A 72,089-nucleotide genomic window follows, 5' to 3' on the forward strand; every position below is an offset into this window, starting at 1 on the left:
AAAGCATGTTTAAGATTACGCTATTTTTAATTAATAGTTACAAAAACATAGCTTTGAATTCGTTAAGGAAAATCCTCATTATCTCTCCAATGTTACTGTTTGTATTACTTACATGTGTTCCACTTGTTATTTGAGCGTAAGTTGCATGATTTTGGTTGTATGAGTTCGTATTATTATGGACATTATTTACATTTGTTTTACCTGTTGCTTGTGTGTAAGTCGCGTGATTTTGATTGCTTAAGTTTGGATTATTCTGTACTGGATTTCTGTTATATTGCAGTTGATTGTTCACTGGAGTGTGCGATGATACTCCTCTTGCTGTTTCTATTGCTAATTAACTCTTTATATACTATGCATCCTTTGTAATTTGCGGTGTGTGCTCCATTGCAGAGAGCTCATATGGCAGGTGTGTCCCTAGGTTTTTTACAATCGGCTGACATATTGTTGACTCCATATTTGACACAGTGGTAAGGTCTATTACAGTATGTCTTAGAGTGTCCATACAATTGGCATCTGGTACACTGGACACTATTATTCTTTTTATACGGTGACTCAATAATTATTTTCGCGTTGTTTATAAATTGAATTTCATATATTTTTTTATTATTTTTATTAGGTTCTATATCGACATAGAACATCATTAGAGGGTCCTTACTAACTCTGTGTTTTATATTTACAATATTTACATATTTATAAATGCCCATGTTTTTCTATTTCATTTTTTATTATATTAATGGGCACTGTATGATGTAGATTACGAATTACAACTCTGTATGCTCTATTATCTTTCATTTGGTACTTATGATGAACAATTTTTTTTGCTGTTTAAATGTCTTACCAGTTTTCGGTATATTTCAGAGTCCCGGAAATTTAATTTTATTGTGTTGTTTTTTATGCTGCACAATAGTAAGGCTTTGTTTTTGTTACTTCCGATAGGTTATTAACCATTTTAATATATTCAATAACACCACATATAAAAATTGGTGGGGGTTTAGAGGTTGCTGGAGTTTTGTTGGTATTTTTTCTACTGTTATTGTTTTCGTTTGTGTTTTCATTTTGTATAATCTGAAATTTATTGCTGGTTACTACCGTGTCTTCGTTTTCTGTTGGTGACGGAGGATTTATTTTATATTTTTTGTTATTATGTTGTATAGTTTGCCATTCGTGGATGTCCAATGACTCAATGTCGCTGACTTCCCCTGAAGATTCTTTACTTTGTAATATATGTGTCGTCTCAATAGAATTAGAAGCTTCATTTTGAGGTGTAGATAATGTGGGATTTATTTTAGGATTGTATTGACAGTTTGAGGAAGATTGTGATAGTACTTGGTTAGGAACATATAGGAATATATTGTTGTTGGTGGGTAGTTTAAAATTTGTGCTGAATTTGGTTGTAAATTTTGTGGAAAAAGGACATTTGGGCATTCTGGTTGAATTTGCTGTTGCTGATATTGAGTATTTATAGATTGACCATTATCAGTAGCAGTATAAAAAGGAACACTCACCGATAAATCTGGTGGAGCACTAATTTTAATTGTTCAAACTGTATATTTTAATTTTTAAATAGTTTATAAATAGTTATCCACTTGATACACGATAATGACGGTAAAAACGAGGCCAGAGTCCGTTTTTAATCACCACTATAAAGTTTCGCCTAATTCGTATCGATGTTTACAGGTCGAGAGTCAAATGAATATATAAAAAAATTGCCTTAATAAACAGCATAAACCGGTAGAATTACTAATATTTATTTATACCAAACATTTCTATATTAAAGCTATTTCTCTAAATATATTCATTCCAAAACAAACTGTAAGTACATATTTACCCGCAAGTATAAATAACGAGGCCATGTTGTGCGCTGACGAATATCCACCATTTCGATTTCGTTCAATGAATACAACCCGCAACAAGTCTTTCACAAACTTTTCAATTCAACTTCATGCAGAATTGGGAAAAATCTGAAAACAGCAAGAGCTCTCTCAACAAGTATTTACCACATGTAATATGTAATGAAAAGCGTACTAACTAGATATCGCGATGAAAGTCCTATTAAAAGTCACCCCTTTTTTTAAATCTTTCACGAGCAAAGTATTCACGTTGTGTGTACAAAGGTCTACAGGCTTTGAACTATGCACAGAGATATTTCATGTGAATGTAGGCTTTATAGTTTAAAGCGTGTTTGAAAGGTAAAGCAACCCTGAATATAGCTACAGTTTTCAACATACACTAACTTAAATGCGTTCTTTTTAATTTCTAAAAGACTTTGCGGTTTATAGAAAATTATAGAAATTTGAGGCACTCGAGAGATGGTTTCATCGTAGAATATGTACACCTTGGATGGACCGTATTATTAAATGTGATGTAGTGTTTATTTACGGACTTGCCATTTTTTTACAAATCACCTTAAATTTAGATTAAACTATTAAAGCACAATGTGATTACATAAAAAGGTATTTTCGATCTTATTCTTAATAGTACTCAGTGATAAATGAAAAAAATCATTACTATTAAATTTATTTGCATTTCGCACATCGGCAACAATACTGTCACAAGTCGAAATTCAGTGTTTTTTTTTTATTTTTGTTGCATTAAATGGGTATTTTGTTAAACTTTCGTCAGCATCACTGCCGAAAAGATATTTTGTCATATAAGCGCTAGATGGCCACTTATGTCTATTATATCCATAACTATTTTTGTAGAACTATTCAGCAACTGTAACAACTCACTTATGACAGTGTTGCAGTAACATTTAGATATATATATTTTTTCAAATTAAGTGTGCTATACTACTATTATTTACTAATAACGGTAGGTCTTGACAACAACACTGTCACATTATTCTGAAAGCCACGTCGTGTGTGTTTCCTAATCGTAAAAAATGTGGTTTTTGTGAATTTATCGTAGAAAAATGACTGATCAGTCAAAATACATCTATCAAGATATCTGTCAGCTAATAGCTGATATCTATAGAGATTATACAACAATTTGTATGGAAGAAAATAAATGTTATGAGAATGTCACCATGTTCTCACGAATTGGTACGAATGAATTTAATATCTCATTTTCCCTCCTAAGGAAGATCAGTGCGGAACATCCTAAGAAAGAGTAAGGTCCATTTACAGGAAAATTATGATCGTCATTTAAAGGAAAAAGATCTGTCACGTATTAAAAAAGATAAACATAAGAAAAGAAGCAAAGCACGTGAGTATATTACTGTCAGTTTTGATTTACAGGTAGTTCTCCAGACACCTTGTGGGGACATCAACTCCTTTTACTATAAATCAAAGTTAAGCACGTATGACTTTACTATATTTGACTTAGCCTTATTAAATGATTTCTGCTACGTTTGGCACAAAGGAGAAGATAACAGTGGATTTAACGATATAGGATCATGTTTATACTCATTTCTTAAAAATGAATGCTCTAAAGGCCTTCCTCTTGTGTTATACTGCGACAATTGCTATGGTCAAAACAAAAACAAATTTATAACCTCGTTACTTATTTATACAGAAAGCAAACTCAATATTCCTGCAATCACTTTAAAGTATTTGGTTGTTAATCATACGCAAAATGAAGGGGACAACATTCAGGACAACACGTTCACCGTTTATTACAAAACTTCTTACAGTGATAGCAACTTCAAAAAAATTTGAATTTGCAAAAAACAACACCATTTGCTTAACTCATGATAATATTGAATTAAAACAGCTGTATACAGCACCACTGAAACTTACCCAAAATAAATTGGATGCCTTGAGCTTTTTATGCAACAACAATCATGTCATTTTAAAATATCATTACTTTTATCAATCTTTAGGATTCAAAATAGACCTTCTCTCAAATTGTACGAGAGCAACATGCAACAGTCATCAAAGAAAGGCAGTAAACCAGTAGTTACTTTAAAATTAATGTTAAAAATCTAAATAGGTAGATGTTTTTAACGATTATTTTGTAATAGGTAAAAAGCAAATTTACTTTATGTTCTTATGCTTATATTAAATGTATTATAATGTCTTAATAATTATTGTAATCTATCACAATTTTCACGTTGAATCACAATTTCTAACTACTATGATCAGCATCAGTGGCATATTGTTGTAATATTGTTAATAATTAATATGTTAGTTTTAAATTTCTATAATACAAAACACTAATTGGTAAAACAACCTAAATTAATCTTATTGAAGTAAAAATAACAACAATATCAATCAATTTATAGAAATAACCGAATGTTAAATAGTAAGGATAATCTCCATACCCGATTTACCCAAAATAGCAATTTTGGACTTGTAACAGTGTTGTTGCTGAGGTGCGATTTCTACACATTCTCTGTAAAAGGGTTTATTTACTGTATTGTAACCGTTTCAAAAGATTTAGAAAATTCATTATAATTTCGATTAATTTAATATTTTTTTTTAAATAAAATTCCTCCCGCCATCTATCAGCCAAGAACTTTAACTAACTCAAGGATTCTTCTGTAATTCCAAATATATCCGTTAGATGAGAACGTTCATTAAGTTGTCAATAGTCTCAATTTTTAGCGGAAAGGAGGTACCATCTTTCCTTTATCTCTTAAAACGTCAAACTGTTAAGACGTGATTTTGTTTCGTGGTCTCTTAAAAGAGACCCTTATCGTGAGGCTAGAGATGTTAAATAATATACTTATTTGATTAGAAGTAACACATTCTAAACTCAGTCCAGTAATACCTAATGGTATAAAAGGATTCCTAATAAAATGGTTTAATCCAATCAATACTTTTAGAGGGTAAAAAGAGCCTTTTCTTCCTAACCACCAGCAGTTGGATAAATCAGGTTGTACCAAATTTCATATTTCTATTCTCTATTGAGCAAGCGAGGAATATTTATGAACTTTTAAAATTAGTGAAGTGTCTTATTTTTATCTAAAATTATAATAGATATTCTTAGTTAATAAATAACTATATTTCTTTGAATGTGAACGAATTTCGAAATTTGGGATTGTTTTGTATAAAACTTAATGAGGTCGCTGGTTAAATGATAATCGATAAATAATAATAACGAAAAAATGAAATAATTTGTTTGTAAGTAAATTAGCGAAAAATAGCAAATGTTCAAAAATATGAAATTCACTTACCTTTTGTCTGTGGTTGGGCCTCGCTCGGAGTCTAAGGTCTAAGGGTAAAAAGTAGGATGCACACCCGATGCTGGTTTGCTTGGTTCTGTGCACGATGAGAGGTTGTTGTAAAGTGGCCGATCATACGAAACAAAATATGTATGTACGCGAATCCATTGGGGTGGTTCTTCTGTTCTTAGGACCTCCGTAAATAGCCGTAAATTAAGCTTAAAGTGGCATTTTAAATTTTCTACACAAAGAATGGGTACGTTTCCTTAAGGACTCTGACGTGTTTGGGTTGATAAATGTTTCCCAAAAACATGTTGTTTTCAGACAAGTGAATTCTCAGAACTTGACAATAATTAATCAGCCAATTTGAGTTCGAGAATTTAAAGGAAGAACTAAAGCCATATTATACTTAGCTAATATACTATGATTGAATAAAAGATTTAAAACTAAATAAGGTCATATTCTGAATATTAAAAATAAAATATTTAAATCAGTCTTGATACTTTTCCAAACAGGGATAATACATAAAATTCATTCTGAGTCTAACATCATGATATAGAACGCTTGTTTACATCACAGACCACTAATAACTAGACATTTCACGCAGGTAGCTCAAGGTCAAACTAAACTAAATGTCATTTGTAGTGCCGATACAAATCCTAAGATCGCTATGCTCTGTCTATAGTCTAGACTATGCAGTTTAGGTTTAGGCCAAACTAAAAATTATAATTGTCAATCGCAAATTGTCAGCAATTGATATAATTAGCGTCAATATAATCAGATTTCAGATGGTTATTATTCGTCTAAATTGTTTGAATTAATGGTTATTATTGCAAAAAAATCAAACTAAACTTGATTTAATATCTCTGGGTTATTGTTAGCATTAACCTCAAATTAGTTTGTGTTTTAAATGTTCCTGGACTAATAATAATTAGTTAAATATAGTTTTTCACAATAAATGTTGTATCCTACAATGTACCAATTCGTCAACAATTAGACATGCCTTTCCAAATTCTGATCAAGACATTATACGATTTAGGAAGTGGCTTAGTGTTATAAAAAATCCTAATTTTGATATGATGAATTCCACAATTCCACTACAGTTTTTAGAACAAAACGAATATGCTACAGGCACTTTGAAGATAAGTTTGCTTCTACATGGAGTCATAGCTTGTACCAAAATGCAATTCCCGAGAACAAATAGCTGATTGATTTTAAAATCCTGTTCTAATCTACATCCCAGAAGTATTTCAATGTTGTGTGCGAAAGCAAATAATGTAACAGAAAGTAAGTAACCCTGATATGTAATTAATAAAAATTATTTTATTTGAAGTGAATATGTGCTATAAATTATTATATTAACTTTTTGTTTTAGTTGAATGTTCTTCAACAAGTAGAGATGCGCAATCTACACACATGTTTCAATCATTTGAGATACCCCATTTTAGTAACTATTGGGAAGATAACAAATTAATAATTTGCCAATTGGTTACTATTTCATGAAACTTTTTAGTTGCAGAACAGAATTATGCACAGTTACCCAACGAAGAGATTTTAATTGTAAAAACTGATGAGAGTAAGGATTTAAAAGGCAATTGTAGTTAAAATTTTATATTTTGTATTGTCATCAGCAGATTTGTAAACATTCTCTAATACGATTAAATATAAAATTAACAGTTTGCTTAACCTTCGGATAGTGATACTAGAGTTTTTTATAAGTTTAGTTGCCTCCGTGTCATAGACCAGCTGGGGCTAAAGATTAGAAAGAGGAGCTTGCCTGTATTCATAGTCTCCATCAAAAAACAGTCTACTCTCTCACGCACTAATGCCACTACACGAAGGTTAATATAATGAATATGTTTTGCCTTGTAAGTATTGAATAAAGAAATTAAAATCACATTTACTTTTAAGTGTTTCCCCTTAAGAATATCACACCGCTGAAAATATTGCAGCAGTGTAAGATTACAAGAAATAAAATTACCCCCAAAAAGAAAAAATTGTATGAAGCATTAAAACAACTACACCATAAAATATTCTTTGAAAAGAAATAGTAAAAGTCTGTTAAACGCAGACTGTTTCAAGCTAAAGAGTTTTATGAAGAAAATAAATTGGTTGATCTTCAGAACATTAATAGAATGACAGCTATGCTAATTCAAATTCAGTACAGAGAGAGCTGTAAAGCAAAAAAGCTAAGACGATTTACTCTTAATAAGAAATGTTTAACTTTGTCTTTATAAAAACAAAGTGCTAGTTCATATAGTATTCTTTTCAATCTATTTATCTTACCCAGTAAGTCATTATTAAACAAACTTCTGGCTTAAACTGTTGGGGGCCCAGGAATTAATTAATTATTAAGTTAATATTTGAGTCACTAAAAGCAACAATATCAAAAATAGAAGGAATTGATGAGCATATAGCTATAATATTTGATGAAATTGCGATTATGCCAAGTCTTCGTTACAGTGAGCGTAGTAGGTGTATAGATGACGTTAAAGACATAGGAGATGACAGAGATTCATATACAGCAGATCATGTTCTAGTTCTTATGTTAAGAGGTCTAAGAAAACAGTGGAAATCATCTATTTCATAATAGTTTTGTAGCAGAGGTGGTGTAAAAATCCCTCAAATAAAAAAAGTGCTGGTGGAAGTCATTTCTAATTTTTTAGAAACTTCAGCCTGCTAAGCAATAAGATCTGTTTCGAAGGAAATCAATTAAGCATCTTCCAAAATAACATATTTTTCTTTGTTCGAGTCTCATCTTTGATATGGTCTCCTTTTTTGGGGTTCTAGAACAGCCGCCCCAATCTGATGTTTTTAAATTTCAGAAAAGAGCAATACAGTATCTTTTTGGCCTCAGTAGAATAACATATTGAAAAAGCTACTTCAAAAATCACGGGATTTTAACTCTTCCCTTTTTATATATTTTAGAAAGTGTTTCTTAATTCGTAAACACCTACATGTTTTTCCAGCAAGACCTAATCATGACTACTCCACTAGAAATTCAAAGAAATTTATATTATATTCAGCAAAAAAATTGTACAAAAAATTGTAAACTCTTTCCTTTTTATATATTTTGGAAAGTGTTTGCTACATGTTTTTCCAGCAAAATTGTACTTTGATTTGTATTTACTGAATCCGTCCACTGAGTAAGTAAAGAAATCTATATTATATTCAGCAAAAAAGTTGTACAACCACCTCCCTTTGCAATTTAAATCTTCAACTTCTTTCCTTAAGTTCCGTAAAAGGACAAAAACCTATCTATCTGAAAGACCATTATTCAGTAGAAGAGTTTCTGAACGAATAGCTTTATGTACAAGTAACTAAAGTATTTGTATAAATATATATTTCAGTATCACATGCAGCAACTAAAACTATGCAATTTGCAATTTGACGATTTATGTAATTTCAGTACATTTTAAATTGTTGTTATTTTTCTGACTTTTTGTAAGCTTTGTCCATAAAATTGTACAATTCTCAGTAGTAATAAAGCATATTTCTATTGTATTCTAAATTTATATATTTACAAAGTTGTTTTACATGTATTAAATAAATAAATAAATTATATTTTGTCTTATTTTTTCGTAAATGGTATCGTGTATATTTTAATTTAAAAATAATTTGCGCACTTTAAAATTTCAAATGCATTTTTTTTAAATACCAAAATATATTTAAATATTTTAAGCTTTATATAAATTTGCCCACCAAATTAAATTTTGAAATTCCCGCGTAATTTCCCGCTTGAATTAGTTCCGATACAAATCTCTTGGAGAGCTGAATTTCATATCTAACTAAAGTATTGTCGTGAAGCATCTAGAGGTAGGTGATCTGTGGTTTACGTACGATTCTAAAATTAGCTTTATATAAACACTTCTCCTCACAACCAAATAATGTAAACATAAGTTGATATTTTAATGTCTTTTTGGAATGACGTAACTTTTGAAGTGATATCTTTTAATAATATTCTCTTTTGTTCATTGCTAAGAAATAAAAGTGTTTAGTGTGTTGTAAAACTTTCTCCAAATTCTTATTTTTTTTTCTTCTCGTCCCCCTTCGAGATTAACCAGGGGTGGTGCCCAATAATAAGTTCTAAAATAATACAGTTTTTATATATGTTTGAAAGAATCACGCCCATCTCTCTCCGACAGGAGCAACCTGTGGCCTTGGATATAAATTTGTAAGTACTTGATGCTACAGTATAAGTTCGATTATAAAATTCTAAATACATAAGTCTTGGGATCTGGTGCCTCTACAGGGAGTACGGAAATAAACCTTTTCCAAAAGGGCACTAGCATCAATGCCTCCTCGTATTAATTTATATATAAATACTACATCTAGCAATATTCGCCTTTCTTCAAGAGTAGGCAATTTAAGTAAACATTGAAAAACAATGTATTCAATTTCATTTACAGGTATTCGCAATTTAAATCTTAAGAATTTTTTCAGTACTCTTTCTAATAGATCTTTGTAGCATTTATAATGAGGAGACCAAATATTGTTACCATATTCCAAAACCGATCTTATAAGGGAACAGTAAATATTTTTTATGTCCAAGGAAAAATAGACAGTAAGCGAGGGCCAGGCAGGAGAAGACACTCGTGGCTCCAAAATCTGAGGAAGTGGTTCGGGCTCACATCGGTCGAACTATTCAGAAGCGCCGCAAACAAGATCAGAATTGCCATGTTAATAGCCAACGTTCGCAACGGACAGGGCACTTGAAGAAGAAGAAGAAATATTTTTGAGACAATAAATAATATCAAATTCAGAGAGGCTACGTTTCATGAAACCTAAAAGTTTCATATATCTATTAGAAACGTAAGAAAAGTGGCCCCGAAAGCTTACTCTATGGTCAAAAATTACCCCAAGATCCTTAAATGTTGTGATTACCTCTAAAATATTTGGTCCAATATGGTATTCAAATGAAATCGGATGTTTGTTTCTAAAAAATTGCATTACCTTATATTTATTTATGTTCAAATTCAAAGCATTTAAGTAACACCAATCTAATAAACTACTTAAATCATTCTAAAAGAAACTACAGTCATTGGAATTTTTTATGACTATAAATTTTTAGATCATCAGCATAGGGAAGAATATTACTATGATAAAAACAATTTTTTATATCATTTACAAAACAATAAAAAGCAGAGGAGATAAATGTCCACCCTGTGGAACACCAAAGGTTACATTGATAGTAGATGACAAAAATTGGTTAATTCTTACAACTTGAGTTCTATCTGAGAGATAGCTCTCCATCCAGCCTAATAATCTTCCATGTAAACCAGCATTATAAAGTTTAAAAATTGGGACAGTATGATTAACTCTATCGAATGCCTTCGAAAAGTCGGTGTAAATTACATCAACCAGGTCATCTCCTTCAAGAGCATCCAAGAAAAATTCTTGTAAAACTAAAAGATTGATAATAGTAGAACGTCCTGGAATAAAACCATGTTGGTCGGCCATTAAAATAGCATTCAATAATGGACCAAGTTTTGCAGCTACAATCTCTTCAAAAGATTTAGCGAAAACTGAAATTTTAGATATAGCTCGCTAGTTTTCAATATTTTCTCTATTACCACCTTTATGGACTTAAGTGATAATTTTACTTCCATATATCTAGAAAGACACCTAAGCTCAATAATAAACTAAATATTTTTTGCAAAAAATAACCCAAAATAAATCTACAATTAAATATAAACAAAGATGATATATTATCAGGTCCACAACTTACTTTTAGATCAATCTTAGGTATAAATTCAAATACATCTTATACAGTAATATAACAAATTTCAACACAAAGGCTATTATCAGAGTTTACAGCTGGATAATCTGGATTACTAGTAACATAGGTTGAATTAAAAAATTTAGTAAACAAATTTGCTATATTTTGGGAATTATCAGAAGTTATATTCTCATATTTCATTGTGTTTGGCAAATCAAAACATTTTCTTTTATTATTTACATAATTCCAAAAACCTTTTTTTATCATACATAGCAGTTTGTAAATTATTTAGGTGAATCTGATGACAGGTTTTGTAACAATCCCTAAATTCTTGACGCAAATTAGAAAAATAATCTTTTTAGTCCTTTTTGGATCCTGTGATTTTGTATTTTGCATAAGCAATTTTCTTTTGAAATGATATGTTTTAAGTGGGGAGTTAAAAGGAAAGATTTAAAAAGTGAGAAATAATATTCAATAATACTACAGTTAATATGTACCGGATAAGTGACTACATTAAGGGAGACGCTCAAGCATGCATTTTGTTTAACATCATCTTCAAAAAAATATTGATAGGTTAAAAAACTTTACATACTTAGTGTTAAATATTAATCCTGCATCGGAACAGTAGACACTTCGGAAAAATTTTATAGGCTTGGATGAGGTTATGTCATGTCGTTGAGCAGCTCCGAATATCCACGGTGCTACGATTAATTAAATTATGTGTAATCGTTTTATAAGTAAATAAATAGTTAGGTTTTGTTAGTCTGTGATTTCTTAATTATACAACATATTTGGCGATGAGCCACAGAAAGAATTCAGGTAAATGTAGTTAATTGAGGTCATTGAATAATTCGATCCTACTAAAAGTGATGTCTAGACTTCGGCAAATATGCAAATAAAAATGTAGAAAATATGCGCATAAATATGCACGTGTTTACCCGAAAATATGCAAATATTTTACAAAATATGCATACAAATAAATAAAAAAATCGTAAAATAGTAACAATTTTATTTAAAAAAAAAGTGTACATAACTAAATATCTCCTACTATTCATTAAGATTTACATTTATTTTAAGTAACTACATCATTTTTAAGTATGAATAAACTTATTTAGAATTATGGTAACAATAAATGACCAAGTGGTGTTCAAAATTTTCTAACAAAAACTTGTGGCTTCTGTCTGAGTACATATATTTATATATGAAGACCACGCGGAAGAAAGGCGAAATGTCAATTTTTGATTATTTTTTGTTCAGAGCAGCAATATGTAGGTTTTTAGTAGTAGTTTTATGTGAGTCGTTCAAACATGGGAAAAAGACGAATCCTCATAGGTTAAAACACGTTATAAAATTCTTCGTACAGGGAAGAAAGGCGAATGGTCCTCGCGTAAATCCGAGAAAGGTGGAATGTCAGTGCTTGTCGGGACGTCGGGGGAGTACACGCCACATTTTGTTTACTAAAAACGTTTAGTTTTCGATTAGCCTTCATTAAATAAAGTGCGTGTTATTGTGTTCTAAAATGACGGATAGTGAAAGAGATGATACGTGTCGCGAAAAAAACACTAGAAAAAGGAAAATTACAGGTCGAATAAATGAAGTAATGAAGCGGTTAAGACAACAGAGCCATGAAACAGGTGACGATTGTCAATGTAAGAGACTTAAGTGTTTCAAAACAGTAGATCAACAAAATCGATCAAACATTATAAACAATTTTAACCGTATGGGGGGTGATGAACAAAATATTTACTTGGCAGGCCTAATAACGTTAATGCCCGTAAAGCAAAGAAGAGCCCGAGATGAAGCTACATCAAGATTGCATGATGCAACGTATTCTTTTAGAGTTAGAATAACGACTGACGATAAAACTACTGACGTCCCAGTTTGTTTTAAAGCTTTTCTAAGCCTTCATGGCATTGGTCGGAAGAGGCTTGAAAATATTGAAAAAAGTTTAAAAGCTACTGGTAGTGCACCAATTGACAAACGCGGAAAAAATCAAAAAAAACACGCATTAACAAAACAACAGCTAGATGAAGTTATTGAACACATAAAGCGTTTTAAAGGAAGAGAAAGCCATTATAGTAAAAATAAAACTAAGAAAATGTACCTTCCGGATGACTTAAATATTAAGAAAATGTACACTATGTACAAATCCGATAAGGGCGCTCCTTTGTCTTACGAAACATATCGACAAATCTTTAATAAGCATTTTAACATTAGCTTCGGCTATCCGCGGAGTGATACGTGTAGTGCTTGCGATCATTTCTTGGCTGAACTTAAGGTCCTTCACAATAAACTGAATGAAACAATTGATGCCTCTGAAAAACAAAAGATAGAAGTTGAAATAAAACGAATAACTTTGTCAAATAGCCTACACAAATCCAAAGCGGAAGCATTTTATGAAATAAAGAGAAGGGCAAGGAAAGCAGCAATGCAGAATGTTAACTGTGAAGCAGTATCTATGGATTTTGAAAAAAATTTATCCACTCCAAATATTCCGACCAACTACGTCTACTATAAGAGACAACTGACGCTTTACTCCTTTAATATTCATGTATTGTCAACAGGAAATGCTACATTTTATTGTTTTCCAGAAACCATAGGAGGCAAAGGTTCAAACGAAGTAGTGTCATTTCTGCACCATTTTATCTTTGTTCAGCTTGATCTGTCAGTTCGTCACCTCCACATATTCTGTGATTCATGTGGCGGCCAAAATAAAAACTTCACTGTTTTCCGTTATCTTCACTATGTAGTTAATACTGCAAAAAGGTTGGACTCAATCAAAGTAACCTTCCCAATACGAGGTCATTCTTACATGGAGTGCGATCGAGATATGGGTGTGATAAACCAAAAAATTATGGCTGAACTTCCTGAGGATTGGTACACGGAAATTAGATCATGTCGAGTAAAACCAAATCCGTTCGATGTCGTAGAGGTCGATCAATCACTTATAAGAAACTGGTTACTATTCTTGGACAAAATTTACGTAACTAAACCAACATATAAATCAAGACCCATCAGAGAACTCGAAATATTGAAAGATCATCCACGCCTTTTCAAACACCGAGATTCCTATAATGGACAATGGGAGACGTCAATTATACGCAAACCATTTACAAATTCCGATGAGGTGCAACTACCCGAGAGCCAGTTTATTTTGCCACCAAAATTATATACAGGTGAGTTTGTTTTAAAAATTCCCTTCCTTTTCTCTTTTTTCATAGAGATGTTTTTTAGAGCTAAGGAAAATTTCTAAGGAAAAATTTAACGATCTGGTCGACTTGAGTCAGTTTTGCACATCTGAAAGGGCTAGATCGTTCTATAGAGGCTTACCTTACAACAAAAACAACAAAAACGCAAACAAAATGAGGAGAAAATAATAAAAGCTAGACAAATGAAGATCAGAAAAAAAATTGTTGTCATATATTTCGCTTTTTTCCCGTGTTTGTAGTGACTTGTGTTTACATAAAGCAATGTTTCTAAGTTTTGTGTTTTATTTTAAATTCCGTTGATTAAATAATACGTTACAAAATAAGTATGAAGACTACTTAAATAAAGAAGTACACAAAATATTTAATTGTATGATGATGTTAAGGGTTTGAAAGTTAAAAATTCAATTTTCTCGAATTAACCTCTTTGTGACATTTCGCCTTTCTTCCGTGTGGTCTTCATATGGAAAAACTTCGTTCAACATCAACTGATGTAACGGGAGCATTTTTCAAACTAACCAAAACATTTGGTTCTAAATTAATTGTTTCCGAAATATTTCCAGCTAGAACACTGACTACTTCAGAAAGAATATGGTAACCTTTATTTTTTTCCATAGTAGCTTCAAATTTTTTTAAAATATCTTTTCCAATATTACCTCTAACGTTCCGACAACATGACGCAAATTCTTTTATTAATGCTGTACTTTCGAACAATGACAGTTTTGGTGATTCTAACTGAGTAATTGTTTTTTGAACAAAACTAAAATTTGATTTTATAAATGAAAGTTCTTGTTGAAGCAAGTTACTCTGAAAAGTTTGTTTAGAGTCCAAAAGAGATTGGGAACTTTCATCTGTTAACGTATCAATTATGTTCTTTATTTTAACAAAATGATCTGCATAAAAATTAGTTGCTTCTAACCATGTTCCCCATCGCGTTAAAATAGGTTGTGGTGGAAGAGGAATGTTAGGTAGCATTTCTTTATAAAGTTGAATTCTTATAGGAGATTTAAGAAATACTTTTTTGACACTGGATATCATGGTATTAACAAGAGGAAACTTTTTTCGTATTTCCTTTGCAACTCTGTTTAATCCATGCGCTACACAAGTAACATGTATTAAATCTAGAAAAAATATTTTTAAATTTTGTCCTGCTTTCACCATATAAGGAGCAGCATTAGATAAAATAAGCAGTAATTTATTAGAAGGAATAGTTGTCGGAAGAAAAAAAGTTGCTAATGTTTCTTGTATAAAACGCGAAATTGTTAAAGCATTTGTTTTCTCAAGTTGCTGGCATAAAATAAGATGAGATTTTGGTAAGGTATCTTCTTTAAGAACACCAATCAATAAACGAGCAATATACTTTCCTGAGGAATCAGTGGTTTCGTCTACAGATATGTAAAAATAATTATCTGCAATTTCTTCCTTAATATTAATTAGCACCGACGAGTATAGCCCGTTCACATTATTTCTTCTTAGAGACCGATCACTTGGAACATTAAGTTTGCAATATTTTTTTAGAAACGAACTAAAATTTACATTTGCTAATTTTGAAAGCGGTATGTTTGCAGACACTAATGCGCGACTCAAGTCTTCATTAAAAGTTTCTTGCTCATCTAATTTTTTTGAAGTAGATTGGAAACATTTAGCCATTGAAGTTTGATGTTTTCCTCCTATTTTTCCTTTTTTTGCAATGTGTGAAGCAGTTCTCACATGTTGGTCTATCTGAAATTTCTTCTCACATGCTATCTTTAAATAAAAATAAAAACCTTTATTTTAACCCAACCTTTAAAATATAAAAATATACAAGGTGTTTTTGGTTAATCAAATAACTGGTTTGGAAAAAAAACACTCGCTAAGTGTTTTAAATGCAGTATTAATCCACAAATTAGTTTTTGTTACTAACCATTAGTACATCATATAACTTATTTTAAAATTCAACAAAAGTTTTTTTTGTTAATTCAATTACAATAAAAATAATTGTGTTTTAGAATAGCTGACTTCATAAAAAAAAGTAAAGGTGAAAAATTTTTCTAAATACACACCATTGTATTGTACCATGGACAATTTTTTCTCACTAAAGGAAGCTATTTTTCATTTAAAAACAACCTACGAGTACTAAGTTTCAAGTAAATACGTTTATTGTTTTTAAAGATATTGTTGTTATTAACTAAAATAATTTAATTTTTTTTAATTTTAACACCCTGTATCTCGAAAAGTAAATAAGTTTGACCCCTCATTAACTATATCGTTTTGTTCAATTTTTCGAGAAGTATCTACAGTCAAACGTTGTAAGTGTCATTTGGAAACACCCTGTATGTATGAAATATTAGATATTTAATAGAAAATATTAGATACTTACAATTTTGCCACAGACTGAACAGTAGATTTTTCCCATATCCATAGACAGCTCTTTATAAGGTTTAATCCAAGTTGAAGCACTGGTTGTTTTAGGCATTATAAAATCACAATCTTCCTTTTTGTTACGCACACCGAGTGTTTACGCTTTGAATATCAAAACAAAAATGATTTACAAATCTGAGCATCAAATTAGAAATGTTTAGGTACCTAATTCAATAAACTGGGAGATTTTGGAAAATCCCTAAATTAGGAACAAAAGTATTAGCCGTTTACCTGCTGTTAAGATACAATAAATTGTAGATAGATTTGGGGATTAGATCATAAAATGCAAATGAGCGAACCCTTAGCGATTATCCAATAACTGAATGCCTCAGTGACCGAGACTTTCTAAGAATGTTGAGGGCTACTTAAATTGATCTTCTTTGAAATTGTAAATGTTTTGTACCTGTAGAGATTACGTACTTAGATCATTTCTTGATTAAAATGACTACAAAATTTTATACAAGAATTGAAATAAATTGGTATGTTTAAAAATTTTCAAATACAGTATAAAAATCTGAACTTTTATGCACTTTATGCAAACTTTTATACAAATATGCCAAAATATGAAATATTTGCATAAAATATGCACAATATGCAAAATATGCAATATGCATACTTGCCGAAGTCTAGTGATATCACTTCTTATCTAGAGAGACTTAAGCAGTTGTTTTTATGTAATGTAGTGGAAGAAGACAAGGAAGTTCCATTATTAATTACTCCAATTGGTGGAGAAGATTACAGTCTCCTAAAAGACTTATTAGCACCAGAACTACCAAGTTCAAAAACATTTGAGGAGTTAAAAAGAGTTCTGACTAAATATTATACTCCAAGGCGGTTAATTATCGTTGAAAGGTATAAATTTAACACACAAATCAAGAGTCGCAGGAGGATATTAAAAGTTGTATGTCAAAACTAAAAAGTGTGGTTCAATATTGTAAATTTGCTCAATTTTTAAAAAAATCTCTCAAAGACAGACTTGTATGTAGTGTACGATCAACTTAAACTCCTAACAGAAGATATTTCCTTTAAATGAGCTTATGAGATAGCATTGTCAATAGAACTTACAGAAGGTCAAGTTAGAAGGATGGAACCGGAAAATGTAGGTGCAATTGAAGAAGAGTTAGATAAAGAAGGAAGCAAGAAAGAAGCTACAATTAAAAGTAAAGAAAGTCATCAATATAAGTGATGCTTTAGATGTGGTAAAACATATGATTTATCAAAATGTCCAGCCAAAACATGGCAATGTTTCAGTTGAAAGAAAGTGGGACATATAAGTACTGTCTGTCGTTTGAAAGCTATATTGTTAGAAGAATGGAATATACCAGATGAAGTGAAGGAAGAAAATTCATTATTGCTGGGATTCTTATCTTCATTAGAACCTGAAAATTCAGCTCCAGAGGAAATAGTATTAGAGGTGGAAGGTAACTCAATTTTATTTGACATTGATATTGGTGCATGTCGCAAGGTAATTCATATACAGGATTTTAGAAGTATTTATCAGTTTTAAATATTTATTCTGTTAAGTATTTTTTTTTTATTAGAAAAATATGTCGCATCCACCAAAAGGTTATTAGCGACGGAACAAAATATAAATAACAAAGTTAAACACCTACAGATTATACAAAATGTCTATGGATCTAAGATAATTCACTATATTGTCACAGGAACAGTTTTGAACTAAAGCCTGTGGTAGAGCGAGTGGATCTTGTAGCGCTGTCTTTCTTGGTCCTATTTACTACAAATTGTTAAAAAGTGTTCGACTGTTAATCGGACGTTACACTGATCACATATAGGTGGATTTTTCTTTGTGAAAAAGTAGGAGTGCGTTAATCTGGTATGTCCTAGACGTAAACGCGCAACCGCAATTTGTTCTCGTCTATTGCGCGACGATGGAAACCACTGAGACACATTATTTTTGATTTTATTTAAATTGGAATTAGTTTGAGACCACTCATTTCGCCACAAACAAAACACTTTTTAAAATAAGCTTTTAAGTCACTGGAAACACACTTGACTATCGGCTCCGACAAATCACTTAAAATTGCCTCTCGTGGAATCCTGTCAGCTTCTTCATTTCCTGTTATTCCGACGTGTGAGGGAACCTCACACCTGAGAGTTAGATGATACTGAACGATTGTTTACAGAAGAGTCACTATCTAAGTCAGAAATCTCTTTCCCTAAGTGGTTGTGTAGTTTCTTTTGAAGTTTTGTAAACTTGCTTTTTGTAGATCTATCATTTGCATATTGATAGCTGCTTTGTAAAAGATGGAGTAAACCAGCCATATCAGTTGTAAATTGTTTTACGACGCTAATAGTGTCGGGGGAGCCTTGGACATTATCAATCAGTAAGGATAATTGGTGGAAATTTAAAACGAATGGTGGGGTATGATTATCAATGAAATTTTCAAGAGTTTCCCGTGTAGATTGGACTTTAGATGAGCGTGATTTTTTTGGTTTAGAGAGTTTGGGTTTTGCAAACAGATTTTCTGATGAAATTACTGAATCTGAAGGAGGCTTGTCGATCTCACCAATACTGCGTTTTATGGAAGAACTTGCGTTTTCGCCATTGCTATTAGAGTTTTCACTTAGATGATGTGGCTTTATTACATTTGGAAGTACTGGAGCAAACTCATTGGTAGTGACAGAAGTCGAGCTTGTAGTTTTATTTGTAAGATTGGTTGAAATGGTTGTTTCAAAAAATTGTGGTGATGTATCAGTTTTATTAGAATTTTCTGCAGTTGTATCTAATGGAAAAGGAGCTGATAGATTGGAAAATATTGCTTCCGAAGTTTGTGAAAACGGTATTGCCGCTGAAGGAGGTTGATTAAAAGTGTTGCTATGAGTAGGAGTATTAGTAGTTTCTTTGTCGTGGAGATTTGTAGGTGTAGGTGATATGCTCGGATTTGATAATGGATAACTTGATGACTGCTGGGTGTTTGGTACCTTGTGTAGTATACTTGTTGAAGCTGTTTGATTTGGTACTTCATTGTTTAACTCAATATGAGTTGATTCCGTTACTGAACTGGTTTTGCATTGGGATGATATGTGTCCTGCATTTTTGCAAATAAAGCAGGTGAGTGTACCTTGTGACAAAAATATGCGGTAAGGTGTTTGGTCGAAGTTTATTAGAATAGAATCTGGAATTGGTGATGTTATAGGGCTTATATAAACTTGCCTCCGAAAGCTCAATATGTGACTATATTCGGGAAGAGTCGAGCTAATTTTCAGAAATGTTATTGGGGAAATAAGCTTTAAACCGATATTCTGTAATTCTTCAACTAATACTTTACTAGTCCTTCTGCTGGAGAGACAAGTCTTCGTGCTGTTACAACTTCGCCGAGTACTTCTATAGAGCCATGTTGTGTCATGAAGTTATCTACTACGGTTTTGTTTGTCAAATACATCCAGATTCTATTATGAGATAATCTAGATGAAAAAATAATATTTTTTGGGTTGATGATTGTACCCAAAGGAATGAGATAATCCTGCAGTTTAGCATTATCGATACAACTAAATACAATTGCTTGGTTCTTACTCGGAAAAGAATGTGAAGCGGCTGAAGCATAACTGTTTGTGATATTCGAACGTTGATTTACTGGACTGGTTAGATCGGCAGGTGTGTTTACATTGTGTGAAGTCATTTTAAGCTGCGGTGGCGAAGGCCTTACTCTGACTCTGGTAAATGAAAAACCAATCGCATGCTACTATAAGCTACTTATAGCAGCTAACCTCACAAAATGATTGTACGGTAGTGTATATTTATTATTTGACGTTTTATTTTCACAATAATAAAATAATAATTACGTATAGATGACTTACGTAGTAGTATCTAGTAGATAAACACTTTAATTTTAAAAAACTATTTAATAAAACCACTTGTTTTTATTAAAAACTAGGAGTACGATATCAGTACAACTTAACCGTACCTTGCCAGGGCCGGTCTCCTCTGTTAAGTATTGTTTTAAAGTAATAACCAGTAAGGGAGTAAAAATTATGGGCAAAACTGATGTATTAGTAAAATATAAAAACGATATTGTAAAATTAACTATTGTCATTTTAGAAAGTAATCATAATTTTACTCCTTTATTGGGTAGGAATTGGTCAACTGTATTACATCTTAATTGAAGACAAAAAGTTTACTTTTTACAGAGTGAATTTGTTAGTCAGCTGAGATTGGAAAACTTTGAAACTTCAAGTTTAATAACCGAAATAAAAAATAATTTAGATCTTATTTTGATAAGAATAGTAATTCATTCTTTGCAACATTTTGAAATTAATTTAAATTTAAAAGAAAATGCACAACCCATTTTTCATAGAGCCTATGATATGCCTTTTGCCAGAAAAAATAAAGTCGAATAGAAATTAAAAAAACAAGTGGAGTTAGAAATTTTACAAAAAGTCAGTTACTGTAATTGGCCTAGTCCCATAGTAGTAGTTCCAATAAAAGCGTCTGTAAAATTAAGAATTTGTGTAGATTGTAAAAAAATATTAAACAAAGTCTTAGATAGTGATTATTGCTTTTTACCACTAAAAGAAAATATTTTCCCATGTCTAAGCGGACATAAATATTTTACTGTTCTAGATTTAAAAGGTGCTTATCAGTAGCTAAAAGTCAGTAAAATACACAAAAAATGTTATTAACCTTCATCGGACTGACTGGAGTCTGACCCCAGATCACAATTTTTGGCTGTTACTTTATAGATCTTAATTTTTAATCGGCCATCTTTCATCTATCTATAGTTTATACATTGTATTGATAAAAACAATTAACGGTTAGATTAAATTTAAATTTCAATTTTATAGGCTGGGGTCTCCTTATACCCCGGCCAGCCTTTTATATCATATAAAATGAATTCTAATAAAGTTGTAATAATGTGGGGCTCCCATAGATTTTACGGATTAGTACTGACTATGAGTGTACTATGGTTTTATGTAAGGGTTTTACATTTTTAAATGGGGAATTCCCCAAGCTGCGATAAAATTTAACGAAATAATTATATTGAGTTGCAGTGTCAGTTGGTTTCTTGTATTTGTGAATAGTTAATAAAATTCTGAACATGAGGTACGTTTTATTTATATATAGCCGAAAGCAACTGAGTAAAGATGAACTTTTACGTTTACTTGAAAGTGATGATCCAGAGCTTGATATCAATGGGGATACAGCAAGTGATTTAGAAGAACACAATATAACGATGTTAGAAGAAGAAAATGACCTTATTATTTATTAAAGCATAGTGCAAAATGAACCAACAGTTACTGACTTCGAAGGCTTACCGGTATATCTATCTAAGGATGGAACTGAGTAATCAAGGTTGCCAAAAAACACAAAAGTGAAACGCGCAAAGGCCAATATCCGTAGACATGCTCTCATCAACTAGTCTCTAACGTCCACTGCTGGACATAGGCCTCTCGCATGCCTTTCCACTTAGTCCGATTTTGCGACATCTGAATCTAATTTGTAGTCAATCTTTTTATGTCATCTGTCCATCTCGTTGGGGGGTCGACCTCTATTTCTGTTAGCTTATATTCGGGGTCTCCATTCCAAAATTATTTTTGTCCACCGGTCACCAACTGATCTTGCTACATGAACTGCACAGTTTCACTTTACAGAGACATACTGTAGGACTTACAAATTGCAGTGATGATATATCAAGTATTAAAAACGCTTTCCTTCTGTTTTTTTTTCAGACGAAATTCTAAACATAATTCTCATGGAAACTAATCGAAAGGCTCAAGCGTATTACGATAAATGAAATAGTGAAAACACAAATAAAACTAAAGTGTATGTTTGCGTTTATTCTTTGCTGCGACCGATATGCTTTGTTGTAACAATATTGCTTAATGTCGTCCTATAATACCAGCTACCTTGTCTAGAGATAGGTTCAAACAAATAACTTCATTTATACGTTTTGACAATTTTGAAACCAGACAAGGATGAAAATCAGTAGACAAACTGGCCCCAATTAGAAAAGTATGTGATATTTTTATTTCTAATCGTTAGAAATCACTTAATCGAGGCGACCATCTGTGTGTAGATGAGCAGCTCGTGCCTTTTAGAGGTAAAACACCATTCCAAATTTATATGAAGAGCAAACTTGAAAGTACGGATTAAAGATATGGGCCCTTGTGGACTGCACTACTTCTTTTATTGTAAACATGCAAATTTATTTGGGTTTTTAAGGTTTTAAAAGTTTTTAAATTTGCAAATAAGAAAACAAGCAAATTTTTAAATCTATTAATTATAGGAAAACAAGGTCTTAAGGCGGACAAAGCTCAAGGCCAAAGAGTTGTCCTAGACTTGATAGACCATTTGAAAGGAGGATTTGGAATAACAACTGACAATTTTTTTACGAATTTGCAACTTGCGGATAAGTTATGGGAGAAGAAGATAACTGCAAGAATTGCAGTTATCTTACTTTTAAGTGGGCATACTGGGCTATATTCTCTCATCTTATTGATGTCGCAGGTATTAATTCCTATAAATTGTGGCTACTAAAATATCCTATTGGAAAAAGCATAATACGAGTAAGCGTCAAATGTATATTTTGGCACTGGGAAAGGAACTTATAAAGGAATATGTTTTCAGACGTTATAACAATAAGCACATCGAAAAGAATAAAAAGCGTCATATGGCAGATGTATTCCCAGAACTTTTGAATATTACTGAGCCCGGAGTAGAAAAAACAAAAAGTACAAGGGGGCGGTGCCATGTGTGTTGTATACGCAAAGATAGATAAACTAGTAAAATATGTGTAAAATGTAACAATTTTGTATGTCTAGAACATGCAATATCAGAGATAGTTTTTGTACTATGTGTTACTGGTACAGTTTTTTTTCGTATAAGCTCATCCATTTAAGAATAGGGTCCGTTCAGACTTTGTCTTTTGTGTAATAGTCCGTCTTTGTGTAATATTTTAAGGCCGTCCGATGAAGGTTAATAACACAACTGGATTCTTTTTCTTTTTTTCTCTCTTCGATCTCATTCTATTCCCACATTTACATCTTCTCCATTTTATCTTTTCTTTTAGATATATAATCTTGTCAAACATATTTGTATGAAAGATAAGCTTGAATAAATTAAGTAATGACTTATCATTTTTGTAGAACAAAGTTATATGGAACTAAAATATAGTAATGTAAAAAAAATCTATAAATTTCATTTCAAATTTTTACAGTGTCTTCTTCCGATTGCCCTATTTCTGACGTTCGACAGGCCATCAGTCAGTTAAAATATAATCTACGGTATATTAGAAATATACCTTCATCCTTTTTTACGGATGGACGAGCTCGTACGGTTGCGACGTCAGGGTTTCAAACGAACACGAAAACAAGACGAGAATAAAAACGGTATTTTCTGGTCTTTTATTAATATTCTATTTTTGTGAATTACGTAAGATATTGATGGGTTATCAATAATATCCTATATTTATATAAATCTTGGTTAAAACGTTCAGAAGAGATTTATTATAAGAAACCCTTTTTTTTAATATTGTGATATATAAAATCAAAGCTACTATAAACGAAAAATAATTGATAAGAAAACACAATCATGAATTATTCTTATTTGTTTAAAAATATTACGATTTAAATAATTGTAAACTACTTCTCTGGTAGTGGCTGCGTGGATTAGGTAGCTCAGTTACTATCAGTGCCGGTCCAAAACCCGGATAACGGAGCAGGGTTTGCGCCAGGAAGTGCATCCGGCAAGAAAAACCTTGCTAAAACCATAGAAGAAACGAATACGAAAAATAGTTTAGGGGCTAGGGCGTTCTGATCGCTGCGAAAAGTGAGCTAGCGCTACTCCTTAGAGGACAGAAGGGGTCAAAGAAGCTAGTCCTAAGGATTGTACTTCTCAACGTCAAAAGCATGACAGGTAAAGGAAGAGAGCTCGCCGATTTCATACAGAGGAGAAGGATTGGTGTAGTTTGTGTGCAAGAAACTCATTAAAAAGGTTATAATTGAGAGATCTTGGAAATAACTTGCAAACAGTCATGGCAGAAATGGAGTGGGTAGTAATATAGTGGGAAAAACGAGTGGAAGCAACATCTTGTACGAGTAATCAGAAAAAGTGATAGAGTAATAAGTGTCCACTTGAAAACAGGAAATAACTAATGTGAACATCATATGATCATCATTGCTTTGAAAATTTAGAAGTCACCGATTTGGACAATTATCTGAATTTTTAAAAAAGAAGATTTAATTTCACGTTTAAAGCTTCTGCATATTCGCTCTTAGGAATCCTGATAGGACGAAATACGTGTAAGCAAATAGTGGAAGCACTACACTGAAATTAAATCTTAACTATCTTTTTTGTAACATCATATTATGTGCCTACACTCACATGTATTGTGTGAAGAACAGGAAAAGAAAAAGAATTTTGTAGTGACCTTGATTACGAGATACTGAGGATTTCTGTAGATAAAAAGTGTTTTATAAGAGGTGATTTGAATAGATATATTGATATAGAAAGAGCAGGAATAGAAAGTGTTTATGAAGGTTTGCGCATGGAAATAACAAATAATGAAGGAAATAGTGTAATTGACTTTGAAGTGGTATGGGATTTGTCTGTAATTAATACTTCCTTTCATTCCAGACCATTGGAGACCACAATGAAAATGTAAAAAATCGACATAGAGAGAATTGTAGAGACTTAAAATGATTACTACTCAGAATTATACAAAGACACTTTAAAAGATGCATCAGCCTCAGAACACATGAGAGAAATAAAGAAGACTCTTAACGTACTAAGTAATAAAAAAACCTAGGGATCAATGGCACCCTCCACATCGTGTGTTGCGCCGCACGAAAAGCACCACCGATAGACAGAGATAAAGGTATAAAGTTTAATAAGCGCATCGTATCAATATTATTCCAAGATTAATTTCTTGGTAATGAAAATAACAAAACAAACTTAATAGACCTTCTCAAAACTGCTCTATCAGAGGTGGGTTTTAGGTTCGACCAGGCTGAATCTAATGCAGATACAGCCATCATCCATTCTGCGCTTGCTGTATTCCAGACATATGATTCTGTGACTGTCGTCTCAGAGGATAGACATTCTTGTTATGCTCACGACATTAGGGAGAAAGCATTTTTTTATTTACACAAATATACCCGCATCAACCACTAACAGTTGTTATAGGGGGAACATGAACAAAAGGTAAGATGCATATTCTTCTTCTTCTTATTCTTCTTTTTTTATATAGACATCACTCTGTCTGTTTTTTAATGTGCCTCCAGTAAGTTGTCGTTCCATCGTTTTCGTGGTCTTCCTACTGATCGTCTTCCTATTGGGGAACCATCTCTTGCCGTCTTTACTACCCTATTTTTTGTCATTCGGCTTATATGATCGTTCCATTCTACTCTTCTATTTCTTAGCAAGTTCTTGATGTTCTCCACCTAGCATCTACGTCATCTATCTGTACTTCTAGCTCTGTCCCATAGTGTCTTACCATCAATTTTTCTGAGTGTTTTCATATCTGCTGTTTCTAACATCCTTTTTGTCCTCTCTGTGTCAGGTCTTGTTTCTACCGCGTATGTTATTATTGGTCTGATGACTGTTTTGTAAATTCCGCCTTTCGTTTCTTTTCTGATATTTTTATTTCTCCATATTGTTTCATTCAGGCAGCCTGCGGCTCTGTTTGCTCTATTTACTTGATCTTCCACTTCTGTTTGTAGCTTTCCGTAGCTAGATAATGTCATGCCTAGATATTTGAACTCCAACACTTGTTCTATTATCTGACCTTCCAGCTCCAATTAACATGTTAGTAAATTTGCTGTTGTAACCATGCATTGCAACTTTTTTGTAGAAATTAACATGTTAAATTTTCTGGCGGTTATATTAAATTGGCGCAGCACAAGTTGTAAATCATCTTCACTTTGAGAGAGTAGTATTGCATCGTCTGCATAGCAGAATATTTTAAGTTGATTTTCTCCCATTTGTTATCATTTTTTAGTTATTACTTTTTTATTATTTCATCCATAATCAGGTTCAAAGGACGACTCAGGAAATCTTCCTGTCTTATCCCGTTGCCAGCTTCAATAGGATCTGTTAGTTCTTCTTCTACTTTTACTTTTATTGTAATGTTTTGGTAGATATTTTCGATCGTTTTGATTATTCCTAGTCGTATATGTTTTGCGTACAATAAGTGATAACGTCCTTATTCATTTACTATTTCTTAAACCTTTCTGTTTTTATTCCGATTTACTCTTTATGAGTACGAGAAACCAATTCGCTAAGGATTTTTGTTTAGTTGAGGAGATATGTTGTGGAATGCAATTTTAATTCCCCATGTCTTCCCCCACATCTTTAATAAAGTGTGGATCAAAGAAAAAATACCCAATCAGTGGAAAGAAGCAATCTTATCTTCAGTGCATAAAAAAGGAGACGTTACAGAATGTAAGAATTACAGGGGAATAGCTCTACAAGATACAGTGTATAAGATTCTGGCCATATCAATTAGAAATAAAATTAAAACAAAAGTTGAAAATTGTCTAGGTGAATATCAAGCAGGTTTCAGAGCAAACAGATCGGTAATAGACCAAATTTTTACAATGAAACAAATTTTAGCTAGCTCATATGAATTCAACCTAACATTACACATGCTGTTTATTGATTTTATACAGGCATATGATACTATAAAAAGAAATAAAGTATATGAAGCACTAGAATATTTTAAATTTCCACCAAAAATAGTAAGACTGACTAAATGCATACTCAATGATACTAAAAGTAAAGTCATGTTAGAAGGACGGGTTTCAGATAGCTTTATCACCAATAAAGGTCTGCGACAAGGTGACCCGTTATCAACAGATTTTTTTAATTTGATCTTAGAGAATATTTTACGAGAATGTAACATCTACACTAGAGGCACAATATATCATCACAGGCATCAATGCGTAGCATATGCAGATGATGTTACCTTAATAACAAGGAGACCTGCAGAATTAAGAGAAATCTTTACTAGAATAGAGATAATAGCCAGGGAATATGGTTTAGAAATAAACGAAGAAAAAACAAAATATATGGTGATGAGGGGAAACAAAAATCATCTAGGACAGTCCTTTAAGATACAAAGCCCAAGTAAAGAATATAACTTTGAAGTTGTTAGCCAATTAGATTACTTGGGAGTGACACTAACAAATAGGAACGAAGAGAACCAAGAAATCATAAAAAGAATGGCCAAAGGTAGTAAGAGTGCTGGGAGCCTGACTAAGATACTGAGGTCGAAGATAATATCCAGAACAGCAAAAAAAAAAACGAATATATACAACAGTTATCCAACCTACAGTACTCTATGCTAGCGAGACCTGGACACTAAATAAAGATATGGAAGTAAAATTAAATAGATTGGAACGAAAAATTCTTGGAAGGATATACGGAGGTGTAAAAGAGGGGAACATCTGGCGAAGAAGAACGAATAAAGAAATAATGCAAATATATGGGCAACCAAAAATAACAAGACTCGCTAAAATTCAAAGATTAAGATGGCTCGGACATATAGCAAGAATAAAGGAAGGAAGAGTTCCCATTGAATTAATAAACACGGAGGCTGGTACAAAAAGAAAAAGAGACCGCCCCCAAAGAAAATGGCTGGAGTCGGCAAAAGAAGATCTGAAGTCGCTGCGGGTACAAGATTGGAAAAACTTCACACAAGATAGAAAGAAATGGAAGAAAATTGAAGCCTTAGGCCTTTGAGGCCTGTTGAGCTGAACTATATATATATATATATATATATATATATATATATATATATAAGATAATTATTTTAAAAAACAATTACTTACTAACTACTAATTTGACGGAAGAAATCGGTCATACAGTATTAGGACTTCCTCCATACTATTGCATGTTCAATCCGATTGAATACATATGGCATGAATAAAAAGCATCGGTAGGGAGAAGTAATGTTTCGCCCACCCTAAATTCATCTGTGGTTCGTCTAATTGAATTAGAAATGGAGAAAATAACCAATCACAGCTGGAAAAATAGTGTTGCCCATGTTATAAAAATGGGTAAGATCTTATATAAATACAGATAGGTTGCTCAAAGAAACAATTATTATAGATCTAGATAACGACAGTGATAAGGAAAGTGACTTGTCTATGCAATTCTTTTTTAATGTAAGTACTTAAATTGTATTTATAAATGATAAACTTTCTATGTATACGTAATTTATGTAAATATTTTTAAATTCAGTTGATAACGGTATAAAACCAGCTTTTAGATACACCTCAATTTTGAAAATAATTTTCTAAAATATTTTTGCCTCTGTTCTTTTTGTACTCTATTAAGAAATGATAAAATTTTGTAAATATGTGAATGAAGTGTATGTAAATATTTTTGCAACTATTATAACCTAAGTAGACAATGATAAAAGCCAGCTTTTAAACACACGTAACAATCGAATAAGTAATGCAAATCGAAAATAAAAGTACGATCCTGTCCAGAGGTGATCCCCAGTTGCCTTGCGGTAGACAATTATTGATAATGTATATTAATGACTTTCTTAGATCTCTGGTAGGACTATACCTTTGCGTCCTTGTCTATCAAGATTTGTCTCGTTTCAGTAACTTGAATGCTAGTGTTATCTCTTTGCGCCATTACTTTAAAATATATACTTATTAAACAAGGCTTTATTAAGCCTAAAGTTTCATTACTTAATTATTTGTAATTTTTAAATATAAATAAATGTGTCAGTTTCTTTAACAAAAGTTTTGTCATTGTAGAGGTGACATTAAGAGAACTCGTATTGCTCCGTTTAAATTAAAATGTAAGGGTAGGTGAGACTAAGATAAGAAGCAGCGTTTTCCAGAGTCGGTTTATAGAATAACCTTAAAGTGAATTAAAAATTATTTTAATGACAATTTTTTACCAACTTGTTTACAGTGTACGATCTGACACAGAGAAGACAAAAAGGATGTTAAAAATAGCAGAGATGAAAACACTCAGGAACATTGATGGTAAGACACTATGGGACAGAGCTAGAAGTGCAGATATACGACGTAGATGGAAGGTGGAGAACATCAAGAACTGAGAAAAAAATAGAATAGTAGAATGGAACGATCATATAAGCTGAATAACAACAAATAGGGCAGTAAAGACGGCAAGAGACGGTTTCTCAATAAGAAGACTATTAGAAGGAAGACCACGAAAACGATGGAACGACGACTTACTGGAGGTACATTGAAAAACAGACAGTCATGCCTACAAAAAAAGAAGAAGTTGAAGAAAATTTATTGGTTGAAATAAAAAAATTAAATTAGTAAAACAGGAATGAATTCTAAAGTCTTTTAATGAGTCATGTAATCTACCAACAGCTGGAAGGTACCGAAATTAAAGTTTTTAAGGATATGTCTTAATAGGATATCTCTGAATGAGCATTCCGACCTTCCGACCAATAACAAAGCCAATACGTATTAGGATGCATTGTCATTGGCCCTTCTCTCTGACATTGTAAAAACCAACAGTTTTACTTATTGTTTTTAACGTGAAGACGATTGTAAAGTTCTAAAGTTTTTAGGGACTAATAAAAAATATTGAGCTAAAAAATATTATTTTTTATTTTTTTTTTAAATTGTAAAAGCCGGTCCTGAGATTATTTGTATAGATAACAAACAGAACAAGAAATCTAAAAGTTACAGCAGAAATTACGCAGAAGGAGTTTTCTGAAGAAAACTCCCCATCGTTATATTCGTCTGGGCGGGTAATCTACTTAGGAAAGGTGGATTTAACTCAAAAGTTAATCTTCATTGTCACTTTTGAAGGAAGTTACGTATCTAGAATGTTTGTTTGTCGTATCTTAAGACTTTAGAAAATATTTCGTCTGGTGTTTTGTGCTTTTCGTAACTGACTTTGTAATAATTGCCCGATTTAATAAATTATTTTTAAGGTCTGATAATTCCTGAATATTAAATAAACTTTCAGTTTATCTCGAGTTCTAATAATTTTGAAAGTTGCTAAGATACGAAAAGATATATTGTTCAGGCTTGTTCAACAATATCTTTTCTTCTTCTTCTTATTTTATTATAGATCGGGGTGGAACATTAGTAATTGATAGCGGAATGAGATAGCGAAAAAAACAGGAAGCTCCAGTAAGTAATATTTATTTATTTTATCACATATTTATCCAATTGTTATTTTAATTTAAAATATTTTCCTAAGTTTTAATATTATGCTTTATACTAGATTTATTAACGACATTATAGTATTAAAGACAGTTTTTAAAGATATTATCTTCTAGCATATATTTTTTCACGTTGCCATGCCACACCTCCTTGATTGAATGCAAAATATTGTTTAAATTTTTCTCTGATATTAAAAGCTTGTCACTGAAAATTACCACTGATATAAAATATATTATCAAGACCTTTAGGCACCTCCTCCTCAAGTTCTCCAGGTTGCCAAGCATAAGAATCGTTTCTTTAAAAAGTTGTACAATGTAGTACAAGCTAAAGTAATAGGTGGTCGGGCGAAAAAATATTATCGATCAAAATTTTTTCTTCATAATTCCTATTATAATTTAAGTTAGGTGAAGTCCTTCTTCTAGTTTGAAGATATCAAGAGACAAGGAAATATGTACTTTAGGAAATATGCACCAATAAACGTCTGGCCATCAACAATTATACATTATTTCTTCTTACATACAGAACAATACAAAACTTGTCTAACAGTAGTTTATGACCTATTTTTGTAACATTACTCATTGAACTGTCAACAATGTCACTTCATATAGAAGACTCTCCCTCAACATGAAAAGTAGATAAGCTAAATAATAGACCTTAACAAAATAAACATTATTTTAAACTCAAATTCTGACAAATTAACTGCAATTTCTTTGAATTTAACGACTTGGTCAACATATCAGCCACCATTTCATTCGTCGACATATATTTTAATTGAATATCATTACTAGCTACTTTTTCACGAATAAAATGATACCTGACATGAATATGTTTCATTTTCTTATGGTTATACTTGATTTTCCGATAAGTTTATGGCACTTTGATTATCATTAAATATAACAATCGGAAAACCTTCATACAAAAACTTACAATTCACATTGTTTTCAAATATTTCTTTACATAAATATGTTAAGTATAACGATTCTTGTGCTGCCTCAGTTATGCCAATATATTCAGCTTCAGTTGAACTTAAAGACAAAGTTCTTTACTTTTGAGATTCCCATGAGATAGGACAACCAGCCAACGAAAAAATAAATCCATAAAATGACTTTCTATCTGAAGCCACTTAAACTAACATTTGACTTTCTGTAATTAATTCCTACAGTTCTCGTACCTTTTAGGTATCTCAAAACACGTTTGGCTGCTAACCAGTGTTCTTTCGTATCAATCTTATTAAACTGGCTAAGATAAGTAACAGAGAAAGCTATTGTCAAACTCTCTCCCTCCATCGCATCTTAGTTGCTTTACTACTTGGCTATTTATACTAGCTTCATTTAAAAATTGTTCTAAGAAAGTACATACCTCACTTTTGTGTTTCATAAAGAAAACTTTCCGAAACTTACTAAAGTTATCTTTAAAACATACGTTATAACGTGCTTTTGCCAGTATTTCTATAGACATGGGCTTATTCACATCTGCGTGGATCTGCTCACCAGTGACTTGTGGTCGATTGATCCTAGATTTGAATGGCAATCTATGCATTTTTCCAATTGCACATTCATCGCAAAAGCTTTCTTTGCACCCATCAATGTCTATATTTATTTTCTTTACATGTTGCTTATGCTGATGACCAAATCTTTCATGGTACACTTGCAAGATATCTGTTGACTCTGCTAAATTTACTTGAACGGGATTTGTCGGTTTTATAACACATATATCAAGTGCATACAGGCCATTACTGAAGTACCCAGTCATTACAGAGTTTCAAGTGTTTTTATCATATATATTTACACCTTTTTCATCAAGTACTGAAATAAAACCCCTTTGTGCAGCAGCTTTCACAGAAAACAAATAAGCACTTGCTTGAGGAACATAAAAAACATTCTTCAAGTCAGCACCTTTACATTTATTATTCAGATGCGTTTGAATTTTCACTGTTCCTTGTCCATGGGCTAACATACATACATCCTTTTTACCAAGTGATATACTTTCTGGTTCAGCAAATTCTGTATAAGATGAGACATATTGCTTATCTGTAGTGATATGATGTATCAATACAATTGTTAGATGAGGCACTTAAAACAACAGACAAAAAAGCAGTATCATTACTTTTATTCTTACCTAAATTCTCAGCTGATTTGATGAACAAATGAACAAACGCAAAAGATTCTACAGTACTTTGGTCACGTAATTCAATGGTACACAATTTCTCAATCAGTAAATTCAAAGTTTGATTCTTTGATGGTATCGTGTCCTACAAATCTTTGAAATTATCAAAGTCCTTATCCAAAGTTAATAATATCCGACCATTTAACATTCTTTCGGATAAAACATTTTCATCATGCTTCTGCAGTTCATCATTGAAATCTACAAACAGTTTCTGCAACTTTCATCACGTTGGACTCTAAAAAGGCTTCAATTAACATGTTTAACTGTTGCGTACTGCTACGTTCAAATCTTGCACGCAATTTGTTCCATATTTCACTAGCGTGAGTACACGTCAACACGAGCTCTGCAACAGTTTTTCCTAGCGTACCTGCTAACAAACTTGCCGCTTTCGCATCGTCTTTTAACCATTGCTGATGCTTCTGTATTTCCGCTGAAGTTGAATCTTCACTAACGTCAGGACACTTACACATACTGTTTACAATGTCTTCAACTGCATACGAACGTAATAACATCGAAACGTGCCATTTCCACTTTTCTTCAGGACCCTCGAGTTTGTCAACTTGAATTTTATAATCGTTATTGCTGGTCGCCATATTTTATTCACCGAAAATAACAACAAACAAAACTGAATGAAGTTCAAACCTAACCTGTTCACAGTTCACACGTGGACTGGGCCCAAAACCTGTTATAATTTAAGTTAGGTAAAGTCCTCCTTCTAGTTTGTAGACATCAAGAGACAAGGAAATATGTACTTTAGGAATATGCACCAATAAACGTCTGGCCATCAACAATTATACTTTATTCCTTCTTACATACTGAACAATACAAAACTTGACTGACAGTAGTTTATGACCTATTTTTGTGACATTACTCATTGAACTGTCAACAATGTCACTTCATATAGAACAACTATAGGACAACATCCACTTTTTATGTTGGATATTCTAACAATTCCAAATGCGTTTTCACTGTTTGCTTCATTATTGCTTACTTGGCTTCCTGGATATGGTGTCATTACATTAGGCAATAAGGGGAATGCTTCGTCCCCGACAGTTACATGGGGTAAAACAATATCTGTTTGAGGGAACGCTTTATCCGTACGTAAATTTAATTCATTTGTTAGCAGTTTTTTCTTAAACTGTGATGAACATAATATCCCCCCGTCCTAATTTGGGCCAAATGATCCAACGTTTACAGAGATAAATCTGTATTCTGGATCCATTAAGGCTAGTAAAACGATGCTAAACTCCTTTTTATAATTGTGGAAAAGAGAACCCGAATTCAAGGGTTTTTCAAATACCACATATTTGCCATCTATTGCCCCAACACAGATAGGATAGTTCTATTTGGTATGAAATCCTTCTTCTATTTTTCACCAATGTTCTAAAGTCAAGGTAGGCATAAGTAACGGTGCAATAGTAGTCCATATTTTTTGACGTATCATAGATTATTTCTCTTACCATTTTTTCTTCTAATCTGCAACTAAAACTAATTGTAGAAATTGAATGGCCACGTAGCATTTGCATTTTCCTTGATATATATTTTGAAATCTTCTCGTAGATGTATTAAATTAAAATCCCCTCATATATGTATTAAAATAACGAAGAATATTTTCCATGTTTCTCTGTTCCTATCGTATGAGTTAAAACCCAAATAGTATTTCGTTCTTTTCACGTCGCCGAAGTTAATGTAAACCATTTTAAAGTTTGTTTATATCACGGACGCAAATTCTTTGATATTTTTCTTTGATCGAAACTGCTAAATATTCTACGTTTAAAATAAACATTCATTGAGATCGCGCTGAAAAGTTTTTGCCGGAAAGAAAATTGTTCACTCTCGCTAAAGCAGCTGTCGGTTATAGTCGCTTACAGTGGTAGTCAAAAGCGAATTTGTATTGTTTCCTCGTCTTTCGTGCTTTTTTTATGGAAAAATATGTAGCAGTATTTACTCTCGCTGAGGCGTTGTCAAGAGCGGTTGAGCGGTGGGCCTCAGCGTTACGTCGAATTTAAAAGTTTTCTGTTTTGTTCCTTTTCATGGAAAATGTGTAGCAGTTTATTGGTTCGGTTGAAGTTTAAGTGAGGTTCCTGAAGGTGAGGAACAAGAATCGTTGTTTCAATCCTCGTTTTGTTTCTCCCTGGTTGTCATCCTCGGCTTTTTGGCAGTTTGAAGATGAATTTGGTCGTGTTCAGTAATTTCCCATCCAGTTCTATCCTAAGAAAATTTAATGAATCCTGTTCCCGACCTCAGACATGCAGAGTAAAATTTAGTGATATTTAAGGTAACTTTTTGTGTTAAATTTTAAAGTCAAGATAGACATTTTTTAAAAATAATAATTGCTTTCATATTTAAAAATATAATTCTTTACTTGTAATAATATTTTATTTGTCACATTTTATAGCCCAGTAATATTTGTAAGTTTTTGTAGCATCTTCCGAGTTTGTAAAAGGATAATGACATGTAAGTTTTCTTTGTTATTTTTGGTATAAATCTCTGTAGCTATTAATATAGTGTTTTTTTGTGCCATCTGAATTTTTGTAACTATTTGTGGTGAGACACAATAAATGTTTAATTTATTTCTCTGAACCATTTTGTCATTTTATTTTACAACAATTAGTTACAACTAGTTGTTGTAATCGTTATAATTTGGCACCTCGAAACGGCGTCCATTTTAAATTGCTAGAGGTCTTACCTGTTGTTTTGTTTGTCCATTTGTTCCAGATGATTCTTGAAACTATCCCCTTTTGTGTTTCACTTTTGTAGTTGCCCCAATCCAACCGCCTTTCCATTCAACTTATCCACGACCCAGCTCTCCAAACAAACCCTGAGTACCGTTCGCACAGTTTTGTTTATTTTGCTTGTCCTATCTCCACCCAAGTAACTTCTGTCCCAATTTTTAACCCCTTAGAGTAAAACCCTATGTGGTAGACAAAATATTTCGTTACAGCCATAACCCAAAAACCTGCAAATAGGAAAATATATTAAATGGTAATAAAAAATAATTACAGTCTTTTAATGATATGGAAATACCCCTATAAATCTTAGAATAAGAATGTAGGTATATATTATAGATATAAAATTAATGAATGTAGACTTTTTACAGTTAAAGCTTGCAAAAAAAAGTGGACAGCGCTTAGAGATGCTTTTTGTAAAACAATTAAAACAGAACAACAGTCAGTGGTCAAGGGAATACCACAACAAAAAAGTGGAAGTATAAAGATATCATGTCTTTCATAGCTCCTCTTACTCAGAAAGAGAACAGAAGTCAAATATGTCAGAGAGCCATCCAGAAAAGCATTGTTCAAATAGCTTCGACAATGAAACAGTCATACATCATGATACCGAGAATTCTACGAATTTCTCGGAAAATCCTCCTCATGACAACAATGTTATGTCACCAGTAACTTCAGAATTCAGGGCTTCTATATTTAAGCCTCTGAGACAAACACCGAATCAAATGGCGCAAGTGTTGAAAAATTATTTTGAAGTAAAAGCTATATCAAAAGTCGCTAGAAAAGCAGATCATTTACAAAAATTTTTGGAAGCTATGCAGGAAACTGTAAGAACTTTATCACTTTATCTTCAAATTGAAATTAAATTAAAAATATCGAATTTAGTCAGCGAGTATGAACTGAAATAATTCATGATGAACGAAATTACAAATAATCATCAAGTACATCCGCAAGTACCTTTAGTAAACTCAAATAGAACACCATCTTCTGTATCCTGTTCAGCTCTTTTAAGCACAATTAATGGGGACATAATACAAGTCAGTGCCAAGCTCAATCCAATATACCTTCAACCCAAACACGAACGCCTATTCCACAGTTAGTTTTTAGCCCAGAAAATGAAAACTTTGATATTTATTAATAATTAAACAAAAAAAAATATTTTTTCTGTAAATTATGTATTACCTATTTATTTTAGTTAAAAATTAGAATACTTACTTTGAACTAACCGCTAGACTTTCTTCTGCAGATATTGATTTTTGAAAGTTTCTGTTCTGCTTTCTAAGTGGTAATAGCTCGACCAGTTCATAAAATTTAACACTAGTCATTCGAAAAATACTCGAAAAACTTTTCGTCATCTTCGAGTTGGTCGGGAAATAAATAATAAAACTCCCCATAAGTTTCTCGTTTTAAATTAATGTTATGAATCCCAGTTCTTGGTTTCTGTTTTTGTATTTCATTGCAAGCTAGTGCAATCATAACATCTTATTCAGACTGTGATGAACTAGACATTTTTAAAATAATGTAAGTCTGTATCCCACGATTCCCAATACGAAACCGCCGGTGCCGAGGAGACCGAGTCAGATATAATACGCGCCCTCCTTAAGACTCATTAGGTCGTTAAGCTTAGCCTTTGGTAAAGGACCTGTGGCAAAAATTTTAAAAAATGAATAAATCCCATTTTTATTTAAAAGTTTCTTATAACTTACCATTCTATACCGGAACAGGCAGCAAAATTTCTCCACATTTTAAAGCTGAGTTTTGGTCAAAGAGTTTTCGTACTAATTCAGATAGTACTTTTCCATTGCATGTTGAACGGTAGTAGATAAGGTGGCTATGATCAGATGATGCCACTATTTTCTTTAAACTACGAGTTTTAAATGGTCATTTTTGTAAATATATTGAGTCTAAAAATGATTTCCCATCCAGTACTATGTTTTTGTGACACACTTACTATAACAAACGGTGATAGTTTGGAACGGGAATAGCTAATGACTTCTTCAAACTCTTCTGAGACCTCAAAGGAGCTCTTCAAATTCCACAATCCTACATTTTTGTCACACTCCAAATAGGAATGTCCTCTTATAGGGAATGTCAAATTTATTTGTTTCAGATTATAAATTTTGTTATTTACTACAAAATGAATAAATCGAAAAATAGTAAAGTTTTTATTTTGTCCTCTAGCAGAGTCACAAAAGATTTGCACTTCTTTAATATGGTCTTGTAAGTAATTGTTAATGAATCCAGATATACTCTCCTTCAAACCATCCTGCAAGGAAAAATATTTGGAAAACGAGGTCCAGAAAATAGAAGAACATCTTGGTTAAAGAACCTTAGAATCTGGTTCAATACAACATTTGTGCAGCTTTTCCGCGCTGCTGCAGATAAGATAAAGATTGCCATGGTGATCGTCAACATTCGTAACGGATAGGCACATCAAGAAGAAGAAGTAATTGTTGATAAAATGGAGAAAGCAAGATGCAACCTTGTTTAATGGTTTTTTAGCCATTCCTTCATGATAGGTATAGAAAATAGACTGACCAGAAGATAGGACATGTGCATTAAAGGCATAAATGGGCATTCTTTTATGCAAATCGTTCATAAGAGTTAATTGTTTAAGTTCATCAGTATTAGTCAAACTTTTAAGCTTAATTTGAAATTCATCACACGATTCGCATGTGTCACTTCTGGGATATCAAACCATATTAAATTCCTTATTAAAAATTGTTCTGTGCATTTCATATGAGACTTTATCATTTAGATGCTTTTTCTTAAAGAGGTAAAACATTTTTTTTATTTTGGGCTCTTCTGGTAAATAAGTCTTTTTTGTGTCTTTCAGACTATAGTGGCTTTGATGACCCTTACAACTTTTAATGTGGTCACATACCAAACTTTTTGTTAAGTCGTCCAGTTTCCCATGTGTTGCACTTTCCACGTCTGTCGATAGGAGCTGCACCACTTCGTTTGATGCTTTCCTTATATAATTTATTTTATTTTTTGTAATCCCATAAATGGAACAAAAAGCTTTGGCACACACCGGAATAATATAATCGCGAATTCAAATTCGATACGCATTACTTGCGTCATAATTACTATTTAAATGGGAATAAGCCACAATTAAAGGTTAAAATACGTTTATTGACGTTTCAATTTCCACTTCGGAAATCGTTCTCAAAATACAAACATTAGTAAATTAAACATATTTTGTTTTTTGTTACTTAGTGAAAAATTCTTTTAATAACTTAATTTTATCTGACTCATCTATATTGACAATTCAGACATACATTATACATTTTAAAGTAGACGACTTTAAAATGATATTGCCAATATTGTTGAGTTGCGTTCCTGGGACGACTTTACTTATAAGATAGTTCATTCGATTACATGAAATCAACTTTAACTTGAGAATATCCGTCAGAAAAGATCATAACATGTAATTCGTGTTTAAATAGACAAATACATGCCATGATGACAGCAAAATTCTCCTGTTAGTGATTCCATACTAAATTATGATGGAAAAACCAGGAAAAAAACCTCATAATACTATCCCGACATGGTAAGTATTTGATCGTGCATTTAGTTTACCTTCAATAAACATCAAATTCCGAATTTATATGTTTGTTATTTAAAAAACATAAATGATGCATTCTCTATATGATACTGACTTACCAATACTGGTATTTTCCTTTTAATAACTTCTTCTTTCAATATGGGTAACCAGATCCTACTACATTCTGCCGAGGAATTCGCGACACAATTGGTCTCATTTAGCATAATTAGAGCCGCTTCTTTGATTTTTCTCTTTTTACCATCCGTTTCTTTTAAGACTATATTTGAATCATTCCATTGAACCTTATGTTCATTATCCCATGCGTGTTCACATATTTGAGATCTATCAAATTCTCTATTTTTAATATAGGATTGATGTTCTTTTGGGTGTCCCGGACCGGAGACCGGGAAGAAGACGATACTCATGGATGCATAACCTGCGACAATGGTTCGGACTAACATCGACCGAACTGTTCAGAGGTGCCGTAATCAAAGTCAAAATAGCCTTGTTAATAGCCAACGTCAGAAACGGATAGGGTAAAGGAAGAAGAAGATGTTTACTTATTCTAACATTTAATGGCCTTGATGTTTCACCTAAATAAAACTGATCGCATTCACAAGGTATTTTAGATAGATGCAATTCCTTGTCCTTTCTTGTTCATTGTTAGGTTTGGTTTTGGACAAAATAGATCTCAACGTGTTTGTTGTTTTGAATGTTGTTGAAATGTTGAATTTATTTCCTATCCTTTTAAGCTTTTCCGATAATCCTTTTATGTATGGTATTAATATTTTCCTCGTATTATTCCTTGTATATGCTGTAGGATCTCGTTCTAAGTTGTTATTTTATTATTTTTCTGACGGATATTCTCAAGTTAAAGTTGATTTCATGTAATCGAATGAACTATCTTATAAGTAAAGTCGTAACAGGAACGCAACTCAACAATATTGGCAATATCATTTTAAAGTCGTCTACTTTAAAATGTATAATGTATGTCTAAATTGTCAATATAGATGAGTCAGATAAAATTAAATTATTAGAAAATTTTTTCACTAAATAACAAAAAACAAAATTTGTTTAATTTACTAATGTTTGTATTTTGAGAACGATTTCCGAAGTGGAAATTGTCAATAAACGTATTTTAACCTTTAATTGTGGCTTATTCCTATTTAAATAGTAATTAATTTAAAATGCCACAAGAAAATAGCTTCAGAACAAAATTGCGTCATAGAAATTGGCAGTATTCTTGTTTCAACTAGGCTTTTTATGCTGGATAGATAAGACCGTAATTAAACTAGCCAAATAATAATCTTGCTGATTGTGAGAGCGCAGAGCATTAAAATTTCTCAATTTTTCTTTTCTTTTTGTCTCATTCATTACCTCAAAGAACTTCATCTTTAAGCAGTTACAAGGCTGTCCAGCTTCATGAGTCGATATCTTCAATATTTTAGAGACCTTTGACATCTGGCCGGTACTATCTTCCATTATCATTCATTAAAAATAGTTAAAAATATGTTTTTTTGTGAGCTTAAATGTTCTAGCTTCAAAAAAAATAGTGTAATAATTTCTTTGTCACATTTTCCGTAGTAAAAATAAACAAAAATGGTATTCCATTTTGTCCAACTCTCCCCTACTTTAATTTGTAATATGCATTGTTTTGATGTATCCTCCTCAACGGGTAAAAACATGCCGTTCTTTATTTTTGTCTCCTTACTTACAAGAATAAATTGAAATGGAAGCATTATACGACATTTAAAAGAGAGTCACTCAAGCTTTGAATACGAAATCTCGTTTCGTAAAGTTCATCACAAAACAATACAACTACAAAATCGATGTCTTAATAAAAACAAAGGAGAACTACAGTGCCGATGTAAGAAGAAGTAATCAAATTAATTTTACTTGAAGGCACTAACTTCGTTTACTTGTTTACAATTCAAATGCGCCATAAAGTTGATTAGAAAGTTCAAAACAATGAAATATTCTTTTTGTCTTGTTTTGCTATGATTATCCGTTAACCTGTAGATGTAGCTTAAAACCACTCAGAAGATTCTTTTTACTTCGTGAATTTTGTAAAAAAAAATAACAATGACAAAAGGTATACTTCGCATCATATCATATTTTTAACTTCGAATATAAAATCCCAAAAAATAAATTTAATCCGGTTCACTTAAATTTGATTTAAATTTTTTATAAAAATAAAAATTTAAATATATATATATATATATATATATATATATATATATATATATATATATATATATATATATATATATATTTAAAATCCGTATACTAATTTTCGAAACAAAATTCAGAACTTTGCTTTAATCTGTGCCTTCTAAGAATTGCAAGGCAAAATAGACGTTGATAAAGATGTTATTAGAGTCATGGGGAATCTAAAAGTTACATTCCACAACATATTTCCTCAACTAAGCAAAATTCTTAGCGAATTGGTTTCTAGTACTCGTACATAGTATATCGGAATAAAAAGGAAAAGACAGTTAAGATTTGATTTCACGTACAGGGAGCCTATGCATCCGCTTATACGTATTTCGGCCTAATAGGCCTCTTCAGAACGGCTTTCACAGTCAGTATGTATGTAGTTTATACAGTCAGTATAATATCGTTTGTGTGGTCGTTAAAAACTCAGTGACTAGTCAATTTGTAACTTATTACTAAGAAACTGATAATTACTTTGACTGTGTTATTATTAGCAAGAATAAATATGTATTTATCTTAGCATGGGACCGGATATAAGTATCGCCAAATATCTATAAATAGAAAAACTATAAATTGCTGTAGTGATATTACTGCACTTAACAAAATCCAACAATGGAGTTCTTCATTTACTTAGCTCTGCTGTTGGAGCCAGCTATTGTGCGGATAACGTCTCTTTTGATAAGAGATCGGACTTTATCTTTGTTCATGTTACGTTAGAAAACAATCTGTTAATAGCCAATACCTTCTTAAAACAACATCCTAGAAGGCTATATACATGGAAATCACCTGCAGACAGAAAAGACAGAATTGTTAGAAATCAAATTGACTTAATTTTGCTCAATAACACCTTTAAGAAGTACATACAATCTACGAAAACATACCATCGAGCTGATATACATAGCGACCACAATCCAGTCATAATGGATTTTAGATTAAAAAGACTTCTCAAAGTCAAAAAGAAAACAGTGACAAGAAAAATAGACATCTCACAACTAAAGAAGCCTAAACAGAAAAAAGAAATACGTATTAAGCTATAGGAAGAAATAAAAACGATCGAAAATTTGGTACAGACAGACATTGAAGTAACATGGACTGCTATAAAATCAAAAATAACAAAGGTACAAGAAGAAGAAATCGGGTTCATCAAACACAACAAAAACAAGAATGGATAACGCAAGAGATCATGGTCCTCATGGATGTAAGACGAAAACATAAAACAAGCCCAATAGAATACAAGCGAATCAACAAAATCATTAGAAAAAAGTGCAGGGAGGCCAAAAGAAAACAGTATGTCAATGAAATGCCTAAAAATCAAACAACTTCAAGAAAAATACGACACCTTTAATATTCATAAAAAAGTAAAAGAAATGACAGGTAGACACAAAAAGAGACAAGCAACAATATTAACAAGACAATATCAATGTCGAAATACTAAAACTAATTGCAGATAACGAAAGTAAAAGCCTGGACTTAATAACAGCACTATTTAATAAGATATATGACACAGGTAAAATACCAACAGACTGGCTAAAATCAACATTCGTAGCATTACCAAAAAAATGGAATTCCTCACAATGCGATAATTATCGAATATTAAGCTTGATGTTTCATGTCCTTAAAACTTTTCTCAGAATTATCCATACACGAATTTACAAGAAGTGCGAGTTCCAGATTAGTAACACTCAATTCGGATTTCGAAACGGATTGGGAACACGAGAGGCTCCTTTTGCTTTAAATGTGTTAACGTAACGATGCAGAGACATAAATGTAGACGTATCTGCATGTTTTATTGACTATCGAAAAGCATTTGATTAACCATCAAAAAATGATCGAAATTCTGAGAACAACTGGAGTTGACGAACAAAACTTGCGAATTATCTAAGAACTATACTGGTACCAAATTGAAATAGAGCACACAACATCCGAAGATGTACTAATCCGACGAGGAGTGAGACAGGGTTGCGTCTTATCACCGCTACTGTTTAATTTATATTCGGAGTCTATATTCAGAGAAGCATTAGACGAGGTCAAAGGCGGAATTAAGATTAACGAAATCAGCATAGACAACATCAGATATGCTGATGATACCGTCTTAATAGCAAGCAACGCACAAGAACTACAAAATATAATAAATGTGGTAGTTCACCACAGCGAAATGTTTGGTTTACATCTTTTACAACAAACAACGTTTCCAAAACTAAAACTTTAGTATTTTCAAAGTCACCAATAAACGTACATGTGTATGCCAAGGGTCAAATAATAAAATAGGTAAATTCCATAATATACTTGGGAGCAAATATCAATAGTCAGTGTAATCTAAAAAAAGAAATCCTATCAAGAATCGAACAAGCAAGGAAGGCATTCATGAGCATGTAAACATTTTTTACAAGATCAGACCTTAGTCTGCATCTTAGAATCCGAATGATCAGATGTTACGTTTTTTCTATCTTACTGTATGGCTGTGAAAGTTGGACAATGGACTCTGAAATAGAAAAAAGAATAGATGCCTTTGAGATGTATATATAAAGACGAATGCTGAGAATTCCATGGTTACAAAGAGTTACTAATATTGAGGTACTTCGTCGCATGTGTAAAGAAAAAGAATTACTAAGAATAATCAAAGAGAGGAAAATGCAATACTTGGGTCATGTGTTGAGAGACAAAAGATACGAATTACTTCAAGTTATACTGGAAGGAAAAGTACAGGACAAAAGATCAGTAGGAAGACGCCAAAACTCGTGGCTGAAAGACCTGAAGAGATGGTTCGACCGCTAATCCGCTAAAATCTTTCGCGCAGCAGTTTCCAAAACTACAATTGCCATTTGGATCGCCAACCTTCGAAAGAAGACGGCGCCATGAGAAGAAGATGGTATGTTCACAATTTGGTGAATAAGTGCTGATGGCTAATCACGTTGTCTCATGCATTTTCTGAAAATTTTCTTCTCGGTGGTCATAATAGCGGAGGTATTTCTGAGTTTTCCAGACAGCACTCCGAGGAGTCTAATTAGAGTGTCTAAATAGAGTGTCTTTGACGTCCATATCCCAGTTGAGTGTCCTAATAAAATTAACTCTCAAGTAGGATATCGAGTCCTATCGGGTTCTTCCCAGCATCACGGCTGTAAGGGAATTTGAACAAGATTCATTAATTTTTAGTGGGATTGAGTGTACCTCTTCATTTGTTGCACCACCTGATAATTTTGTTCAACTAGTCCTATAGTCTATTGAACACAAAAGGTTGCCTCACCTTCCTCCTATCCGTTTCTGCAGTTAAGAGTGCAGTATCGTCAGAAAATATTAATATTGACTCTGATCTAGTCAACGGGTGGGGGATGTCATTATTGTAGATATATTTTTTGATGTTGGTGCTATAATTAAGCCATGGGGGACTCTAGCTTGTAGAGTAAATGGTGTTGATAGCGCGTTAGTGACTTTGACCCGGATTGTCCGAAGATTGAAGAGATAGAAGTGGATTATTTTTACGAATGGAGTATGCAGTTCAGTACGTCAAGCCTTTTTAATCAGGCCTGTATACCAAACCTAATCAAAGGCCTTCTGGGCATAAAGTAAGATGCCTATAGCTTATCTATTTATTGAATTGAGGGCTTGTTATATGAAGGTTGCTGCTTCAGTCGGCTGCTGAATGGTTGCTTGATGCATTTTGTGTTGTTTGTTTAATTCTGAATCCAAATTAAAAGTTGGGGATGAGCAGATGTGCGTCTAGGTATTCTAAGGGTCTCTTCTTAAGGATCCTTCGTAGACTTTACCTAGAGTGCTGAGTAGTGAGAGAGATCTGTAGGATTCAGTGCTAGTTGGGGAAGGAGAGAAAAAAACTCGAAGAGAGAAACATATTTGTTTATAACAAATAAAACCTTATATATTTTTTTCTGTGTTGTAGACTTTTTGTTAAAAAAACTTACCAAACGTGTACTTTTTAACGTTCTAAATATAAATTTAAATCTGTACAATTATTTAAATAATCTTTATTTAAACGAATTAATTTTTTTTTTTTTTCAATAGGGTAGTTATTATTGACTGCCGTGTTATTCTGTTATATTACATGGCATAAAACATACAAAACCTTACAAATAAATGAATGTTATTACATAGTATGATTTGTTCTAATTCAAATTAACATCGGCGTCACGCTGGCATCTTAGTTTTGTTTTCGAACCTGTTTACTCAACGGAATTCTCTAAAAGAAAGCAGATTTTGGCAGAGGCGCCGGGACAAAATTATATAATGAATATTCATGCTGTTCGTGCACATTATGCGCTGCTTTTGGGCCATTCCCATTAAAATTGCAGTAGAATTAGCTCCAACCGCAAGCCATATAATATTGTCGTGTTTACAAACAACGAATAGGGTATGCAAAATTGTTAATGAAATTTTGATGAACGTGGTAGAATTAAGGAAAATATGTTATTCCTAGTGGAGTGGGCGTCTCACAGAAACGAAACATCAGGTTTAACTTTCAGTATGATATTAATTCCCTTTTATTTCAAGAAGGAATAGGTTTTTTTTAAAGGTATTTTTTTACACGACACTCTTATTTTTTTTTTAATTTTCGAAATACATTTGAATATAATTTTGGATTTAACTAATTTACTGGTTGAACACAGTAATACCAAAAAAACATAAAATTTTAATAAATTAACCAATTAACTGTTCGAAATGACCTTCTGTGACCTTCGTACAATAATACAGTATATTTTTAAAGCCTTTTTGTACATCTATAAATACCTCCGGTGTACCTGGGGTGTAGAGCTAGTTCGCGTCCGTAGTAGAATACTACAGGTGCACCCTGGATAACGCTAAATTAACTAGCAAATACTGGCGGTCAGACAATCTTAGTATTTCCTGACCACGACATACAGAAATAAGACTCAAAACTTACCAACAAGTTCTTTTCGGAGCTATTTTACTAGACAAATCGGGCCTTCAGTTCGAATTTGTCACATTAATATAGAAAAAATAAGCTACGCCAAAAGCCAGTCAAGGATACTAAAAGATAACCATACAGGAAACCCACTGTGTAACCGAACATGATCTCCGAAAAAGGGGAAAATACTAGGCTACGAACTTCTAGGTGCTACCTATCATCAAACATACGACACAGCCACATGCATAAAAACAAATATAGAAAACGTATCCCTTGTTACTACCTCCTCTGAGGACAACATATAAACTGTTGTTACAAAAGTCGGCAGCATCACCATCACCAACGTCAGGAAGTACAACCTAGATTTATGTTTCGTATTAAGCGACTGTGACAACGCACCTCTGGCAGCCACAAGAAGTGCTTTCCCAGTCATTGTAGAGCTGGGCATACAAATTCATCTAATTAAGTCAATTCCAAGACCGAGATGGAACTTTTCAGAAGCAGACTGGGGGAAGTTCGCTTGCTGGCACAGTCGGATTGCTGTTCTTGTTTGTCCTAATATTTGCTTAATTTCTTCCTCTGTTGTTGCCTTTTTCGTGATTATAAACCCAAAGCATTTAAATATATCCTTTCCTTTGATTGTTACGTTGTCGTCAATCTGTAGATCTTCTATGTCTTGTAGATAGGTACTCTGTTTTTGCGAGCTTAATATCTAGGCCAGCCTTAGTATATTCTTCTTGTAGTTTTTTCATCATGTAACTAAGGTCTTCTTAGTCTTGTATAGTCACTACTTGATCATCTGCACAGCTTAACGTATATGGGTATTCATTTCGTACCGGTTGGAGATGTGGAACAACCCTGCAGGAGCCCGTTTTTTGTGTTGAAGTCTCCTATGATTCTTGTTCCCATTTTAATGGACACTTTATTTTCTTTATACAGAGCCTTTCTACCTTCTATTAGTTCCGTCTGTATTTCTAATTTGTACATTGCCTCCCATAGTTCTGACCTTGATACAGAGTTATACGCCATTCTCAGGTCCACAAATGCCAAATGTATATCTCTATTTTTTGCTTTTTTCTTTTGCAACAGTTGTTCCAGTGTATATATGTAGTCTATGCATGATCTTTTTGCCGTGAAGCTTGCCTGATCCTCCATGATTTTGCCTTTTAATGCTTGCTCTATGTTTTCTCGTTGTATCTTACCATATAATTTTCCTATTGATGATATTACGCTTATTCCTCTGTAGTTTTCGCAAAGTTTTCTATCTACTTTCTTAAATATAGATATATGTCTCCGTCCATTCCTTTTGGGAGCTATTCTCCATTTATGGCTTTCTGAAATATCCATTTTATTATCCGGTGTAATTTTTTTGAACCGTACTTTATAAGCTCAGATAAGATGCCTCCAAGTCCCGGAGCTTTCTTATTTTTGATTGCTTTTAAGGTTATTACGTAAATAAAAAAAATAAAATGTCGTGTAGAGAAAAAAAATATCTTTTAGATAATGTGCCACTCGACCACACTTGCTATTTAAAAAAACTGAAGGTTGATTCGTGGTAGTAGGGGGTTACATTTGAGGACATGAATTTTGCATAACAATTGGTCTCCCTCCCGTCCCTCCAATACAAATTGACATGTTTTCTTAAATTTTAAAGTAACTCTTGGTTTCTGAGTTTCTGGGGTGACGGTCAAATTTTCAAATTTTCGTTGAAACAAACTGTACAATGTTTTTCAAAAAGCACTAATGGAACAAATTGATTAAATTTATTTTGTATTTTAGTCCAGTAATTTTAACATCTCTTTCTTGAATTTATGTTCAGTTGTTTTAAATTACTGACTTTTCTACAAAAAATATTTTCCATTTTGGGTGGATTTAAATTTTTTTATTCGGTATTTAAATAATGTTTTTATGAGTTCATACAGGTTAGGTAAATATCACTTATATTAGTGGTCAAAAAAATAAATTAAAACACAACAAACTTAAAAAGTTTTCCTAAAAAACCAATGAACTTTAACAAACTGGGAATGGGAGTTTCAAATGTAATAAAACAACTTTGTGATGTTTATTCATTAAAATATATTTGAACATGAAATAACTTCACTAAAGTATATGAATTAAACATAATATATTTTTTTATGGAATTACACAAACAGTAAATAAACGATATGCCTTTCAGTTAATAAAATTAGACTCTGTTATTTTGTAAATCCTCCGTTATAAATATAATGTTATTAAATTAATGTGTAACGTAAAACTGGGTGACTTGGGCCACTTTTAAGAAAAACTTTGTTTGCTTTGCAACAAGATAAAAATAATTATTTAATTGCAAATACTCTCAGATTTTTTCTATGATATTTTTGTAGTTTTTGTACCGGGTGGTCGATTAAGCCGATCTCTCGGCTATATATCAGAAACTATTCATGTTATAACTTTAGGAGAAAAAATTCCCTAGTAAAAGTGGCCAAGAGAAATCGCTGGAAATAATTCTGCACAAAGTTGTTCCAGTACTTTTTTTATTTTTTCAAATAAAGAGAGAGTGGGAAAGTATTTGTGGATAAATACCTATAACTTTGGTTTGGTTCAGCCGATTTTAACGAAATTAGTGTCATTAGAAAGAGTGTGGATGAATTAATTTACATCTAGTATAAAATAATTGCATTGAGTTTTAATTGTCATAGGTAGAGGGTACTTTCGAATAGAAAAAATTAAAATTTCTTTTTCTTTAAAACGTTTAATGAAAACACATATTTATTGTAAATTATAACGGAACTGGATTAAACTCGTAACAAAATGGCGCAGACCGCATGGTAATAACTTTTGTCGAGCTCGAGTATTAGATAGTATAGTATTGACTCACCCTGTATTATAAATTTAATTAAAAAATAAATTTCAAATTTTCTTTCAAATTCTTTATAGCAGAAGAATCTTAATGTTGATACCTATTTTGACCATTATTATTTCTTATGATTAAAAATTGTTTTTTCGAAACTAAGTAGGCTACGACAATGAATTTGACGTAGAGTTCATATTGTTTATTTATTGACAGCAGTCAAAACATTGGTTAAGAAGTGTTATATTATAGTTTGAATTAAAGATTGCACTTTTTTCAATAGATATTAATATTGGTAATATTAGTAATTTATTATCAGTACTAATAATTCGTGATGAGTATATCAAATGCAGAATTGTATGATATGTTTTGATTTTATTTCGAATGTCACCAAAATGCCGCTATTGCCTTACGTATATTTTCTGTAAGATATCCTGACAGGAAACATTATGGCAAAGAAGTATTTGGAAGAAAGGCAAGAAGATTAAGAGAAACTGGTAGTTTTCATCGTCATTGTTTTAAACGACATAGTAGAGGTATGACCGAAGATAATTCAATCAATGTTCTTGCTTTAATTCAACAGAATCCACATATGAGTAGTCTGCAAATCTCTATAAAATTAAAAATATCCAAAACTACTGTTCTAAGGATTTTGAAACATCACAGGTTGGTTTTTCTTTTTATAAAGTGAACGTTTAGGTCAGTAACTTGGAATTCCCTTTAAACTTTAGATTCAACTGTTAATATTCCGATAAAAACGGCAACACGGCGCTTTTATCCTTTTATCCGTTTCTTAAAAATACTTATGCACAATTTATCTTGGGAAACAATTGTGGATTGTTGTAAAATTAGGAGAATACATTGATAACAGGTTGCCAGTGAAAAAGTGGCCGCAAATATTTTTAATTCAAAATAGTAATTAAATTTTGAACAAAAATTTTATTTGGGTTATTTATTTTTAAATATAATGCGCTGCTCATGACGTAGGTTATGCATGTTTTATATTAATTTTGTTTATTCATTACTGACTGATTTATTACACGGAATTGTGCTCAATGCACAAAATACACTGAATAAATGAATCCGGTAAATTACGAGAAATGGCTTAGAGAGAAGTTAATACCCAACATACCACCTATTTAGTAATAGTTTGTGATAAAGTTATCACAGTGTATAGATAAATCAATCTTCTAATATAATATTGATAACACAATATATCTTTTACTCCAACGAGTTTAAAACCAGAATTATATGAACTCATTAAATTTCATAAGGACCGAAATGTAACATACGCATTTGATGAGTTTTACCGAGAATACGGCCACACCGCTTTACGGTTACCCCCGTATCACCCAGACTTGAACCCAATCGAATTAATTTGGGAAACGGTTAAGAATAATGTCAGTTAAAGGAATATCACGTTTAAACTTAAGGACGTAAGAAATAAAATCGGTATCGAAGAATGAAAAAAACCGTGCAATCAGGTTATAAAGATAGAAGATGAGTATTTTGAAATATATATATATATATATATATATATATATATATATATATATATATATATATATATATAAGAGAGATTCCTACAGCCTCTGCCGCTTCTTGCATTTCGACCGCCATCGTGTTCTGTCCATCCATTCGTCTTCTTTGATGGCTCTATCTCTCATTATGTGCCGTAAATTTTCTTCCCAGGCAACTGAAGGCCTTCCCCTTCTTCTTCTTTGTTGTGTTATGTAATTTAACGCTTTATTTGGCCATCTATCTTTATTCATTCGCTTCACGTGACAATACCATACTAGTTGTCTCGTTTCAATTCTGTCTACACTGGAATATACAGTATTTGTCCTCCTCCTAATATCTTTACTCCTGGTATGATTTTTTTTAAGATACACCATACGCTCTCCTTAGAAAATCCATTTCTACTACTTGTATTCTTTTTCTATCTTTTTTCGTGATCTGCCAAACTTTTGTCCCATAAGTCATAATAGGCTCTACCAAGGTTCAATTGATTGTCAATTTTGTTTCATGTCTAATACATTTAGACTTAGACCATAGTAGAGAGTTTAGAATATTTACCGCTTTTTTCTCTGCTGCGTTCTGTTTTCAATGTCTCTTTTTTAGATATTATAGATCCGAAATATTCATATTTATTGCATGTTTTTGTATTTCCAATTTTTAACTCTGGATCTTCTTTATCATCTCCTATTTTAAGATACTCTGTCTTCGACATATTTATATTGAGGCCCCATTTTTCATATTCTTTCTTTAGTTTTCTAAACATATAGTCCATGTCTTCCTCATCATTCGCTACGACTACCTGATCATCTGCGAAAAATAAAGTTGTTAGGCATTTACCACCGCCTATGTCTATTCCCATTCCCATTTTGTTAAAAAAAAAATTGTTTAATTTACTAATGTTTGTATTTTGAGAACGATTTCCGACGTGGAAATTGAAATGTCAATAAACTTACTTTAACCTTTAATTGTGGCTTATTCCCATTTAAATAGTAATTACTTTAAAATGCCACAAGAAAATAGCTTCAGACCAATATCTATGGTCATTAGCACGAGTTAGGATTTACATGGTAATATCATATAAATTACAAAATTATGTAGTTAACATTGAACATAAAGAGAAAATAATAAAAACATGTAACATAACATTTATATTTTGTTGAGCAGTTGACTTTTCTCGAGGAATTTGATAACCTTGTTGATTTGGTCTGTGCTGTTTAGGACCTTCTGGAAGATAGTACTGATATCGAGCTACTGGCGTATTTTGGCGTAAAAAGGGCACACGATTAGTATATGTCTAATTCGGAGAGTCGTATTGCAGTGCTGACATTTTGGTTGTGGAGATGATGTCATCAGGTAGCCATGAGTTAGACGGGTATGTCCTATACGCAATTTCCGCATGATTGCCATATTTTTTCGAGGTAAACTGGGATAGGTAAGTAGGTCTACTGAGGGTTTAATTTCATGCAGCTCTGAAGTACCTTTATTCCAGTGAATCTGCCAGGTGGATAGATTAAGCTTCTTTTGTGTAGCTTTGAGATCGTTGCAAATTTGTATATTGATAATGGTGTCCGTGGATAATGCGGCTTTTTTGGCAAGGCAATCAGCTTTTTCGTTACCACTAATACTGACATGGGATGATACCCATATCAGAGTGACAGTTGTATTTTGGTTTATAAGAAGCTGATATGTGTCATGAATATCTTGGACGATAGGATGGTTGGTGGGTATAGCATTAATGGAGTGTATAGAGAAAAGTGAATCAGAGCATATGGCTATGTGTGCATTTGGATATTGTTGGGCATATTTGAAAGCATGTGAGATAGCTAGTAGTTCACCAGTATGGATACTGCACCAAGGAGACCTTTTAGAGAGTTAAATAGGCTGTTGTACAGTGGTTACAGAATATCCAACACCACTTTCAGTGTTTGACGCGTGAGTGTAAAGAACTATGTTATATTTACTTTTGTTTATATATATTTAAGTTCTAGAAAAATAATTCTTAATGTACCAATACTTGTATCTTCCTTGTTACATTTAGTGAGGGAAATATCATGAAGTGGGAGTAGGTTGGCCCAGTAGGGATTAAATTATTATAGTAATTTTGGTTGAAAATATATTACCAGAAAATAATGATTTTTTAGGTTGTTCTATAACATTACTCATTTATTCCATGTCTCAAAATATGCAGGCCACTGTTTCATAATGTTCTAAGTAACCTATATACCAATTATATCTACCGGTGGGCGTGCTTGAAGTAACATAAATGCGCGCACTTGGTTTTTTATATTTGGCCACTACTGTAATTATATATAAAATTAGCACTAGACTAATCTGAGTCGAGCACGAAAGCTCGATAAAAATAAAAGACGTGAGAGTAAAGCGAGGCGCAGAATGCGGCACAGATCATAAACTAGTAATCGCTTGGATGGAATCCCCTTCATATGGACCCAACAGAAACCACCCAGGGAGAGTCTGACCAAGTTACGGCTCCGGCTACACCTGTCAATACGTGCTCAACACAAGAAAAAAAATTCAAAATCAATTTATTAGAAGAAGAATCAATTAAAGACCTATATAAGCGAAGATTGGACCAAAAGCTAGAAGAGTTTCGGTATGAATCATTAGAACAAATATACGAACACATAAAAATTTGCATGAAGACAGTAGCCCTAGAAGCTCTTGGAGAAATGGACCAAAAATACACCCACCAAACTACGAAATTAACCGAAGACACACTAACATGCATAAAAGAGAAAAAAGAACTTCATATAAAATACCTGAACACAAAAAACTATGAGGACTTGGAACTATACAGAAAAAAAAATAAAGAAGTGAAAAGAAAAGTAGCAAATGAAAAAAATGAAAGATGGGAAAAAACATGCACAGAGATAGAACAGCACATAGGAGGAACGAGAAATTCAGAGTCATGGCGCATCTTAAAGTCGCTCCAAAAGAAATAAGACAGAGAAAATCAAGATCGGTCAAATCAAAGAAAACGAATGGCAAGAATACTATAAAAAATTGCTAACCGAAGACCGCCCCGAATTCAAACAATCAGAAATAGACGAAATAGAAATCTACACACATGACGAAATCGAATTAAGCCTAGCTGAGGTAAAACAGCTAAAGAACAAAAAAGCAGAAGGTCCCGGCGGAATACCAAATGAATTGATAAAAAACGGATCGAAAAAGTTATTCCGTATCATACATAAAATGTTTGAGAGAGCACTGAATAGAGAAGACTTATCGGCAGAATGGACCCAAGCATATATGACATCAATATACAAGAAAGGAAATAGAAAAAACTGCGAAAACTATCGGAAAATCAGCATTATATCGTTTATAGGCAGACTGTAGGGAAAGACCATAAAGGAAAAATTAGAAATATATATACAAGATAAAATCAGAGAAGACCAGGCAGGTTTCACAGCGGGGAAAGCATGCTTAGATCACATTTACACTGTCGAACAACTAATAGAAAAAAGAATGGCCAAAAGTAGATCCGTCCATCTGGCTTTTGTTGATCTTAAGAAGGCATATGACTCAATACCTAGAACCAAGCTATGGAAACAATGGAAGACATCGAAGTTCCACTAAGATTAATAAACGCGGTAAATGCACTCTACAAGAATAACGAAGTAGCTATCAAAACGGGCAATAGAATATGCAGTCCATTTAAGACGACAAAGGGACTACTACAGGGTTGCTCCACATCTTCCACCCTATTCAAAATATTCCTGGAAAAAAACCCTGAAACCATGGAAAAGAAAGTGCGAAGGAATGGGTATACCAGTAAGGAACGAATATCTATATACGCTAAGTTTTGCCGACGACCAAATAGTGATCGCACAAGACGAGATGACCTTAGTTTTATGATGAGAAAACTGGAGCAGGAATATACAAAGAATGGGATGGAAATAAACCTAAAGAAAACTGAATACCTAACAACGGAAAATACAGAAATAAAACAGCTGGAAATAGACGAAGATAAACAAATCAAAGGAACAGACAAGTATAAGTATTTAGGTTTCATAATATCAAACAAAGGAACAACGGAGGAAGATATAAAAAATAGACTAGGACAAACAAGATACTGCATACGAAAATTGAACCCGGTACTATGGGATAAGAACATCAGCATGAAAACAAAGAAAAAAATATATAATACCATGACAAGAAGTATCCTCACTTATGGGTGTGAAAATTGGACAATAAATAAGAAAACCAAAAACAAAATAAGAGCAACAGAGATGGAATTCCTAAGGAGAAGCTGCAGAGTAACAAGAAAAGATAGAATAAATAACATGGAGATTAAGAGGAGAATGGAAATGAACTCCGACATAATAGACTACATCGAACAGAAGAGGTTAACCTGGTACGGACATGTCAGAAGAGCAGACCAAAATCGGTGAATAAATAGAATAAAGAAAGTAGAGCCCGATAGGAAGAAGAAAGAGAGGCAGACCCCGAAGATCTTTCAGAGATGAGGTGGACGAAGCAATGAGTAAAAGAAACCTACAGGAACAGGAAAAATTGGAGAAAACGGTTGAGTGAAGGAATACAGTGAAAACTGTGGAAATCCTTGTATATATATACTAATCTGAGTAAAGATGCCGGTAGAAAGAAAATTTTAACAAAACAGTTATTTTTACTGTTTAGATAACACTGAAAAACAACTTCTAGTTTACAAAACATTGTTTACTTTGTACCTAAACTTTCAAAAACTGGTTTTTCTCTAGCTTAAAAGATGTTTCGAACATATTTTATTAGTTTACTATTAACAATGATCATAAAAAAACTTTAATAATAGTTTTAAATAAACTTATCAATCAAATTCTTCCATGACGTTATTAAAAATGTAGCTCTATAGCCGGAATTGACCTTTTTAAATTTTCCCTATCAATTTATTAATAATTTACTAGTATTTTTCAGCTTCAACACAATCTGCCATCGACAGGTGACCCGTCGGTGTGTGGTTTCCTTCAGCGATTCTTTTTCGAATTTTGTGAAGAGCTTCGTCCACGACGTATCCGTGCAAAGGGCACTTATTTCCTCTATTTAATAACAAGCTGTCACGCCGTAATATAGAAGCTTGTACTACCCGGCAGGCAATTTAATTTTTCAATAGTCGTAGCATGCTTTCTACGTGTCATATGGGCGAATCTACACTGAATTTTTTAGCAGTGATTACTCAACCTTACCTACGGACAGTTAGGGCAAGGAACGTTGGAGAAATAAATGGAGCATAAAAATTTAATAAGCTTTGTGGATTTAACGATCAAAAAACATGCAAGCATGCATATAAAAAAATGACAAATAATGAGATATCTGTACATAAAATATCACAATATGCATTAGCAGAGTTCGGTCCTGACAGGTTGCGAATTTGTCAGCTCCAAACAAAAACATTTATTTAGATAGTAGTTATTGATTAACATTTTTTTAATTTCTCAATATAAGCGCATAAGAGTGCGTTCACTTCCATCTTGTAAGTACTCTTTAAAATTATATAAAAATGAGTTATTTCACTGGAATTTACTATATTTATCATAAGTCGGGTTAATATAAAAACTCTAAACAAGTTTATTCGTTATCTATAAGGACATAATAAAATGTTTTTCAACAGGTCCGTATTTCAGGTCTAACTTAATTTTAAATTATAAATAAAACATGTTAAATCAAATTGACGGGACTTTTGACTATAGAAGCTCCCAAAAGGAAAACAATATTTAAACCTATTTTTCTGTTATGATTGAACAACAATTGCCTACCAAAGATCAAGCTATTTTATTCCCAGCCCTTGAAAACCTAAAACTTTAAGATTACCCGATTCCACTAGGAACGTTGATCGAGCCCAAAAATATTCTATTTTCCACACGGCTTTCTAACAACAGAGTGTGTATGTACATTGCAAACAAAAACGTTGTTAAATATTCCATGAATAATTATAGAAATTCTATAAAAATTAACAACTAACAAGTCCGATCACGCAAACTGGTCACTCCAGCAGAAATACTAATTCTGTCAAACGTTTGTCCTACCATTCCGCATGCTTTACTGTCTCAAGTAATTGAAAAATTGGGCCTTAAAACCATGTGTTACATGTCATTTCTCAAGATAAGTGAAGATTTGCTGGAATTCAGCCACGTTTATAGTTTTAGACGACAAATTTTTAGCACACCACCGTTTGCCTTAATACCTAAATCCATATTAATTATTCATGAAAACACCAACTGTAGGATTTTTTTTGGCACAAGATTCCTTGGTATGTTTTTCATGTAAAAGACAAGGCCGTACTGAGGCATCAGAGACTGAAAGTAAGTTATTTCAGGGATCGAGATTAACTTCTGTAACAATCCCAAGTTTCAGTTTTTATTTATTATACACAAGCTTCTCTTCAATTTTGCAGTGGAACATTAACGGTTTTTACAATAACCTTCCGATGCTCCAAATAATTCTGGCCAGGTACAATCCAGATACAATTTGTCTTTAGGAAACTAATTTCAAAAATGAAAAAATATAAGTTTTAAATAAAACAATTTAAAAATTACTGTAAAAATTGAACTAGCCAAGAAAAAGCCAGTGACGGAGTAGCTATCTTTGTAAAAAAGTCAATTGAAACCACAGTAATTTCTCTTCAAACTAATCTAGAAGCAATTTGCATTAAAACTTAACTTAAGTCCAAATATCTACAGTTGTAGATATCCAAATATCTTCATTTTCCTCAACGCACTAAATACTTACAACAACACTTGACAATGATCACTATCCACTCTTTATTCATAATAACAAAAACCAATTTGGACAGACATTTTCTCCAAAATGGGATTTAAAAAACCCTGAGTAGAGTCTTTTTTGACGTGACAACGTCTTAAATTAGGTTGTGGCTCGGAGTCATTCATGAAAAAGTGTAACGCCCGCTCACGTCTGTTACGATGAGTCACCGAACGAGAGAGAGGCCCGCCGGACCGGCGAATGCCTTGCGTCTCTCTCCCACTCAAACATGATCGGTCCGCTGCGCGCGCAGCACTAGAGAATTAGGCGCGTTGAATCGGTGCGTGCTTGTGTCTCTGTCTTTCTCGAGCGTTCTTGGCGTTCAAGACACATTACAGCAGAAACACTTCCTTTCATTTCATATTTCTCCGATCATCGTCCTATCCTCAACAAATACACTCAAATAGAAATTAGTTAAGTTTAAGTTTACATGTACAATGTTTTAGTAAACAAAATATATTTCTATAGTTAAAATTTGTGCAATTCTTATTTTCATTCAATTCCTTGTTCCTATTGTGCAATTTAATAATATTCATATCAATAAATATTCTACCGAGAAAAAGACGTTGTCACGTAAAATCTTCGCCCGTAAAACCGACTTTACAGGCAACCGATTTTTTAATTTAATCGAAAGCAGTATGATTATTTAATCGAATGCAGTATGGTGCATTTAAAAGTACCTCAAATATAGATGAGACACTGAAGAACCTTGTTACCATTACCACAACGTTATAATGGCAACAAGTGTCGTAACCGTGTCCTATGGTGGAATCATGAATTATTCAAAACAGCAGTCGAATCTAGTAAAAGAGCTTTTAACCAATACAAGCGCAACTGTTGAGAATAAAACTGAATACAGAAAAAAACGTGCTATAGTCAAGAAGACAACTAGAAATGCCAAACGCCAGTCATGGACTCAATATGTATCAACCTTAAATGCAAATGACTGAAGTATGGAACAAAGTCCAAAGAACATATGGATTAAATAGCAATCAGAATATTAAAAGCCTCGAGATAAATGAAAAGGCAGTTAGTAGTGATACTAAGATTGCCAAAATATTTGCTAACACATACAAAAACCGATCCAATAATATTAATTATAAAAACTCTTTCATTAATTACAAACAGCAAAAAGAAAATGAGGAAATTGGCATTATACCTAACACAGATAAACCGTTAAATTTACTCATTTCTCAACTAGAGTATACATAAGCATTATCAAATCTCAAAAAAACTAGCGCTGGCTTGTACGATATTCCCAGTATTTTTATTAAACACCTTTCAGTTAGCGCTCATAAACAACTTCTAAATATATTTAATATTATCTGACAACAGCACAAATTTCCTAAAAAATGACATGAATCCACAGTAATACCTATAAAAAACCCTATTAGTATTAAAACAACCCCCGAGTCATACCGACCGACAGGAGAGAGATGTCGATGTCGATGTCGAGAGATGAGATTCTTTCTCCTGATGCCGACGATAACGTAGCTTCGCCTACTTAAAATTTTTTAAAGTGTTTGTCCTTGTGTAGTGCAGTGTGATGTACAATTTTATGTTTATGACATTCTATAATTGTTGGATGGGCCAATATTGACGAATTTGTCCCAGAAGGTGCTCTAGGAAGCAAAAGTACTTGGTCAAGATTTAATTAATAAAACTGTGCTCGATATCTGCCTTTCATTTGATCAAAGTTCATTTATTCGAGCATTTAACCTTATATCAATGTTATATGTATCAGAAAGAAGATTCGACACAGTCATAACACAAAAAAATTAAAACGGTGATGACAATACTAAGAAGAATTACAAGAAATACGCTGATAAACTGAAAGGGGAGTGAATCTTTCACAAGACAGAATAAGTTACAGGCTATAACCGAGAACGTATTAAAAAGAAAGAAAGAATTAAAAATAACAAATTCACAAAAGTATAGTAGAGGACACCAGAGTAGTCATAATAGTATGATAAATCATAAATTGGTAGGAGAAGTATTAGCCGACTGTACAAAACATAGGGTGACAACGTTCTAAGAAAAACAATTAAAACTACACGTCAAACTCAAACTTATCTAGCATGGTGTTATATAATTGACTTAAGACCTCCTTCTTCTTCTTCTAGTATTGACTCCACTAATGAAGGTTAGCTATAACCATTGCAAATTCGTCTCTATCTGCTAGTTTTCTTCAAAGTGTTTGTGTTAAACCCAATCCAGTCGCGAGTGTTTTATGTCAGGATATTTGTTGTGTACCATGACCCTTTTTTTCTGCAATTTTATTTTTAAGACATCCAATCGAACATTTTGCATCTTTTTGAAGTGCTTAATCAAGCCAATCGCAATCGGTTTCGTTTTATATATCTGATGCAGTCTTACTCTTTATCATTTAATATTCCAAAAGAGGAAGATTATTATGGCCTTAGGAGCTGATATGTATGCAATCAGTCATTGTATTGTGTGCAACTTAGCATATGACATTGTTTATTTTAGTTCTGATTAGTCTACAATCTACAGATCTTAGGTTAAAAATCGCTTCCTACAATTGAAGGGCACAGGGGAAAAACCCCGTTAGTCAATTTTTTCAAAAAATTGGCTGATGACGCTATCCAGTGGCTTCAAACGAATAGTTTTTAAACATTTATTAGCTTTTGTACAAAACACCGTCGATCTACTAAAATCTACGTTCGAAAATATGTGGCACTGGGGAAAAACCCCGTCAGTCAATGCGCATGTATGGAAGAACCCCGTGAGTCAAATAATATTGTAGTAATCCGTTACCGGGATTTGTATTGTACACTTGTCTGTCTGTTAGTTGTTGTTCAGAAACAAAGCTATTTATTTGTATTGTCGAGAGCGTGCTATTTGTCAGATTTTTGGGTACCTGTGTTTAAGAATAATAAAAAGTGACTACTCAGACAGTTGGAGTGAAACTTATGACTCGTTCAGAAATGAGTAAGAAACGAAAAACAACAGGTCGAGTTAGGGATGTTATGAGAGATTTGCGAGCAGCGTCTCACGAGTTTGGGCCGGATTGTTTGTGCAAAAGACATAATTGCTTTCAAAATATACCAGAAAAGGGACGAAAACACATCATTGGAGAGTATAATCTGCTGGGAGATAGAGAAAAGCAGAACTCTTATTTGAGTGGCCCCATTACAGTGTTGCCTATAGTTTAGAGACAACCTCGAAATGCAGATCCTAGTATCTGTATGTGATGTTCAGGTCTGCTTAAAAGCGTTCATGTCGCTTCATGGTATTAGTGAAGATAAGGTTAGGTACATAAGGGGTGCTCTTGTTAGTGCTGGTAAATCGCCCACTTACTGTCGTGGAAAACATTCAACAAGACCCCACAAACTTTTACAAGAAACCAAACAAAATGTATTTACTTATTTGAAATCTCTTAAAGGGAGAAAATCGCACTATTTTTTAAAAGACACCAACAAAATTCACCTTCCTGCTGAGTTAAATATTTCAAAGCTACATACCATGTACTTAACTAACTATCCAGAACATAAAATTTGAGATTTAATTTTTGAGAACAACTTCAACCTTTCCTTTGGTTATCCACGTAAGTACTCATGTAATACATGTGACTCCTTTAAATCACAAATTTTAGCGCTTGAGGATAAGATTAAAACTGCCACTAAGAAAGGAGAAACAAGTCAGAATCTGCAAACAAAACAGACAGAAAGAGAGGTGCATCTTAAAAGAGGTGAGCGTTTTTATACATTAAAAAAACTTACCGAAAACGTTCCATGAAATCAATCACGATGAAATCTGTGACCATAGACTTTCAAAAAAACTTGCTGTGTCCTAACATTGCGACTAATGATGTCTACTATCGGCTCCATATTATTTTTTTAGTTTCAATATACATGTACTTTCAACATAGCAAGCAATTTTTTATACGTATGATGAGTCTATGGTAAAAAAAGGCGCATATATTGTATGCTCCATGTTTCGACATTTTGTTTTTAAAATTTTGCCTCTTGAATGGTCAAGAACTCTGTATATTTTGCCTCTCATGTGCGGGTCAAAATAAAAATTATACATTTATCTGGTTTTTACATCATCTGGCAACAAAAGATAAACGTTTTAAAACAGTTAAGATTATATTACCGATAAGAAGGGATGTTCTTACATGGAATGCGATCGGAATATGAGCATTGTTAAACAAAAATCCTATACAGAGGTTCCAGAAGACTGGAGGGAGGTTCTAAGGAATACTCGAGTAAAACCCTCTCCATTTACAATGATTGATTGCGAAGTAGATGTAGGTTTTCGAAATTGGACTGGTCACCTTTCATCACTTTATCCCCGAAAATGTCCATTTCCCACGAGATCGATTCGTATGTTAAAAATTTTGGCAACTAAAGGACTACTTATGTTCTATAAACCTACTTTTTATGGACGTTATGCATGCTTAGTCCTTAAAAAATACCTCCTTGCAAAAAATCAAACAAAAATCAAGGCGTAGCCACTGCAGTAATTACCCCATTACAAAATTTGTACAATGGAAAACTTCCAATACCAGCTGCAAAATATCGCGTCCTTCTTCATTTATCCCAGTATTTGGAAAATTCCGAAGCAAAGCTTTTTCATCAAAATTTAACTGCTGAGCTGTTCAATAGGAAGAAAATGATGACGAATATGCTGACGACCCCTTAATTGATGATGGAGAAAATTGACTTCAGACCATTTTTTTAATAGTTTGTTAGGTTTTATTCTGGTTTTTTACTGCCAGAATATTAACAAAATTGTCAATAAATTTATTGTAACGTTTTCCATACGTTTATTGTTTTTTTTAGGTTCCAGACTTGAAAAAACAATAAAATGGTTGTTTTCTAGAAAATTACTTTTTTCTTCAAACGTCAAATAATGATGACATTACTTATCTAACTTGATCCTGTCAAAGTTTGATGTCTCCGCCGGCAGCAGTTTTTTTTCCCATTTCTTTACGGCAGAGAGAAAAATGTTGTCATGGCAACAATATGAAACATGTCACAAAGCAACAATACAAATGTCATTAACAACAATTAAACATCATTTTTAATTATAGTAATATTAAAAGTACAATTAGTTAATGAGGCATTTTCAAAATTGAAACCGTGCAAAAATGTTACCGACTCTTGATACGCATTGGTAATTGTTGATGATACTGATGGTCAAGAACAACTTTCAGCAATCATTCCCGATGTTGGCGAATCGTGAGGGTTTAAAATTTTTTGAGCATTATCGTTCTTATCGGACTTGGAGGGCCCCAAACGTGCTACTGCATCATTAGTCGCAGACTCAATTTCGTTTAGGTTTTCCATTTTCGCACTAAATTTGCGCTTGCGGTTGCAACAACAATAAGCTGTCTTTAATAATTGCAAACAACTGTCAAACAACTGTAACCAGAGAGACGCAAATCCCACCGACGACCTAATTATTTTAATTTCTAACATCTAGACGACTTTGATAGTTGTCACAGTTAATTTCGAGTAAAAATAGCGTATGAATTGTACTATTTATGGTTGAAAATTGCTACGTTTGAAGAAAAAATAGTATACTTTATTCGGCAAAGAAGCGACTTTTCTTGACTTGCCCTCTGTTACGCGCCTCACTTCGTTCGGCGCGTAATATCGGGCGCGTCAAAAAAAGTCATGCTTCTCCGCCTCATAAAGTAATATACTATTTTTGACTGACGGGGTTTTTCCCCTGTACCCTTCTAATACGTCACTGTCAAGCTCAAACTATAAGTCTTTTCAAAAATCGTGCGGCATATACCGCACTACAATATATATATTTATTAGATAAAATTTTTAAATGTTCTTTTAGTAAAGGATGTCAAAATTATTTTCAATTGGTTTATACGCCTTTTTTTATTATTTCTTTAAAACAATTTTGATTGAACTAAAAATATCTTGTTAAAAGCTTTTAAAAGCATATATGTAGTCTTATTTAGACTATTTTGAAAAACAAAAAATCATTTAAGATGACATAATATATTCTGTTGATAAGACTATGCTAAAATACTTGGCATTTAAGTGAATTATTATTCATATTCCGTTATATTATTTGCAATTTTCTACTTATCTTTATTACCAATAGAGGTTAAGACGTATTTTTTTGGTTAATTAATTATACCGCAGTCTAACCACTTTGCCACATAATGGTCCAACTAGATATTCACTCGTTCCATACATAAATCATCCCGACAAACAGCCACATCCACGGTAACTGCATTTGAGAATCAGAATTTGCAGTTGGGTAATAATTGAACTTCACAAACAACTGCTGTTTACGTAAGAAGGTCACTTAGTCACTCCCAGTTTTTAGCCTATAGTCGGCCAGCACAATTTATATTCATGGGATGTGGTGGCTAGCTGGAGTGATAGAGTGAGTGCAACTGGATAGAACGACGTATAGAGAGCAAGATGTGTTTTAGTCCACTACACATCGAAGTATGAAGGCTGAACACGTAGTAGTTTTTCTCTTCATGTTCTATATGTATCGTGAACGGTAAAATAGCGAACAATCACGTAAATAAGATAATTGAACAAAATTGTAAATTAAAAAAAGTTAGTTTGTGTGGGAAATTAAATAAATTTTTTTTAAAGGTTTAACCATATATATTGTCATACTTTTTCCTTCCCAACCAAAGAAAAATAAAAAATGAAAAGATCCATCGGAATAAAATTTTAAGATATCATTATAAACAAATTGTAAATAGTAATTTAAGATAAGATTTAGTGTAGATAAGAATAGAAATTTGTTTGGCAAACGACCTTTTCCGTTTCCAACAAAATTATCAAAAAACCCCTTTGTGTAGAATTAGAAGACATTTTACCTGTAAGTTAATCTTGTCATTGTTTGTGTATTAAATGACCATATTCTAATCTTTGGAAACAGGTATAGATTGTGTATTAACAGACTGAGGATAGAAAAATCAATTTTTATTTATTCTTTCTCTGAAACAGTAATTTGGTCTTCCCAAATGATACACAGAATTTTTAGAACAAACATTAACAGTAGTAAACAAGATTTGAGCTTTTGATTGGATAGTCGTTTTTGAATGGTAATGGGGTTAGCCTGATTAGGAGACGGGGAGAGACAGTTGTAATTTGGCCATCGAAGGAACCAGTCGTTTGTGAGAAGATAGGGTGTGGTTCGTGAGTTTGGATACCGGCATTGTGAAAGAAGTGGACAGTTTTGCAGAAGAAGATAACAAGTAGATTAAAAGAGGTCCGTGTATCTACCGTGATCATTTTGTGAAGTATATGTGAAAGTAGTTTTACGGCACCAAATTGACAAAAGGAGGTCCTTGTGTCATAAATAAGTAACTGAGTTTTTGGAGAAGTGAATCAGGTGTTTTTCAGGAGGTTTGCAGAAACGTTAGGAAGGAGCCGAGGTGCCAAAGAGGAGAGATCACATCGTTGAGGAGACTGGACTTTTCTGGGTATGTGCCAACATACAATTCAATAAGAAAAAAAAACTGTAAGTGTTTTGTACAATTGAAATTGGTATCTGTGAAGGATCTGTGTTGACATCATGGTCATTATCATTCAAATTTAAAGAATTGAGTTTTGTTTGACTAATCAAAAGTTACAGTTTTGTTGTTTTTTGTTTCAAGTAAAGGAAAGTTTAAGTAAAATTGGTTTTCACTTATTATAAATGTATGTAGATTTAAAATCTTATTATTATAAAAATTTCATTTATTTTCTTGTATGCTAATTGATAAGATAACGGCAGAATTTGAAAATTGTTTTATTCTTTTTCATATAAAATAAAGAATGCTTAAATTTTTGTAATATACTATTTTCTTTTATTATTATCCTTCTTCTCTATTTCGATAAAGGACAACTAGAAAATCTTTGAATCCATCGAACACAGGTAATATAAGGAGTCTTATTTTACATTTGATAACAATTAAGTTATAATTCTTTTATTGGCTCAATAAATTAAAATCACAGTCAAAATAAACAATCATAACAATATATATATATATATATATATATATATATATATATATATATATATATATATATATATATATATATATATATATATATATATATATATATATATATTATGATCTGCTTTGTTTTAATTTTTGTTAATTCTAATTGAATTAAACTAGATCAAATAATATTTAAGGGTTCTTTGCTACACAATAAAATTTATTTTACTTTCAATTCGTGGCTTCTACTATTTCCTGGATGCTGGCTTCCTTTGTGATAGACAAAGGAAATAAATATTATAACACAATCTTAAAAGGTTACTTCTTCCTTTGTTAAGTATCCATTATTGGAGTTTTCTTTGAAGAATTGACTGGTGCATTTGGTAAGATCTACTAGGTTTCTGTTGTTTTCTTGTTGAGTTTTTGGTTTTCTTCGTGGCTTCGGCATTTTCGTTATCTCTTATTGGGGAAGGGGGGATATTATTTCAGTTACGTTTCGTTTAGGGTGGGTAGGTCGCAGTTTATCGGAGTATGCTTATTTCATTGAGGGGTAATGATTTTTCTAGGCGTTTCAGCCTCAGTAAGAGAGAATTGTGTAGAGGAATTTATCGACAAAGGAGCTGATTGTTGTACTGTAGTTTTAGTCTCGGTAGGAGAGGATTGTGTAGAGGAAATTATCAAAAGGAGGGCTGATTGGTGTACTTTTTTAAGTACACCAATTTTATATGAACAGTATTTTGAGTGTTATTTGTTGGAGTCTGATTATTTTTATTAGGACTCTGAGATGCAAAATGTCCTTGCTGCTTGCATAAGTAGCAAGATTGCTTTTCGATGAAAAAAAATTCAATAGTTGTTATCCTCATGGTTTTAACATATAATGGAGTAATTTGTCAAGTTAGTTGGCGCTATAAAAGTGTATCCTCGGAAACTCAAGAGCTGGATTTGAATTCCCTATCCTATAAAGGTCAATTGTAGTCATTAGATGTATACCCCAGTTTTTCAGTTGCTCTTCTGTATTGCTTTGCGGAATACTTGGACATACGTTGGAAATAATCAATCGTTTATTTGAAGCTATTAGTCTTAGGACTTGAATACGTTCTTAATTAAGTACTACAAACCCATTGCTAGAAACTCATCGACTCCCTGTTCACTCGTAAAGAAGATACAAATACAATCGTTTATAATTTTAGAAATAGAATGTATTTTTCTGGGATCCACTTTACAAGTTACTGCATTCAGGTAAACTTCAATAATAGAGTTTAGAAGTGGGTGAAGTAGAATTGCCGGTTTTTTGTTTGGAAATTTTTTTGCAGATTGATTAAGAGCTGTAAAATATAATTTTGATGGTTGGTTTACCAGTAGATTGCCAGAACTTTCCATGATTCCCACTGCTGAATCCATTTCCATGTTTGGGCTACGAAATAGTTGTTTACCCTTGATTTGTTATAGATGAAATGGGAAAATCAAACTTACAATTTTTAGTCCAGAAGAAGTAACACTTTTATATACTTTTACACTCAATGCTCAGTTTTGTTTTCCATGAGCTACTATTATAAAGGAAAGAGTAATATTTTGTTTTTTTAATTAAACACATTAATAGTAACTGAAGACGTGATATTTAGGTTTTAAATTTATCTATTTGAGCAAAAGGGCACTGAAAAAGATGTTATTTCATTAGTAAACTTCGAGAACCTTTAGCAAGCAGTCGTTACTAAATTTATATTTCTAACGTCCTTGAACAAAATACATCTTAACTCAAACTAGTTTTGTTTCTGAAAACGTCAATTATAATATAGACAATAAGTTACAATCTAAACAAACGTTTTGTTTGTTACTCCCGACGTCGTAAAGGGAGTTTTCTTTCTTTCTTCGCTCAATCGTATCAGAATTCCTTTGTCGTGTTAACTACTAAGCACTCACATTTCTTGCCTCAAAGTTTACAGACAAAATGTTGATTGCACAGCTCGTTACAAAGCTGGTAAAATAAACGGGTCTTGTTTCTTTTTTCGACGATTTCTCTATTCATTCATTACTGGTTATTGGTTAGGGTTTCGTCCTGCGACATAGGAGTGTAATAAAATGTACGTAATCAATTTAACACTATTCCAGATAAGAGAAAGAAAAATAGTGTTTAAAAAAATAATTTATAAGTTACACACTAGATAATGTTATATATAAAAAGTATTTGGTTATTTTAATAAGTTATATACTAAAGAATATTATAAAAATTATTTATATGAGGGTATTCTTAAGAAATTGACATATAATAAGTGTAAAAAGTTTTTTTTAATAATTATAATATTGTAAATATATTTAAGTGAGCCATGTGCATAGCCAACCAAATATACTCTAAAAGTGACGTTTAAGTAAAGGTTGCGAATGTAGAATTGGGGTTATTTATTGGTTTGAGATGTTTAATTTACATATAATTACGGATTTGAAGTAGTGTAATTTATTAATTTAGGTTGTTTAAATTACATATAAGTTTATATTCTGATCTGAAAAGCCTAAATGTCAATAAAATTCTCGATAGAACCGTAAAGAATTCTCTAGAATACAGAATTTAACCTTTGTTTACGGTAGAACCTTCGCGAATATGGTTATGTCTGTGGATCGAAGAGATACTTTTTCGAGAACATTCATATATAGAACAATTCGAATATGATTTCTTGCCAGATGGTTCTGGAACATTGAAAAGGTATAAATACTCGGTGATTTGGATTCAAAATATCCAGTCAGTCAGTAAGCAGCCAGACAGTTACTATGAAGTTAGTATAAAGATGGTCAGACAATTAGTTATTAAGAAGACAGACACAGTTAGTTACAGTTAGTGAAGTCAGTTGTTCAGTAAGTTCAAGATTAATCAGTCAGAATTAGGAAGAAAGTATAAAGTATGCAATAATCAGTGATTTAGTATTAAAATTCGATAGTATTCGAAAGTATATTAAAAGATAATATGATTGAAGATTGAAAATTATGTTATGTATAAATGGTGATTGGATAATGGAAGAAAGTATTAATTGAAAATTAAAATTATATAACATATTTGATGATTGGATATTGGTGTATTAAAAAGAAGAATAAATATAAATGCTATTAAGAAGAAAAATAATTTTTTGGTGGAAGCTGATAACTGGAAAAAGTAATTTCACAAAAACAAGGATAACCGAAGCTGAGAACGAAGACATTGAGTGGTGATTAAAATCTTTATTTTGGAGAACAGTTTCATTTAGGCATTCAGTGACAGAAAGGTACAAACTTTTGTTAATATAATTTAGTTAGTGTCATAACAATTTCAATTTTAAAGATAGTTTGTTTAAAATTTACATTGTCTATATAATTTAATTAGTTTCATAAGAATTTTAATTTAAAGATAGTTTATTTTAAATTTACATTGGCTATGTTAAATATATATGTGTATTTCATAATAGATATGATAAAGATAATTTCAAAAAGTGCTTACAAACTAATTCTTTGAGAACCGCGATAAAAACCCTATATATATATATATATATATATATATATATATATATATATATATATATATATATATATATATATATATAATATTAAAAAACACTCATTGCTCATTAAAACATCATTCACAAAACAAAAAACAATACATCATCACAATATATATATATATATATATATATATATATATATATATATATATATATATATATATATATATATATCTATATATATATATATATATATATATATAGATATATATATATATATATATATATATATATATATATATCTATATATATATATATATATATATATATATATATATATATAACTTAATTTTAAAATTCCATCCACAAAATCAAAGCAATTGTGATTCTAATTAGCAAATTAACCACCATTTCTTCTCTTTCTTCATTTACATATTCGTTCTGAAATTTCTCTATTTCTTCCAAATCCTCCTGTTCAACATTGTCATTTTTATAATGTCGAGGCTTTTTATTATTGTCAATGTTTCTGATACCACACTCATATCAAATTCTTTTTCCTGTTTTTCTACTAGGTTCATGCTTTCTTGCCTTTTGTTGTTTTCGTTATCCTCCAAAAATTTTCTTTCTACCCTAACTCTATCCTGATCTATTATATGTATGGTCAAATAGAACATATTATTTTTCAGCAAAATTTATGTTAACCTTTTTATCCTTCAATTCGTCAGCTCCCACAAACAAACCATCATATTTCATATTGTCAGTCACAACAAATTGCATTAAAATAGTAATTACTCGTATTTTCAAATTTTACTTTCACTCCTATGCCCTGATTAATAACAGTTAATTTCTTATTATTAGCGCCCACAAGGGTAACTCTCGGAGTTTTATACATAAACTGATTTAAATTCAATTCATCTACTAAACGTTTATTTATGAACGAAATTTCTGATCCCGTATAAATGAGTATCTGTACCATATTACCTTTATTAAAACCATCAACCAAAACTAAATTCAATCTTTGATGTTCTACTCTATTTTCCGCTGATTAAATAAATTCGCGGGATAATAAAAAATTCCGGGTTTGCTCTGATTCTTATTTATGGGTGCATTCGTGAAAAGACGGACCGTAAGATTTATTGTCTACTGGTATATTATATTTCGGCCCTCTTCTTCATATATATTGCGTTCTGTTGTTATATGATGTACCTCTCTTCTTTGTGGTCTACTATTTTCAAAACCATTTCGGTTATCTCTGTTGTTGTAGTACCTATTGCCCGCTCCTATTATTGTTGTGATAATTTTCCGTGTTTCCTCTATTTGCTACTGGTCGGTTGTGATTATATGTTTTACCATTTCTATTTTTTCTATGGTGTTCAGAATTGTCTCTGAATTGGTTCTGTCCAAAGTTATTAAATTAACCTTGTGGTCTATTGAAATAGTTGTTATTTTGGAATCTATTCGTATGTGGTCTTGTTCGATTTCTATCGTGACTTTTCCGCTCCTTTCTCTCTTTCTACGTGCTTCCCGCACCTATAAAAATTTCGCATAGGCTGTCTATATCATGATAGTTTTGTAACGTTACATGATCTTCCATGGTTTCAACTCTACGCTATCAACTCAATCAATTGTCCTTGTGAATAATTGTATTCCAGATGTTGTGCATTGTTATAAAATTCTAGAGCGTACCTCTTTTCTGATATTCCTTTCCTTTCATCCAGACCAATGTGTTTTCTTTGCTTTCGAACCACAGCCATGCTTCTTCCATTAAATAACCTCTGATAGCTACTTTGCAATCTTTAAAATTATCAGTATGTTGAAATTTATTTTTAATTGTTCTAATGAAAGTCACTGGATGTTGTTTTCTTACGTCCCCGCCAAATTTGATCTTAATGTCACTCGATAACTTCTCGATTTTCCGGAACAACAGTTCTTTTTCCTATTTCTTTTACTGCCTTCTGGATTTCTTGAATTTCCTTTTTTGTCTCGACTTAATCTTCTTGTAAACCTCTCTCCAGTTTTCATTACACTTTCTCTATTCCTTCTGTATTTCTTTGGTGTTCTCTTCTAGTTGTGCAGTTTTTATTTGCTTTCTCTGACTCTCTACTTTTATTTCTGTTTCTTCCGCTAATTTTTTTTATATTTGTTGTTAATAACTCTTCATTTTATATTCGTATTTCACCAATTTGTTTTCTGTTTAAAAAAAAATCTGCTCTTGTTTTTGCATACATTTTTTATTTTTCTCTTGTATGCTTATCATCAACTTTTTATTTTCCTCTCAATTTTCTTGTTTAATTTCATTATTGATTGCCATATATATTTATCATTGTTTTCTGCTGTGCTTTTTTTTGTTTCTTCCTGTTGTGCCTTCATTATCATCATTAATTTTTCTAACATTATTGTTTCTTGTTTGTTCTCAACTACAGTATCGTTTTGTTCACTATCTGATCCTTCTTCCAAATTTACTTCTTCCTCTTTAGTATCTTTCTTCTTTTTCTGCATTTTACTTTGTTTTCTTGTTACCGACATTTTCTTTGGCAAAATTTACCCAGTATCCACAAAAATCTCTTTTATGAAAAAACCGAAGTGAGTTCAAGTTTTCCCAAGTGTTTGTAGGTGTGATAACTAATAACCTTTTTTTACAGATTCTTAGTTCTAAGATAACTAACACTTTTTTGCACATTCTTAGTTCTAAGACTAATTAACACTTTATTTGCAGATTCTTAGTTTTAGTAACATTTATTTGCAATTCTTAAAAAAGGTATTTCCCTCTAGCTTTGTGGTCATATTCGGCCTATATGTCCACGGACAGTGACCCTTACATGCTTTGGTCCATTTCAGCTATGGATAGTGCGACTGGACCACCTTCCCTCATTTTTGAGGGTTCAATCCAGCGACAAAAGAACGGAGACAGCCACAACTCAAAGGCTACTCGAAACAGCCGAGTGAGAGTACTGAGAAGAGTTACAGGAAATACGCTGCGAGATCGAAAAAGAAGCGAAGACATTATAAGAAGATGTACCGTACAGTGTATAAGCGAATAGACAATAAATAGAAAAGATTAAAATGGAATAACCTCATAAGCAGAATTGGGAAGACCCGTTATGTCAAAATAGCAAGAGGTAAGTCACCAGAAGTATAGGACGGTCGGACAGAAGACGGATTGACAACCTTCCATAGATGTATTAATTCGCCAATGAACAAGCAGAATTGCTTATAAAGAATAAGAATAAGAAAAAGAAATTCAGTGTGCTTCGACCTTGGACCAAGCTATGTATTAAGTATCAAGTTTTTAGTATTTTTCCTTTATAGTTATAGCACATAAAGGCAGAAAAATAGACAGACAATAACTATTGAGTCCTTAATAATAAATATTAAAAGGGACAAAAATTTTAGTATATAGTTTTTTCTCATAAATTGTGAAGATAATTATAACATATTCAACATAATATATTCTAGCGAAAATGAATAAA

The 72,089-nt window shown here is 32.4% G+C and overlaps 1 protein-coding gene across 1 annotated transcript; it reads left to right on the forward strand.

The window, feature by feature from the left end:
• Positions 1 to 12,342: 12,342 nt before the first annotated feature.
• LOC140449923 (uncharacterized) lies at positions 12,343 to 22,925 on the forward strand. Its single transcript, XM_072543338.1, has 5 exons — positions 12,343 to 13,999; positions 14,058 to 14,105; positions 17,488 to 17,589; positions 17,737 to 17,850; positions 22,675 to 22,925. The coding sequence occupies exons 1-5, from the start codon at positions 12,343 to 12,345 to the stop codon at positions 22,923 to 22,925; spliced, it is 2,172 nt and encodes a 723-aa protein (XP_072399439.1).
• Positions 22,926 to 72,089: the final 49,164 nt, after the last annotated feature.

The sequence above is a fragment of the Diabrotica undecimpunctata genome, chromosome 9, assembly GCF_040954645.1.
Source record: "Diabrotica undecimpunctata isolate CICGRU chromosome 9, icDiaUnde3, whole genome shotgun sequence".
In the NCBI taxonomy this organism is placed as follows: Eukaryota; Metazoa; Arthropoda; class Insecta; order Coleoptera; family Chrysomelidae; genus Diabrotica; species Diabrotica undecimpunctata.

What these genes read in the sequence shown, in the direction of transcription:
- LOC140449923 (XM_072543338.1), top strand. Translation starts at nt 12,343, where the DNA reads ATGACGGATAGTGAAAGAGATGATACGTGTCGCGAAAAAAACACTAGA. An exon ending in TAACGATCTGGTCGACTTGA is followed by an intron (nt 14,106 to 17,487) that starts GTCAGTTTTGCA and finishes CATTGTCAATAG; the next exon opens with AACTTACAGAAGGTCAAGTT. An exon ending in AATAGTATTAGAGGTGGAAG is followed by an intron (nt 17,851 to 22,674) that starts GTAACTCAATTT and finishes TATTAATTATAG; the next exon opens with GAAAACAAGGTCTTAAGGCG.